General features: G+C 37.2%; 1 protein-coding gene and 1 long non-coding RNA gene across 2 annotated transcripts; one reads left to right on the top strand and one right to left on the bottom strand.

The window, feature by feature from the left end:
* Positions 1–30,465: 30,465 nt before the first annotated feature.
* On the bottom strand, positions 30,466–45,458 carry LOC141493516 (uncharacterized). The gene is made up of 4 exons (XR_012470234.1): positions 45,278–45,458; positions 31,752–31,793; positions 31,189–31,290; positions 30,466–30,767 (listed from the first exon to the last, which is right to left on the bottom strand). It is a non-coding gene; the product is annotated as an uncharacterized LOC141493516 (long non-coding RNA).
* On the top strand, positions 45,365–71,402 carry IL17RA (interleukin 17 receptor A). The gene is made up of 13 exons (XM_074194965.1): positions 45,365–45,558; positions 50,321–50,345; positions 51,958–52,104; positions 53,222–53,346; positions 55,786–55,912; positions 59,665–59,712; positions 60,033–60,196; positions 60,754–60,834; positions 61,600–61,687; positions 61,823–61,834; positions 62,673–62,774; positions 64,084–64,116; positions 65,285–71,402. Exons 1-13 carry the CDS (start codon positions 45,460–45,462, stop codon positions 66,796–66,798), a joined length of 2,565 nt encoding a protein of 854 aa, XP_074051066.1. The 5' UTR covers positions 45,365–45,459; the 3' UTR covers positions 66,799–71,402.
* The last annotated feature ends 687 nt before the right edge of the window (positions 71,403–72,089 follow it).

The raw sequence follows: 72,089 nt of genomic DNA, 5'->3' as shown, positions 1-72,089 counted from the left end.
TCAGCCTCCTTTGGGGATTCCAGGTGTTGAATAGGAGTCAGGTTAGATTAAAATAAAGGGGAACCTTTTGCGGGGAGTCTCACCTAGTATAAGGAAAAGATTTTGTGAAGTCTAGAAAAGGCCTCCTAGGGCAGAATGTTTCTTTTAAGATTCTCAACTGGTACCTTTTATACCTGAATTATTAATTCTCTCTCCCACTCTCCTCAATTGTTCTTCCATACCTTTTTCATCCCATCTCAAACCTCCCATAGCATCCTTTTCCTTTCTCAACTGAGAATCCAGACTCATATTTTGCTGGAAAAAAAGGAGGCCATTTGTAAGAACTCTTTTTTTTCTACTTCTCTTCTACTCCTCAACTATCGCTCAGATGTCTTCTACCACTATCTCCTCCTTTCTCTATATCTCATCTGAAGAGATGGCCCTGCTCCTTGCCAAGGTAAATCCCTCTACCTGTATCAATAGTCTCAATTCTATTCTACCTTCTCCCACAGATTGCTCCCTCCACCATCCTCATTCTCTCACTTATCTTCAATCTCTCTGTCTCCTTCACTACTGCTTACAAATATGGTCCCCCTCACTTCATCCTTCCATCTTTGCTAATTTTCATATCTCTTCTGCCCTTCAAAGGTCATCAACAACTGGCAACTCCACTTCCTCTTCTTTTACTCTTCTAAATTTCTTAATATCTGTCTTCCAACCTCATCATTTAACAAAAACTTCTCTCTCCAAAGTTAACAATGATCTCTTAGTTGCCAAATCCAGAGACCATTTCTTAAATTCTCACTTCTCTGCAGTCTTTGACACTGTTGATCACCCTCTATCCTTTTCTAAGTTTTTGTGTCATGGCTCTCTTCTGATTGTCCTTTTTTAACCATAAATTTCTTAGGAGAGAAATCAGGCACTACTTTAAGCTCTCCTGACTTTCCCTCAGAACCACATAAATCAACCTCTTAACAGATCTTGGATCCACAGAACCCATAAAAGAACAGAAAGGAACATCTTCCAGCAATTCTGTCTGGGGGAATGTAGGTGCATCCAAAGCAGAGAGCAGAGGCCCGGTGCACTGCCAGTGTGAGGCCAGGGACTAACCTGAGAACCATGGTGGTGGGAGTAGAAGACTTTGTGGTGTGCATGGTGGTCCAAATGGAGAGCTCCAGCACAGCTACCCAGGATACCCTTCCCTAGCTCTGATTATCCAGAGAGAACCTGTGGAGTTTCTAGATCTGACAGCCTAGCCTAGTAACTGCATTAAGAGAGGACAGCCCAGATCCAGTCCCAGGCCTAGGAAGTAGGCCACTGATACCCGGTCTTAGTCCCATTACAACTCAGACTTCTCCCCTAACAAACAAATGCAAACTACCTCTGCCTCAGGCCCAGGTGTGTGAGCAAAAGAACCAGCCAAGCTGAGGAATGACCTCAGGCCAGGGTAAAGCCCACCATTGATTGAAGGCAAAATAATTCAATACCTCCAACTCCTCCATTCAAGGAAAGGGAGAGGGCCTCAACCAAGGTCAAAGACACTCCAGAGAAAGCAACCAGCACCTCCTACTGGCCAGCCAGAGAAACCGCACTCAGTGAGTAAAGCCTTTAGCGGTCCCAAGCCCCTGTGAACCAGGCCCTCCCCAACTCAGGTCTTAGCAAAATGAAGAAGGGTCAGCAGAAAAGTGGATCCACAGAAAAATTCTTGGAAGAGAAAGACACTAACTCAGAGAGACCTGGAACCTCTGAGGAGAATACAATCTGGTCTTCAGCGCAGAAAGACTTCCTTGAAGAAATAAGGAAGGAGTTTAAAAATCAACTAGAAAATTTGGGGGAGACAATTAATACCCTGCAACAAGAAAACAAATCTATCAGATCTTCAAATGGGCAAATGCAAAAAGAAATTAATTCTCTCAAAACCTCAATTGGTCAAATGGAAAGCTCTTTCAAAAGTAGAATTGACCAATTAGAAAAGCAGTTGCAAAAGGTTAACAAAGAAAACTCCTCCCCCCAAAAAAGAATGGAGTCTACAGAAACTAATGACTCCATGAGACAGCAAGAGTCACTTAAACAAAATCAAAAAATAGAAAAATAGAAGCAAATGTAAACCACTGACCTCAAGAATAGATTGAGGAGGGGCAACCTGAAAATTATAGGACTTCCTGAAAACACTGAAGAGAAAAAAAAAGCCTGGACTTAATATTACAGGATCTAGTGATAGAAAATTGCCCTGATATCATGAATTGGAGGACAAAGTAGTTATTGAAAGAGTACATCAATCCCCACCAGAAAAAGATCCTAAAATGAAAACACTAAGGAATGTTGTGGCCAAACTGCAGAACTATCAGATAAAAGAGAAAATCCTGCAAGCAGCCAGAAAGAAACAATTTAAATATCAAGGAGCCACAGTAAGGATCACGCAGGACATGGCTGCATCAACTTTAAGGGATCGAAGGGCCTAGAATGAGATATTTCGAAGAGCACGGGAGCTTGGAATGCAGCCAAGAATCTACTTTCCTGTAAAGCTGAGCCTTCTCTTCCAGGGAAAAAGATGGACATTTAACGAAATGGAAGAATTCCAAAAATTTCTGATGAAAAGACCGGAGCTAAACAGAAAATTTGGGCATCAAACAGGAGGTTCAAGAGATACATGAAAAGGTAAAAAAAAGGGGGGGCAGTAAAAGAAAAAAAATGCAATCCAGTAAGTTGAAACTGGCTATATCCCAGCATGGGGGTTAAAAAAAAGATTCTCATAAACCTTGAGAAATGTAACTCGAAAAGAGAGAATACACCTAGCCAGAAATGATGGACATTCATGACCTATCCATGAGACTACTATCTAATGGAATGTAACTGGCTTTAACCCCACTTGGGAGAAAGACTCTAATAACTCTCAGGAATTTTGACTCTATTCGATAGAATATACAGAACTAAAAGGGACAGACACTTAGAATTTTCTATGACTTAGATAGAATGATCTAAAAAAAACACTAATGCCCTAAAAAGGGGGACAGGAAAGAGATGGGAGGAGGGAGGGAAATGAATGGGACAAATCTCATTCACTAAGAGGTACAAAAAACCTATGGCAATAGTGGGGAAGAAGGGAGCAGAGGAGAAACACCTGAATCTGCTTCTCATCAGACTTGGCTTAAAGTCAACCTACACATACTCAGTTAACTTATAAAACATCTAACCTTTCAAGTATTAAAAGGGGAAAAGGGGAGGGGGAATGAAGAAAGGGAAGGGGAGTGGGGGAAATAAGGGGAAATAACAAAAGGAAGGGAAGGGAAAAGGGAAAAAGGGAAAGGGGCAAGAAAGGGAAGGGCGTGATATAGGAGGGAAAACACACTGAATGGGGGTGGTTTTCAGAAACAAAATACTGGGGAATATGGATAAAAGGGGGAAAGGGGGAAAAATACAAAGAGAGGGAAGATAGCATGGAGGGCAATAAAGAATTAGTAATCATAACCTTGAATGGAAATGGGATGAACTCTCCCTTAAAACGTAAGCAAATAGCAGAGTGGATTAAAAACCAGAATCCTACAATATGCTGCTTACAAGAAACTCACTTGAAGCAGAGAGATACATATAGAGTAAAGGTAAAAGGTTGGAGCAAAATATATTTTGCTTCAGCTGAAGTAAAAAAAGCAGGGGTAGCAATCTTTATCTCAGACAAAGCAGCAGCAAAAATAGATAGTGTTAAAAGAGATAAGGAAGGAAACTTTATCCTCCTAATAGGTACCATAGACAATAAAGTCATTTCAATATTGAATATGTATGCACCCAGTGGGACAGCACCCAAATTCTTAGAGGAGAAGCTGAAAGAATTACAGGAAGACATAGACAGCAAAACTCTACTAGTGGGAGACCTCCACCTCCCGCTATCAGATCTAGATAAATCAAATCATAAAACAACCAAACAAAAAAGAAATTAGGGAGGTAAATAGATTGTTAGAAAAATTAGATATGGTAGACTTATGGAGGAAACTGAATGGGGATAGGAAGGAATATACCTTTTTCTCGGCAGTACATGGAACTTATACAAAAATCGACCATATACTAGGACATAAAAACCTAATGAAATAGTGAATACATCTTTCTCAGATCACAATGCAATAAAAGTTATATGCAATACTGGGCCAAGGAGATATAGACTCAAAACAAATTGGAAACTGAATAATGTCATTTTAAAAGATGAGTGGACCAAAAAACAAATTATAGAAAGAATTAACCATTTCATCCTAGATAATGATAATAATGAAACAACATACCAAAACCTATTGTATTCATTCAAAGCAACTCTCAGGGGATATACTATAGCTCTAAATGCTTATATGAATAAATTGGAGAAAGAGGAAAATAATGAACTAAACATGCAACTAAAAAAATTAGAGAAAGAACAAATCAAAAATCCCCAATTAAGTACCAAATTAGAAATTCTAAAAATTAAAGGAGAAATTAATAATTGAAAGCAAAAACCTATTGAATTAATAAATAAAACCAAAAGTTGGTATTATGAAAAAACCAATAAAATTGATAAACCTCTGGTCAATTTGATCAAAAAAAAGAAAGAAGAAAACCAAATTGCTAGTATCATAAATGAAAAAGGTGAACTCACCACCAATGAGGAAGAAATTAAAGTAATAATTCAAAATTATTTTGCCCAACTCTATGCCAATAAATTTGATAATCTACGTGAAATGGATGAATATTTATAAAAACATAAGTTTCCCAGGTTAAATGAAGAAGAGATTAAATACCTAAACAACCTTATCTCAGAAAAAGAAATTCAACAAGCCATTACTGAACTCCCTAAAAAAATATCCAGGGCCTGATGGATTCACAAGTGAATTCTACCAAACATTTAAGGAACAACTGGTTCCAATCCTATATAAACTCTTTGGAAAAATAGGGAAAGATGGAACTCTGCCTAACTCTTTCTATGAAACCAATAATGGTACTGTTACTTAAACCAGGAAGAGTTAAAACAGAGAAAGAAAATTATAGACCTATCTCCCTGATGAATATAGATGCAAAACTTCTAAATAAAATCTTAGCAAAATGATTACCACAAGTCATCACTAGGTTAATACATTATGATCAAGTAGGATTTGTTCCAGGAATGCAGGGTTGGTTCAATATTAGGAAAACTGTTAGTATACTCAATTATATCAACAACAAACCTATCAGAAATCATATGATCATATCAATAGATGCTGAAAAAGCTTTTGACAAAATACAGCATCCATTCCTATTAAAAAAACACTAGAGAGTGTAGAAATAAATGGACTGTTCCTTAAAATAATTAGCAGTATCTATCTGAAGCCATCAACAAGCATTATACTCAATGGGGAGAGGCTAGAGGCATTCCCAACAAGATCAGGGGTGAAACAAAGGTGCCCATTATCACCACTACTATTCAATATTGTATTAGAAATGTTAGCATCAGCAATTAGAGAAGAAAAAGAAATTAAAGGAATTAGAATTGGGAAGGAAGAGACCAAACTCTCATTCTTTGCAGATGACATGATGGTCTACCTAGAGAATCCCAAGAAATCATCTAAAAAACTACTGGAAACAATTAGCAATTTTAGCAAAGTTGCAGGTTATAAAATAAACCCTCATAAATCCTCAACTTTTCTATATATGTCTAGCAAGAAACAACAGGAAGAGCTAGAAATAGAAATCCCATTCAAAGTAACCTCAGACAATATAAAATATTTGAGACTCTATTTGCCAAGACAGACTCAGAATCTTTTTGAAAACAATTATAAAACACTTCTCACACAAATTAAATTAGATTTAAATAACTGGGCAAATATCAACTGCTCATGGATAGGTAGAGCTAATATAATAAAAATGACAATTCTGCCAAAACTAAACTATCTGTTTAGTGCCCTACCAATCAAAATTCCAAAAAAAATTACTTTAGAGTTAGAAAAAATTGTAAGTAAATTCATATGGAGAAATAAAAAGTCAAGAATTGCCAGGAGCTTAATGAAAAAAGTGCAAAAGAAGGTGGCTTAATCAGTAATCAAAACTGTTTGGTATTGGCTAAGAAATAGAGTGGTGGACCAGTGGAATAGACTAGGTGTAAAAGCAGGAGATAATTATAGTAATCTGCTGTTTGATAAACCCAAACAGTCTGGCCATTGGGATAAAAACTCCCTCTTTGATAAAAATTGCTGGGAAAATTGGAAGTTAGTATGAAAGAAACTTAGATTAGACCAACACCTCACACCCTTTACCAAGATAAGATCCAAATGGTTACATGACATAGACATAAAAAAAAACAATACTATAAGCAAATTAGAAGATCAAGGACTAGTCTACCTGTGAGATCTATGGAAAGGGCAACAGTTTATGACTAAGGAAGAGTTGGAGAACATCACCAAAAAACAATTAGATGATTTTGATTACATTAAATTAAAAAGCTTTTGCACAGATAAAACCAATGTAACCAAGATCAAAAGAAATGTAGTAAATTGGGAAACAATCTTTACAACTAATGATTCTGACAAAGGACTCATTTCTAAAATATACAGAGAACTGAGTCATATTTTTAAAACAAAAAGCCATTCCCCAATTGACAAATGGTCAAAGGATATGCAAAGGCAATTTACAGATGAGGAGATCAAAGCAATCCATAGCCATATGAAGAAAATGCTCTAAATCATTAATTATTAGAGAAATGCAAATTAAAGCTTCTCTGAGGTACCACCTCACACCTCTCAGATTGGCCAGTATGACCAGGAAGTATAATGATCATTGTTGGAAGGGATGTCGGAAATCTGGGACACTATTACACTGTTGGTGGAGCTGTGAACTCATCCAACCTTTCTGGAGAGCTATTTGGAACTATGCCCAAAGGGCAACAAAAATGTGCATACCCTTTGACCCAGCAATACCACTACTGGGCCTATACCCTGAAGAGATGAGGAAAAAGGGTAAAAACATTACTTGTACAAAAATATTTATAGCAGCCTTGTTTGTGGTGGCAAAGAATTGGAAATCTAGTAAATGTCCTTCAATTGGGGAATGGCTTAGCAAACTGTGGTATATGTATATCATGGAACACTATTATTCTATTAGAAACCAGGAGGGATGGGATTTCAGGGAAACCTGGAGGGATTTGTATGAACTGATGCTGAGTGAGATGAGCAGAACCAGAAAAACACTGTACACCCTAACAGCAACATGGGAGTGATGTTCAACCTTGAAGGACTTCCATCAGTGCAACAATCAGGAGCAATTTTGGCCTCTCTGCAAAGGAAAGTACCATCTGTATCCAGATAAAGAGCTATGCAGTTTGAACAAAGTACAAGGACTATTCCCTTTAATTTAGAAAAAAAACAGATAGCTTATTGTCTGATCTTGTTACCTCTTAGACTTCTCTTTAAGGATATGATTTCTCTTTCATCACACCCAATTTGGATCAAGGTACAACATGGAAACAAAGTAAAGACTAACAGAGTGCATTCTGTGGGGGGGAGGGGGGAGGGAAGCAAGATTGAGGGAAAAATGTAAAACTCAAATAATATCTTTAATAAAAAATAAATTTAAAAAACACAAAAAAAGAAATGCAAGAGAAAATTAATGCCTTCAACAAAAAATGAAAGAAGAAAACAAATCCTTTAAAAATTCAATTAAATGCAAAAGGAAAATAAATAATTCCCTCAAAAATACAATTAGGCAAATGGAAAAGAATAACAACTCCTTCAAAAATAGAATTGGCCAAATGGAAAAGGAGATGCAAAAGGTAAAAGGAAAAAAAATCTTCTCTGAAAAAAAAGATTGGAATCTGTAGAACTAATGGTTTCATGAGATACCAAGAATCTTTTCAACAAAATAAAAAAATGAAAAAAATAGAAGAAAATGTAAAATACTTCATTGACAAACAATTGACCTTAGAAAATAAGTCCAGGAGAGATGATTTAAGAATCATAGGACAACTTGAAAACCTTAATCAAAAAAAAAAGGAAAGGAAAGGAAAGGAAAAAGCCTGGACTCCATACTTCAGGATATACTTAAGGAGAACTACCCTGATATCCAGGCAGTGGGCAAAATAGTCATGCATGGATCTCCTCCTGAAAGGGATCCCAAAATGAAAACATCAAGAAATATTATGTCAAATTCTAGAATTACCAGATCAAGGAGAAAATTCTGCAAGTGGCCAGAAAGAAGTAATTCAAAAAACCAAGGAGCCATAGTCAGGATTACACAGGACCTGGCTGCATCAACATTAAGGGATTGAAAGGCCTGGAATACAATATTCCAGAGAGCAAGGGAGCTTGGATTACAAGCAAGAAATCACTATCCAGAAAAACTGAGCCTTCTCTTTCAAAGGAAAGATGAACATTTAACAAAATATGTGACTTTCAATCTTTCCTAATGAAAAGACCAGAGCTAAACAGAAAATATGATCTTCAAATAGGAGGACTCAATATATACATGAAAAGGTAAACAGGGAAAAAGGAAAAAGAATTTGTTATCCAATAAGATTAAACTGGTTACAACATGGGAGAAAGACTCTCATAACTCTTGAGAACTGTAACTCTTTTAGAAGGAATATACTTACACTGAAGTTATGGACATTCATTGTATGTCCATGACTTTGATGGAATTATTTTAAAATAATTATTTAATTAAAAAGAGTGAATTGTAAAGAAACAGGAGGAAGGGGAGGTTGAATGGGGTAAATTACATCACATGAAAAAGTACAAAGGACCTATTGCCACAGAGGGGAAAAAGGGAGGAGATGAGAACCACCTAAATCTTACTCATCAGATTTGGTTCAAAGAGGAATTAACACACACACACACACACACACACACACACACACACACACACACAAACACATAGACAAACTCAGATGAGTTTAGAAATTTATCTTATCTTTCAAGTATTAGGAGAAGAGGGGTGAGGGAAGGAATGAGAGACTGATAGAAGGGGAAAAGAAAAAAGATAAAGAATAGAGAGGGTGGTGGATAGAAGGGAGTAAACACATTGAGGGAGGTGACATCTAGAAGCAAAATATTGAAGAGGAGGGATAAGGTGAAAGGAGAAAATGCAAATAGAGGGGAGTTTGCATGGAGAGCAATAGTTAGTAATTATAACTTTAAATGTGAATAAGATGAACTTTCCCATAAAACAGAAGCAGATAGTAGAGTGAATTAAAAACAGAATTCTACAATAATATTTCCCTGTGTATAAGATGCATCTTAATTTGGGGGCTCAAAATCTGAAAAAAGAATGTATTACATGAAATTATTGAACTCAAGTTTTATAAATCATGAAATTCAAGGATTTCTGCTCATAGCTTTCAAATCTGGTGTATGGACACATGCTTAGTCCAATTCATTTCATGAACCTGAAGCACCAATTGTGTCCTTTGAAACCAATCACTTTTTTATCATCAGCAATTCCTCTTGCCTTGTGCTGAACCATCTTTATGGACACACATCTTTGTGCCCTTTGCTCTTCAATCCAGCTCTTCAAGTCCCTCTCTAACTCAGACCATTTGTTTGCTTTGCCTCTCTTGACCCTGTTCTGCCCTGGCGTTTTTAGGAGGAATTTTTCTTCCTGCGCCCAGTATCAGACTGTTATCTCAGTTGGAGGAGGACCAATTTTATGTTCAGCAGCACTTTTGCAAACTGGACCACTTTTTTTTTAGATTTTTCAAGGCAATGGGGTTAAGTGGCTTGCCCAAAGCCACACAGCTAGGTAATTATTAAGTGTCTGAGGTCGGATTTAAACCCAGGTCCTCCTGACTCCAAAGCAGGTGCTCTATCCACTGTGTCGCCTAGCCACCCCTAAACTGGACCACTTTGAACTTGAATTTGGCACTGTACAAAATCTTTTCTGAGCCGTTTCTGGGCAGAATATGGTGAAATGTAGCCTAATGTACTGGTAACAAATGTGAAACAATGAGCACAAAGTCAACAAGTGGGAAAAAGTGGGAAATGCAAGTACAACATCTTCAACAATGAGTGCAAAAACAAGCACAAAAAAAGTGGAAAATGTAAGTTAAAAAAAATCTACTACCACTGTATAAGATGCTCCCAGTTTTTAGACCCCAATTTTTTTTCAAAAAAAGGGCTGCATCTTATACATGGGAAAATATGGTATGTTGTTTACAAGAAACACATTTGAAGCAAAGAGATACACACAGACTAAAAATAAAAGGCTGGAACAGAATAAAGTATGCTTCAGCTGAAGTGAAAAAAAGCAGGGGTAGCAATTCCTTTCAGACAAAGCAGTGGCAAAAATAGATCTCATAGAGTACCAGCCCTGGAGTCAGGAGGAGCTGAGATCAAATCTGGCCTCAAACATTTAATAATTGCTTAGCTGTGTGACCTTGGGCAAATCATTTAAACCCATTGCCTTGCAAAAAAAAATAGATCACCTTAAAAGGGAGAAGGAAGGAAACTATATACTCCTAAAAGGTACCATTGACAATGAATTAATTTCAATACTAAACATTTATGCATCGAGCAGTATAACATCCACATTCTTAAAGGAGAAGCTAAATGAGTTACAGGAAGGCAAAGACATCAAAAATTGTATTGGTGGACGACCTCAATCTCCTTCTCTCAGAGTTATACAAACCTAAACATAAACAAGAGGGAAGTTAAGGAGGTAAATAGCATGTTAGAAAACATAGATATGACAGATCTCTGTAGAAAACCGGATGGGAATAGAAAGGAATATACCTTTTTTACTGCAGAACATAGCACCTAACCAAAAATTGACTATGTATTAGGGCATAAAAACTTCATAATCAAATGCAGAAAAGCAGAAATATTGAATGCATCATTTTCAGACCATGTTATATAAAAATCACATGCAATAAAGGGTCATGGAGAGGTATACCTAAAAGTAATTGGAAACTAAATAGCCTAACTTTAAAGAATGAGTGGATAAATCAACAAATCATAGCAAGATTTAATGATTTCATCCAAGACAATGACAATAATGAGATAACTTCCCAAAACTTATGGGATACAGCCAAAGCAATTATTAGGGAATACATTATATCCCTAAATGTTTACATGAATAAAATGGAGAAAGAGGAGATCAATAAACTGAGCATGCAACTAAAAAAGTTAGAGAAAAAAACAAATTAAAATTTTCCAATTAAATACCAAATTAGAAATTCTGAAAATTAAAGGTGAAATTAATAAAATTGAAAGCAAGAAAACTACTAAATTAATAAATAAAATGAATAATTTGTTTTCTGGAAAAAACAATAAAATAGATAGATCTTTGGTTAATTTTATTTAAAAAAGAAGAAAACCAAATTACCAGTATAAAAAATGAAAAGGTGAATTAACCACCAACGAGGAGTAAATTAAAGTAATAATTCATAATTATTTTGCCAAACTGTATACCAACAAATTTGAAAATCTAAGTGAAATTAATAAATATCAATAATATAAATTTCCCAGATTAAAAGTAATTCAATAAGCCAGCAATGACCTCCTTAAGAAAAAAAACTCCAGAGTCAGATGGATTCACAAGTAAATTCTACCAAACATTCAAGGAACAATTGGTTCCAATTTTGTATAAACTATTTGAAAAAATAGGTGAAGAAGAAGGTCTGTCAAATTCCCTTTATGTCACCAATATAGTGCTGAAACCTAAACCAGAGAAAGAAAGTTATAGACCAATTTTCCTAATGAATATGGATGCAAAAATTTTAAATAAAATATTAGCAAATCTATTACAGCAAGTTATCACTAAGTTAATATACTATTATCAAGCAAGACTTATATCAAGAATACAGGGTTGGTTCAGTTAGAAAACAATCATATTGATCATATCAATAACAAACCTAGGGTCGGGGGCAGCTAGGTGGTGTAGTGGATAAAGCACCAGCCCTGGAGTCAGGAGTACCTGGGTTCAAATCCAGTCTCAGACACTTAATAATTACCTAGTTGTGTGGCATTGAGCAAGCAAGCCTCTTAATCCCATTGCCTTGCAAAAACCTAAAAGAAAAATAATAATAAACCCAAAATAAATAATATAATTATCTCAATGGATGATGAAAAACTTTTGACAAAATACAGCACCCATTCCTACTGAAAACACTAGAGAGCATAGGAATAAATGAAATGTTCCTTAAAATGATATGTAATATCATGAATATGTAATATCATGAAACCATCAACAAGAATTATATGTAATCGGGATAAGCTAGAATGCCCAATAAGATCAGCAGTAAAACAAGGATGCCTATTATCATCACTGTTCTTCAATATTGTATTAGAAATATTAGCTCTAATAATAAGAGAAGAAAAAGAAATTGAAGGAATCAGAATTGGTAATGAAGAAACAAAACACTCATTCTTTGCATTTGATATGATGGCATACCTACAGAACCCTAGGAAATCATCTTAAAAACTACTGGAAACAAATATCAACTTTAGCAAGGTTGCAGTATATAAAATAAACCCTCATAAATCCTCAGCATTTCTATATATTACTAACAAGATACAGCAGCAAGAGATAGAATGAGAAATTCCCTTTAAAATAACTTCAAGCAGGATAAAATATTTGAGAGTCTACCTACCAAGGCAAATTCAGAAACTTAATGAAAACAACTATAAAACACTTTTCACACAAATAAAATCAGATCTAAATAACAGCAAATAGCAGTTGCTCATGGGTGGCTAATATAATAAAAAAGACAATTCTATCTAAATTAAATTATTTAGTGCCATACCAATCAAACTTACAAAAAATTACTTTAATGAGCTAGAAAAAAATAGTAACTAAATGCATTTGGAGGAACAAAAGGTCAAGAATATCAAGGGAATTAATGGGAAAATAATGCAAAGGAAGGAGCCTAGCCATATTGGATCTAAAATTAAAGCATCTATCAAAACTGTTTGGTATTGGCTAAAGAAATAGCATGGTCATTAAGTGGAATAGATTAGGAGCAAAAGAGTCAGCAATAAATGACTATATTAATCTACTGTTTTATTACCTAGCTGTGTGGCCTTGGATAAGCCACTTAACCCCGTTTGCCTTGCAAAAAAAACCCTAAAAATAAATAAATAAAGTTGTCTTAAGTATTATGTCACTTTGTTATCTCTAATGTTTTCTTTTGTATTTTGTGTTTCGGATCTGATTCTTCTCTCACAACACATTCAATATCGATCTATGTTTAGCATGGTTTCAATTGTAGAGCCTACATCAAATTGCTTTCTATTAGGGGGGGGGGGAGGAATGAAGGGAGGGAGGCAGAAAAATTGCAAATCTCAAAACCTTGCAAAAAATGATTAGTAAAAACTACCACTTTATGTATTTGGAAAAACAAATTAAAATATTTATATTAAAAAATAAAATAAAAACATTTAGAATTTTTGTGGTTTAAAAAAATGAAATATCAAAATGTTAGTTTTATTCATGAATTTTTATCCTCCATGATCTTACCAAAACTATGGGTGGATGGTATCATTAAAGATAACAACCAAGAGTTTAATGAGGAAACAATATTTATGGAAATCACAAAAGGATCACAAAATTTTGGTGGCCAATCACTCAGGGTACACATTGGTACATAATGGTATCATTGATTACATTATGATTCTCTAACCCAACCATAAGATCTATTCTCTGTCAGAACTGAAAAAGATCCAATTAGGATTACTGTCTCCTCTTCTGACTTGATATTTTATGTTGTTATGAGATATAATATAAACATATAAAACACTGGGATTTCTCCCCTTCCAAGATGTCATAAGTAAAACATATAACAGCAGCTGCAGGAAGATATAACAGTAGTGCAGGAAGACGGGTGTTCAAATCCAGCCTCAGACACATGCCATTTACTAGCTGTGTGATCTTGGGCAAGTCATTTAACTCTGATTGACTGACATCCAGGGTCATCTCCAGTCATACTGATTCATATCTGGCCACTGGACCCAGATGACTCTAGAGAAGAAAGTCAGGCTGATGACTTAGCACAGCCCCTTGTCACTCCAATTAAATTCATTTGCTTGTCATTGAAGTACAATATCAATGTTTGTGAAATTCCTGTATAGAAAGGGGTTCCTGACATCCTTCTGGGCCCTGAGAAACTCCTTAGAAATATAACTTTGGCTAGGTACCTCTGAATCTGAAAATAACTGGACAGGACCCAAATGCTTGACTCTGGGGTCACAGATATCCTATTAATTTGCAATATCGATATTTGTGTATAGTGTGACTGGATCCAAATGCTTGACCCTGGGGTCACAGATATACCATGAGTTGTCTAAAACTTTACAAAGCACCCTTGTTAGCCTAATTACTTTGTTGTATCTATTAAACCCTATCTGTGCCTCCTTCTGCCCCAGAGGTGGCTGGAACCATAAGGTAGTAATTTTCACCACCCCACCTCAAACCTGTGGGAAGTCTATGAATTCCTGACCCCCTCCATCTCAGAAAAAAATGTTCTAACATTACACAAAGATCCTGACCCCCTTCTCACCCCTATCTATATGGAACCTTATGACAGGACAATATATCTAACTGCTGTCTTTGCTTCTGTATCCTGCTTGCTCTCAGTACCCGCCCCTTCCTCCAAAACATGATAAAAACCCTATCCCTTGAACACTCAGGTACTGTCTGATTTGGGTATTCAATCCCCAGACAGTCCCTGGAAATAAAGATCTCCAATCTTATCAAATTCTGGTCTCCATCTTGCTCTTTGGGTACAACATCATGGCATCACCTCTCTGATGTCATGATCTTAACCAGACAGATTTCCTGCCTTCTCAGGATGGTCTTTACTTTGACTGTTTACACAACTATGAAAACCCATTTTTGCAGAGGCAATTAGAGGGGAACTAGTTTGTTTCGTACAAATGGAGCCTGACTTCAGATTTAAAACTGGAGAGAGAGAAAGACATTGTGGAAGGCAGAGGCTAACATTCAAACTACCAAACTTCAATTAGAGGCTGATAAAACAATTTTTGCTCAGAAATATAGAATTAAAGAGTATCCAACTTAGACATTTCATCATTTTGATCTAAGAGACTTTAGTGTTATCTGTAGATCAACCAAATAAACATTTAGGGAGATGATGGGCCTATTAGAGGGGAAATGACATATCTTTGGGACCAAGTTTTGTCAAGAGATATGAGCCAGGCAATGTAAAATCCAAAACAGTACATGAAAATGAGTAATCAATTATAATGTCAAAAGAAAAATTACAGATATCATATGGAAACAGTTCCCTTTTTATTATATAGATCATACAGATAAGAAGTACAAAACAATAAAGAGAAAAATTCAAGTCTGTTTCTTCTAGAGTCAGTTGATACAGTTCTATGGCTTTAAATATTGAAGATTTCTCTTCAATTCAGGTTACTTGCAGGGATTTTTCCTTTCTGAAAGAGCTTCTTAACACAACATTTTAAATAAGTCAAAAACCTATTATTTTTATTATTAGAAAATGAAATTCTGGAATCCTTTAAATCATGATGATTTACAATTTGATTTGTCAATTGCTTTGTTGATATTCACAGAAAATTCAGTTACAAATAGAAATTAATTGGATTATTATTTTTATTATTCCTCCATTTATTATTCCACTTAAAAAATAAACTTTAATAACAATGAAAAATTCACTGCAAAAGGAATGCCAAAACTACATACTAGCCTGGCTGAATTTTATAACTTAGATAAGTGTAGGCCAAAAGTCTTAAATTTTGATAAAATTTTGATAGTTGTTCACCTAACATGATTATATCAATTTACCATAAAGATCAGGGAAAGAAAAGGATATATACCTGTTCCCTTATGTATTTAGATGTCTGTTCTAGGCAGAGGTCATTAGGTAGCCAAATGCCTTCAGGATACTTTAAATCTGCCAGGTAAGACATTTTCCAAATATCACATTGGGAAACAGAATCAGAAGAAAGAGTTCAATTTCAGAATTTATTGAAAATTGCTCTTTCAAACCTTATCCCAGTGAGCCTGTCATCTTCAGTACCCATCCCCCATTGAGTTTTCTGGCATCAAACAAACCCATTGGTCCAACAGCATTTCCTTTGCTGATCATATCTGGTGTCAGAAACAGAATATTATTGGCATTAATGCTCATGAAGTCTTTAATCGTAATTTCCTATAATCAGAGATTCATCTCTAAACTTTATAGCTAAAGGATCAAAAAATGTCAAATAGTGATTAAAATCTTATACTGGCAACAATAAGAAAAATATCTCAGGAAAAATCACAAAAAATCAATCAAAAAAATCACAGCAAAAGATTTGAAACATATAACATATAGAAACAAATTTTATAAAAACAATTTTCTCTATTAATATACTCACCTATTATTCATCTTCAAATAAACATTAACAATCCACCATTGCTTTCAAAATCCTTTTAAAAACTGATTCTTAAACACTTTCATGTATTTCTACAGATGTAGAAAGATGTAATAACAACATATGCAATGGTAATTTCTAGATATAATTGCAAAAATGGAGAGAGAGGAAAAAAGAAAAATAAGTAATAAAACAATTTTAAAAGTATTAAAAAGTATTAAAAATTTTAAGTATAGTAACCTCAACTTATATATTCAAGGTTCAGAAAACATCATCTATAATAATGTTGGATTATCAAAGATTACTACTAACTAATACATATTTTAAATTATAGAACTACTGTTACAAAATTATACCAAAAAATCATTCCAAATCTTATATCAATCCCCCCTTTTTGAGTCTAATGGGGAGCATGATATCACCTGCAGACCAAAAGAAAGAAAAAGAGCTTTTAAAACTTTAAACTTCAGGAGGTAGGATAGAAAGCTCATTTGACCAATTAATAGAATGTGACTACAGATGCCATTACCTTATTCACCAGAGTAATAGAACATTTTTATTTTATAAGTTTATTCATTTCTCACCAAATAAATGTATTTCATTCTAAAAGAGAAAATGAGATTCCCCAGGAACTTAATCTTTTACATGATAATTTCAAAACATGAACATATGCCATGGAATAGCAACAAATTTAGATCAAAACAGCAAAAGCTTTTCTACTTGCAAACTTCATTTGCTTTTAATAACAACGCAATAGCTAATTGTTTCAACCTTGAAAAGTAACCTTGAAAAAAATAGAAACTTTTCTATGACAACATAAGCAATATCATCACATTACTGCAATAAATTAGATTACATATATGAAAATTTAGTAAACCTTATGATGATGTTTGTCCTTCATTCTCATAGAAGACCATGACATCAGGAAGGTGAGACTGGAGGAGAAAAATAAACAGAAGCAGAAGGAAGGTTTTGAGAAATAGCTATCTTCTTGGGAGAGGGGTGGTTGTGGGAGATTAAACTTCAACTTCAAAGAAAACAATAGTTCAAACTAGAGCAATTGAGTTGAAACAAGCCACTCTATTGTGTCACACTCAAAATTTATTATCTTTCCTCCTAAACCTTGCCCACCTCCTACATTCCCTGTTACCATTCAGGACACCTCTTCCTGATGACAGGAAAATGAGTGATGACACCACAAAGAACAGGATTCTTGGAAGAGAAAAACTCAGGACTAGACCTGGAAGTGTGAAAATTTAGGAATTTTCTTTTTACAAGCCTGCAAAATTCCCAGATTAAATGTTTTCCTGGAGAGATAATGGGTTGCTTGAGGATGGGCTGAAAGACAAAAGTCTAGGCAAGAATGCCTGTGAGAAAGAGAAAGGAAAACAGTCATAAGAGATGGCTGGGTTCAGACCTGAGTGAGTCTGGCCTTGAGAGGAGCGAAGACCAATCTTTTATAGTCTTGCCTACTTCCTGTGCAGGGAAGTTAGGGAAAAGCAAGTCAAAGGGAAATGTCCCCCTCTATGTAATTGAGGTCAGTATTCATTTTTAGAAGACTGAGAAGCAGAAACATGGAGGAGGAATAGAAGGATGAGTTGAGGTTGCTTTTATCCTGGTGAATTTGCATTTAACAATGAAGTTACACTGAACAATAGGAGGGAATTTACATCTAATTAGGCCCCATACTGCCAAGGCAGCCTGCAGAAAACATCAGATAGGCACAAATAACATTTTTTTAACATTAAAAACTAAACAGATATTCTCCTTGAACACTCCCATTCCACCAGACCCACAACCTAGGTGTACTAACCAGTGTTTAGCACAATGTCTGGCTCACAGTAAGCACTTAATAAATGCTTATTAAATTTAATGTTTATGGAATCTTTGACATCTTCACCATCTCTGACACCCTACCCAAAACCAATCTGTAATCAGTCTGTTGATTTTGAGTGGGATAAAGCCTGAGATTTCTTCAGTAGAATATTATAGATTGGAGAATAGTTAACTATGTGTCCCTCCTCCCTTTACAAAGCAACTTCTGGGATATTGGTGAAGAGTCAACTGTGACCACCCCCCCATCTGTTGAAGTCCGGATGACCATTCAATCCTTGGGACTGAAGAGATAATCTGGTTTCAGTTTGAATTTTATGCTCTTTTCCCTAGCTTAGTTTTCAAATCTAGATTGTAAAAACACAATCCAGTTAGGATAAATGTGATTCTTGGGTCTTTTGCTTTGGCCTCAATCTCTCTAATTGATTGTGGCCCGGTCCTCGAGAATCAAACAAAGCTTTCACTTCATACCTTGAGAGATCTCCGAAATTTATTTAAGTGGCATTTGTCCCACACAGTTTCATCTTTGCACTATTTCTTAAATATATTATTTCTCTCCTCTGATATTGCCACCACTCAGGTGCAGGGTCCCATCACCCTTCTTGGGGTCTGCCTGCCTCAAGTCTCTAATCAACTACTAAAGTGATCTTCCTAAATCACAAATTAACACTATGTTGTTACCAGGAGTGGTGACGTCAATTTAAGATTGAAATACTTTGAATGGTGAAAGAATTCAGAAACAGTCCTGGGATTTTAGAACCATTCAGAATTTATTTTAGAAAGCTACAAAGTATACAGATTAAAATCTTTTCTCCTCTTGAAGAAGCAAGCAAGCACCTTATAAGCCCCTAGAGAGTAGAATAACAAAAAACTAGGCAAAGTTGTTAGAGAGAGAGAGAGAGAGAGAGAGAGAGAGAGAGAGCCATAAATCCTGACCTCAGTCCAGCTACATGGCATAGGGGCCAATTATTCTCCAGTAGGCCCAGACCAAGAGCACAAGGCCTAACTTAGAAAGAAAGAGAGCGAGATAACCACGCTTGAAAGGTGAAGGTAGAGTGAAGAAGAGAGAAAAGGGGACAGCACTTCTCCAGACAATTTAAATGCACTTCTGGAGTGGGTTGGATAAGGATGGTGCTTGGGGAGTGGTCTAGCACCTGACTTCAGGTATTCTCTAATAGGCAAGCTATGTACTGGTCCTTCCTGTCCCAAAGTGCATGACCTCCAAGTCCAACATGCCATTTCCTGCTGCACAGTGCAAACTGGATCCGTCAATGGCCAAGGTCAGGTAGGTTGGAAAACTGGAAGCTGGAAGAAGGGGAACAAGCTAAGGTCTCTCCCATCTTGACAAATTCAATTTAACAATGGAGTCATGTTGAACAACAGAGTTCCCCAGATAGGCACAGTCAATGTTTTTCCTACTATAAAATTTATTTCTAATCACAATATCTCCTATATCCATAGCTCCTTGCATCAATGTCACTCCCATACCCAAACTACAGGAGCCTCCTATCACCTCCAGGATTAAATACAAAATCCTGTGTTTGGCATTCAAAACCCTTCATAACTTACTGTACCCACCATATACACCTTTCGTTTCAGTGACCAGCCTTATTGCTGTCCAAAAAGAATATAAGCTGTTTCTCAGTTCCTAGCATTTTGTCTGGATTTTTCTGGAACTGCAATGTTGCCTTTTATGCCTACCTTAACAACTCTCTCCATTTCTACGTCTTAGCTTCCCTGGCTTCCTTCAATTTTCAACTAAAATCCCATTTTCTACAGGAAACCTTTCCTAATCTCTATTAATTGTGATGTTTTTTCTCCATTAATTCTTTCCTATTCATCCTGTTTATAGTTTTTTTGTACATATTTGTTTGCTTGTCTCCCCTATTAGATTGTGAGCTCCTTGAGGACAGAGAGGGGAGGGGAGGAGTAGGGAAGGGAGATGAGATGAAGCATTCAGACTGGGAAGCAAGGAGAAAAGGGCTTCCACCTGGGGTGGATTTTTGCTTAAATACATTTCTGTGATGGGAAGGACAAGGATCCTGTTTTGAGGGGTGGTTTAGTATCTGGTTCCAAGTATTCTCCAATATTTATACCACAGGATAGTCCCCAAGGAGTGGTTTAGATAGCTGAGCATGAGCAGCATTCTACAAACTGCAGTCCTCTCCTGCTCCAAAGCACATGACAAAAAAATTCCAAATACCCCCCAAAATACAGATGTTTCAAAAAATTGCATTTTATCTGTGCCCAGAGGTGCCCTGCTACAGTGCTTAACACAGTAGTTGCTGTGTTAAATGCTGACTGACTGGCTGACTGAGTATCCTGAGCTTCCCTCTCCCCACTATTGTCAGGATTATTGGACTTTGATAATCACTAATTGGTTAGGAACTGGCCCCATGTGGCCTCATAGGAAGAATTTTAGTACCTGGCAGAAAAACACCTACCAGTTTACATGGGAAGACATGAAAAACAATCATCTTAGTGGATAACCCTCAGGACAATACAAGGGGATCTTCTCAGGGGAAGCTAAAAGACTTCAAATATTTTAAAAATTTTAGAAGAATCATTACCTTGCTTTTTGACTTGCTATTTTTCTCTAAGTCCTTTATCACCCATTTGTTCTTATCTACAGTCATCTGCAGACAACTAACTATAGCAAAAAAGATTGATTAATATCATGAAATCTGCATATGTACTTGGGGTGCTCTCCGGTAAAAGTCCCAAGTCCTGCATCTATACTTCCACCCAGCAATCAAGATATTGATTTCTCTTATATTTTCTTCTGGTTCTGTGTTCTGGACACATTAGTCTTGCTGTTGCTGGAGAAAATGGGATGGGCAGATATAGTTGTGTTTTGTTTTGTGAGAGAATGCTGTTGGTTAAATTTGTTTCCACAGATCATTATCAGAGTAGTATATCACAAAGGCAGGGACCTTTGATTGAAGAGACTCAAATGAACAACATATGTGCAGGAATACAGAAGCAAGATAAGAGAAGATAACAAAATGATCCTGACCAATCACAAAACTGGTGAAATTCCTCAAGCTAATCTTGAAAGCACCCATGCCTAAGTCAACTCAAACTGGATAGGGGTCAAGAGAAGGTTGCTGACCTTCCACAAGCATGCATGCTTAATAAGTTTCATGCATATTAACTCAAACACCTTCTGTGATGATTGAGGTTCATTAACATAACATGTGTCATATGACAAGGGAGGGGGAACATATCAAGGAGTGATATAGGGAGGGCATATTTGGTAGACTGACAGGCCTGGACAGGTCTCTGATGGGAGGAGAAAGGCTTTACTATTCACTTATAAGGCTGGACATAGTTTCTGCTCTGTGTGCTCCTCACTTCTCGCAAGAAATGTAATAAATAATTCTTTTCTCATCTAAGACTTAGTATCATTATTGGGAGCTGGAAAGATGGTGAACAGCAGTAGTTTGTTTGGACCAATTTCCTAGCTCTGCTGAAAGAAAGATTTTGTGGTTCTATCTCTAACAGTTTGAGTAAGAATTCACCAATCTCTGACTCAGGGAATTAAGAAAGGCTAAGATTTCAATTCATGATTTGCAAATTACCACAAAAAGGTCCAAAAACTACTGCAAAAAGTTCATAAGTTAAGTCCTATGTTGAAACAGCTAGATGGTGAGTTTCTTAAAGAAAATAGTAGTTTCTAAAAAGGTAATAAAGTTAAGCAAAAGAAATGGTTGAGAGAAAAACAAAAAAGAATAGTCAAGTTAAAATGAGAAAAAAAGAAAAGGAAAGGAAACTTGGATCCATATAAATCCAGCCTCATAGAACTGGGACCTTATGGGTCCAGTAGCATGGAATTAGAGCATGTGGATCCAACTTAGAGAAACGAAGAAAAAAGAAACCAGAGTAGCCTGACCAGGAGTCAAGTAGGAAAAAAGAGCAAGCTGGGGTTGAATAGGCATGTTTAAGGATTGTAGAGTCTCTTGTGCATATTTCACAGGCCAGGCTTAGTTAACACTTGTTGTGACTGAGCATAAGCAGTGTTCCTTAATACTACTCATGAATGGCATTTGTTGCCTATTGAACATGCTTGGTGTCCATTGGCATCACATATGATCCTGCCCTAGGATGTATGTGACCAAGGTCAGACACACAATCATCTAACAAGTCAATGCAGAATAAAAATGTCTGTCCTTCATTTTCAAAGAAGACCACAACAACAGAAAGGTAATGCCATGACAAACACACGAATTGGATTTGAGTGAGGGGGAACTGTGCTAAGTCACTAGTCTCACTTTCTCCTCCAGAGTCATCTGGGTACAGTGGCTGGATATGAACCAGGACAACTGGAGATGACCCTGGATTCAGGGCAATCAGGGTTAAGTAACTTGCTCGAGGTCACACAGTTAGTAAATGTCAGAGGCTAGTATGTCCCACCCTCCTGATTCCAAGGCCAGTGCTCTATCCACTGCACCATCTAGTTGCCCTTCTTCAGATATAAGATCCAAGGTAAACATTAAATTTTTTAAAAATCATGTTATTCAATAAGGAAACTATTTAAATCATAAGTTTCACTGCAAAGCAAGATATTCAATTATCTTAATTCCCATATTTTCTAGAAATTGTTCCATGTGTGCCTAAGAATTTTCTTTGGCTCTAAGAGTTTATCTACTATCAATAAATATCTACTCTGCTATATTCTCCTTCCAAAGAATACTGCCAAGTAAGCTGCAGCTTATTTATATACTTCAGTGAGGGATTCACCATCAGTAGATGATGGATATGTATTTGATAACTCAGCAGATGACAGATGTATGTATATTTGTGGTATATGTGTGTGTATTGTATCATCTGTATGTGTCAGTTCTTCCTTTAAATCTATAAAAACAAGAAAAAAAAAAGAGAAAATGTACTTCTTCCAGCAGTTTGGTCATAGTAAACAGATAATATATATGGGGGAAAGGTACTTATTACAATAAAGAAGATGCTTAAATTTTTACTAACAAAAGAATTTGTTAGCTTGTACTTTTACACTTGGACAAAGAAAACAGAACCTTCCTTATCAACTAGTCAATAAACATTTGTTGACACTATAAGATTAAAAAAAGAGAAGGGTATCACTTCCTAGAACTATCTAAGTCCTCTTTCATGAAATAAGGGAAATAGTGAAGGAGAGAAATACTTGACAGTAAGCTATCCCTACTGTTTTGTTGTGGCTTCAAATAGCCACACCCCACCATCACCACCACCACCATCAAATGGCAAAGACAGAATAAAATGGAGTTGGTTATGTCAACTCTTAATAGACCACTTTTGATTTAAAAAAAAAACCTTTTTCCCACAAGAATATTGCAGTAACAGCAGTCTTATTGGATTAATTTAGTAAGTTTAAATAATACAAATAGAACAACAAAAGACATGAATTCAAATTATAAAAGCAGTAACAATGAATTTTTTATGTCAACATGTAACAATTAATTAGACCTACAGTAGCATTCAGATTTTATGTTATTTTATTTCATTTTTTTCCAATTACATGCAAAGATAGTTTTCAACATTCATCCTTTTGCAAGCTTTTGAGTTCCATATTTTCTTCCACCCTCCCTTCCCTCCTCTGTCCCCATGGCAGCGAATAATCTGATATAGGTTATATATGTATAATCATGTTTAACATGTTTCCACATTAGTCATGTTATGAAAGAATTAGAATTAAAGAGAAAAACATAAAAGAAATTTTTAAAAGTGAACTTAGCATGCTTTGGTCTGCATTCAGATGCCATGGTTTATTCTCTGGATGTGAATGACATTTTTCATCACAAGTCTTAGTATTATCTTTGATCACTGAACTGCTGAGAGGAGTAGAGTTCATCAAAATTGATCAACTCACAAACATTCAGAAATGTTTTCAAGAACATATATGGTATCAATAAATTCAGCAATTGCATAATAGTAAGAAGCCTAATCAAGCTTGGATAAGCTGTCACACCTCAAAAAATAAATAAATATAACAAATAATTACATTTAAATTTCTTTCTAGGATACAACCAGGGTGGTTTTAAAGGGGGGAAAATCTATTTCCTATGAAGAAAAAAATGCAAACAAAAATGCTTTTCAAGAATGCAAAGACAAACTTTGCTTCTGAAGCAGAAACAGAAAACAACAAAAACTACCAGAAACTTTGGGGCAGCAGAAAGAGGTTGATTTGGAGGCTAAGAACCTGACTTCAAATCTTGGCCCCTTCACTTATAATGATGATATTGGGTGAGTCACTTCATTTATTTCATAATTTGTAATATGAAGGGATTGGACTAGACGGTCTCTAAGGTCAGGTTCCTTCTAGCTCTGTACCTAAGATTCAATGATTCCATGTTAGGGTCAATTAAATTTTGACTATCTCAATACATTATTCAATTAATGGTTTCTTTCTATTATCTTTCTTTGGATGTATATCAGTTTGTAGTCTAATGTGTTTGTACATAATTTTTTGTATACTTATATGTATATTCTTCAAATTTTGTCACTGCAAATGTCATTCTTCTTCTGGAGAACTCAACGGAATTGACATTGCTTGCTAGCTAGGGTATAGATATTTCTACAAAGCTATACTAATAACTAAGGCCTTTTCCCATATTAAAATCACTGTGAATTAGAAAGTTATTGATCCTTCCCCAAAGAATCTTGAATTGTCTTTTATAGAGAGAATCCCAAGAGGAAAAACTCTAATTACTCCCAATAAGAGGCTAGTCCAGCATAAGCCTGGTCAGTCTTTTGGTTTAGAATAAGGCTTGAAACAAATGCATAGATCACATAATAATTTTTTAGCTTTCTGTTCCAAGTTTTTTTCCTCCTCTCTCCTCTCCCTAGAATGGAAAACAAACTAATATAGTTTATACATTTACAATTGTGTAAAACACATTTCTATACTAATTGCTTTATAAAGAAAATAAGAAAGGAAGGAAGGAAGGAAGGAAGGAAGGAAGGAAGGAAGGAAGGAAGGAAGGAAGGAAGGAAGGAAGGAGGAAGGGAGGTAGATATCTTTTTTTATCATGAACCCTTTGAGTTATCTTGGATCATTATATTGCTGAGAATAGCTAAGTCATTCACAGTTGTTCACCATGCAATATTGCTGTTGGTATGTACAGTGCTCTTCTGATTCTGCTCATTTCACTCTGCATCAGTTCATCTAAGTCTTACTCATAAATTCTTATAGCACAACAGTATTCCATCACAATTATATCATAACTTGTTCAGTCATTCCCCAATTGATGAGTATCCCCTCAGTTTCCAATTCTTAGCTATCACAAATAGTACTGCTATAAAATATGCTTATACAAATAGGTCCTTCTTCCATTTTTTAATATCTTTGTGATGCAAAACTAATAGGACCACATAATATTTTGCAAAAGGAAGTTTTCTTAATATAGCAGGGGAAGGATAGTCAGCAAAAATACAGCATCGATTCAATTGGACATTCCCTTGTGCTGTGTTGACTCAAGGGGCAATATAGTCCAGTAAACCTGAGGAAACCAATGGTCTCTAAATCTTTTTGACTGTGCAATAAATCAGTTAAAATATATATCTATATTATATATATATATATATATAAAGTACATACCCCCTAAAATGTTTTCAATTATTTATAAATAATATATACTAATAATTCTATACAATGTAAAACTTAAAGAAAATAGAAATTAGAGAATAAGATAGATAAAATAATATTTAATCTTTTGGACAAAAGGAGCGATTGCATTTATTAAGCAGGAAAAAGACATGGTCAGATTTAGGAGAATAATTTTGGCAGCTTTGTGGAAAATAGAGTGATGTGGAAATAAATTTGAAGGAGGGAAACCAATTAATTGGTTATCACAATAACCAGGTCAAGAGGTGATAAGAGACTGAAGTAAGGTGAGTAACTAAATAGGACCTATTTAAGAGATATAGAAATGGAAATGAAAAGATTTGCCAACTGATTGGTTGCATCAAGTGAGAAAGACTAAGAACTCAAAGCCTGGGTTACTGGAAAGCTGCTGGCATACTCATCAGAAATAGGGAAGTTTGGAAGACAGGAGGCTTTTGGAGAAAGATTTTAATTAGATCTGGGATGTGTATTGCAACCCATTTAACTCTACTCATTCTGTTCAAGTCACTTTCCTACCAAAATGAAAAGGGGATAGATAAGACTTCCTAGAATCATTGTTGAGATAATCTACAACTATCTGGTGCACCTATCAATCACCCAACATTTACAACCACTATACACAAACATTAGGAATCTACTCTTCCTCAGGCAGAGTGTTAGACAATGGGGATACAAAGCAGTTGCTCCCATAGAAGAGTTTACATTCTATAGGATAAGACAACATATCCACAAAATATCCACAAAATAAATATGAGGTCAAAATGGGGGGGGGGGGGGAAGAAGGGAGTATAATTAGCAACTGAGAAATGAGGAAAGACTTCATGGGGAAGCGCTAAAGTAGATTGGGGGGGGGGGGGTTGCAAGGCAGTGGGATTAAGTGACTTTCCCAAGATCACACAGCTAGGAATTTTTTTTTTAATTTCTGAAGTCATATTTGAACTCAGGTCCTCCTGAATCCAGGATAGGTGCTCTATCCACTTTGTCACCCTAAAGTAGAATTTTGTTAGAAAAAGGATTATCTAAGAGGAGACAGTGAGATGATATGCAGGCACAGGAAACAGCCTGTACAAAATCACAAACGTAGGAGATGGAAGGTTATAAATGAGTGATTTGGTTGGCTAGTAGAGGGGGCAAAGGTAATAACATAAAATAAGATTTGAAGAGTAGATTATAGGAACAAGTTGTTAAGGGCATTAACAGCCAAACTGGAGAGATTTTTAACCTAAAGGCAATTAGGAAGACTTGGAAATTGTGGTCAGACTTGTCCTTTAGAAAAATCACTTTGTCCTCTACATGAGGATGAATTGGAAAGGGGGCAGATTCCTCTGGATTGGATTGAATAGATTAGAGAAGCAGAGACTTCAATATGCCAGGTGAGAGGTAATAAAGTTTAAACCAGAGGGTGGTCAGGTAAGTAGGATGAAGATGATTTCAAGATGTCATATAGGTAGAAGTAAAAAGTTTGGGGGGGTTGGGGTGGCGTAGTGGCATAATGGATAAAGCACTGGCCTTGGAGTCAGGAGTACCTGGGTTCAAATCCAGTCTCGGACACTTAATAATTACCTAGCCGTGTGGCCTTAGGCAAGCCATTTAACCCCATTTGCCTTGCAAAACCCTAAACAAACAAAAAAAAAGTTGGGGGGGTTAACCTTTAATAAGTTGGGAAATATAGATATCCCATATTGGCATCAACATCAGTTAATTACAAGTATCCTAAAATGTAGATCTGGAAGTAGAGACAAAATATAATACTCCCCCTCCACCAGTTACAATCATAGAATTCCTCCCTGAAAGGGGAGAGTATCTCTAATATGTGGCAGAAATCAGACTTTTCCCCACCCTAAAAAGGAAAACTATGAAGTCATTTTGATAACACCATCTCTCTAATAAATGTACAGATCTATTGCATCCCACTCCCATCTCCAGCTGACTGTAAATTTCTTTTTGATAGAAAAATCTTGTTCTTGCTTTTCCCCTTTCCTCTTGTGAATTCTGAGTTATAAAATCATTTACCCCAAATATTGGAATTCATAAGAGGGCCACTATAGTAATTTGAAAAACTAGGATTTAAATCCAAGACTTCATAATTCTAAGCTTACAATTAACCCATTAGGTGCAGATCACTTTTGACTGGGAAAAGTCAAAGAAAACTTCATTAAGTGGGTGACAACTGACTTAAATATTAAAGGCAAAGGAAACTGAAGATAAACTAAATTCACTTTTTAAATCTGTCCCTTATTGCATTTGAGGCAAAGAACAGAGAACAAGACTATAAAGATTAGAAATCACAGCTACTGTATGTCATATATTTTGGAGGGATCTTTTCCTCTTCCATATCATAACCTAATATTTACCAAGTGCTCACACCATGTCCCATCACTGCATTAGGTGTGTTGACAGGTTATAAAATTTTGATTAGACATAATCCCTGCTGTCAAGGAGTATTACAATCTGGTCTCTTTGGAGCCTCATTCAATAAACCAGCCATATGTTCAAAAGGGGCTTGATAATAATGATGACTATAATAGTTGCCACAACACTTATCTTGTTCCAGATGGCCAACAGTTTTCATAGCCTAGCAGTTTGGGGTTGAGGAGGTTCTGTTTCTTTAAAAAGTAACTATGGCCTCTATAGTTTATTTCCCAGTGCTTATCTCTCTTGAATTTCCATGCATTTTGTCTTGCCAGAATAGAGTAGAGCCTGAGCTGAATTTGAGAATCAGGAAAATTTTTATGCAGCAAAGGATAAAAGGTTTATGCAAAAGACCTAGCTCATTTGTAAATGCCTGAAAGTTAAACTAAACTGATCAATCTGAGTCTCAGTTGAAAAAATCACCTCTGTGATCTCTTTCCTGAAGAAATTAAACCAGATTTACCACTTTGGCACAACCGTCTCTGCCACTGCACAGTTAGACAGACAAGATGATCAGTCAAATACCAGATCATTATCTCTCAGCTCTGCCCCCACTAACTTCCTGGTGGCATTTTTTTCTACCACCAAAGTTACTAGTTTGTTTGCAGCCTCCCTTCTGACTCAGCTTTTTGGTATTATACAAGCGTGCCCAGGTTTCCTCTGTCCTTAACTTAAAGGCCAGACTTGTCTTCCCTTGATCTTGCCATTCCCTCAAGCTATTATCTTATAGCTCTTCTCCCCTGCTGTCAGTTCCTTACTCCATTCTTTCTTCTGAGCCCATCTCCTTTCTTAATTCATTGCAATCTGACTTCAAAGTCCACTTCTGGACAAACAGTAGGACAATACAGTAGGACAAATGCTATGCATTTATATGACCAAGGTTCAAATTTTGTCTTTGATGCTAATAACCCATTTGATCTTAGAAAAGTCATTTAACTATTCCTTCTCAATGTTAAACAATAAATAGTTAACAGTGCTACACTTTAAGACTTGTAAAATGATTTACATATGTTATTTCATTTAGTCCTCACAATACTTCTTTGCAGTGAATTCTATTAGTTTTTTTTTTATAGATGAGGAAACTGAGATCAAAAGGCTAAGCAACGTGCCTACTTTTAGCTATTAAGTGTCTTAGGCAGGTCTTCCTGATTCCATTTAATGCTATTTAATGTACCACTTATGATGACCTCTGAGCATGATCCCTATGATGAGTATCTCTTCAAAGCTACAGGCAATTTCTTAACTGCTCAAACACAATTTTTTTTAGTTTGTTTTTTGTGTGTGTTTTTTTTTGTCAAGGCATTGGGGTTAAGTGGCTTGCCCAAGGCCACACAGCTAGGTAGTAGTGTCTGAGGTCTAATTTGAACTCAGGTCCTCCTGACTCCAGGGCCAGTGCTCTATCCACTGCGCCACCTAGCCGCCCCTCAAACACAATTTTTAATTCTGCTGACAACACCTGCTTCTGGATAATCTTTCCTCTCTGGGTTTTCATGACACTGCTCTTGATTTTCCTCCTAAGTCTTCCTGCTCCTTTCTCTTCTCAACTTCCTTAGTCAATAAAGTATAGATATCTGTCCTGGGTTCTCATCTTACTCCCTTGGTCATCTCATTACCTCCAATTAATCTAATTATCCTTTCTAAGAAAAAGATTCTTTAAATATTCAATCTTTATTTCTCTCCTTAAGTCCTTATCTCCAGTGGTGCATGCAATGCCAACTATCTTATTGACTTCTCCACTTGGATGCATCTCTCAAACTTTTACAGACCCAAAATGGAGCTCTTAACAATGAAAACCCTGAAAATGAATGTTACATGACTTCAATGAATAGGTTTGGCTATGAAAGAAAGATACAAGAGAGCACACCTCCTTCCTTTTAAAAAAAAAAAAATATTTTCTTTAGGGACAGCTAGGGGGCACAGTGGATACAGCATCGGCCCTGGAGTCAGGAGTACCTGAGTTCAAATTCAGTCTCAGACACTTAAGAATTACCTATCTGTGTGACCTTGGGAAATCACTTAACCCCATTACCTTACAAATATCAAAAAAAAATTTTATTTATGTATTTTTCCAATTACATATAGTGGTAGTTTTCGGCAATTTTTTTTGCAAGGTTTTGAGGTTTACATTTTTTCCCTGCTTCCTTTCCCTTCCTCCTCCCCCCCTGACAGAAAACAATATAATATAGGCTTTACATGTAAAGCCAAGCTAAACATGGCATGGTTTTACATATTGATTACCATATTAATCATGTTATGAAAAAAAGAATGAAATTCAGATGGAAGAAAACAATTAGAGAGAAAAAATGATAATATATAAGACAACTTTTAAAAATTAGAAATGATAAGCTTTGGTCTGCCTTTAAACCCCACAGTTCCTTCTATGGATATAGATGGTATTTTTTATCACAAGTGTGTTAGAATTGTCTTTTATTATTTTACTGGTGAAATGAACAAGTCTATCATAGTTGATCATCACCCCATGCTGCTATTAGTGTCTTCTGGTTCTGTTTATTTCACTCAGCATTAGTTCTTTCCTCATTTTCTCATTTCACTGAACATCTTGCAAGTCTTTCCAGGCTTTCCTGAAGTCCCGTTCCTCATGATATCTTAAAGAACAATAGTATTACATCATATTTATATACCATAGTTTGTTCAGCCATTCCCCAATTGGTGGGCATCCCCTCAATTTCTACTTCTTTGCCATTACAAAAACAGTAGTCATGAATTTTTGTAGTTGTGGGGTTTTTATACTTTTTGTAATCTCTTTGGGATTCAGACCTATCTGTGGTACTGTTGGATCAAAGGGAATGTACAGTTTTATTTCCCTTTTGGCATATCTCCATCCTTTTGTTAGAAAAGTAGAGGCCTACAGCTCATTAGAATGTCATATATGCTCTCAGATGTGGTTGGGTCAGTTGGTTTTCCTGAATTATTTTAGTATCTCTCTTATAAGGAAAAATTGGTAAGGAGGGGAAGGGGTATATTCAGGAAAAATTACGTAAAAACACAATTTTTGCGAGCACTTACCAATTCATCCAAGCCTATAGAAGACACTCCATCCTTCCAGTCCTCCAGATTTGCCATCTTGAAATCATCCTTCATTCTTCCCACTTTCTCATACACACCCTCCTATGACCAATTGCCAAATGTTGTCAGTTCCATATCCAAAACATCTCTCATATCTACCCCCTTCTTTCTATTTAATGGACTCTCTGCCCTAGTTCAAGCCCTCATCATCTCATCTGTACAATTGAAATGGACTTAAAACTGGTTGCCTTCCTTCTTGTCTCTTCCCTCTCCAATTCTTCCTTCACACAAGTATCAACTACATACTCCTAAGACATAGATCTGACTTGTCATTTTCCTACCCCAAAATTCTTGAAAATTACCCCCTGAAATCTGAGCTCTTCATCTTAGCAATTTAAATCCTCTACAATATAGCTCCCACTCACCTTTCCTGTCTTATTTTATATTACTCTCACATATTCTCCATTCCAGTCAAACTGGCTTACTACACAGTGTATATCTCCCACTCCATTCCTTTGTTCATATGGGTGGTTCTCCAAGTATAGAATATATTTCTGCCTTACCTCCACCTCATGGAATTCATATCACAACTCGGGTACTTCCTCCTATGTGATAACAGGGTAAAGGTATAAGTTGCAAAAGAATATATTATACTTCAGCTAAAGAAAAAAAGCAGTAGTAGCAATCTGATCTCAGATAAAGCAAAAGCATGGATAGATCTAATAAAAAAGATTAAACTACATGTTCCTAAAAGTTATCAAAGGCATTGAAGTAATATCAATATTAAACATATATGCACTAAGTGGTATAGTCTCAGATTCTTAGAGCATAAACTGAAGGAGTTATAGGAAGACATAGTCAGCAAAACTATATTAGTAGAGGACCACAACCTCTATCTCTCAAAATTAGGTAACTCTTAACCACAAAATAAATATGAAGGAAATTCACCAGATGAATATAATTTTATAAAAGTTAAATATGATAGACCTCTGGAGAAAATTGAATGGGGAAGGAAAGGACTATACTTCCTTCTCTGTGGTATGTGGTACCTATGCAAAAATTTATCGTATTTTAGGGCATTAAAAACTCTCACAATCAAATGTAGAAAAGCAGAATTTTAAATGCATCTTTTCAAATAATGATACAAAAAAAATTACATGTAATAAGAAGCAATGAAAAGATAAACTAAAAATTAATTGGAAACCAAATTATCTAATTTAAAAGAATGAGTGGATCAAACAACAAATCAAAGAAATAATCAACAACTTCACCCTAGACAATGACAATGATGAGCTATCACACCTAAACTTATGGGATGCAACCAAAACAGTTATTAGGGGAAATTTTATATCTCCAAAATGCTTTCATAATTAAAATGGAAAAAGAGGAGATCAATAAATTGAGCATGCAGCTAAAAAAGGCTAGAGAATGAACAATTTTAAATTTCCAATTAAAAACCAAATTAGAAATTCTGAAAAACCAAAGGAGAGATTAATAAAATTAAAAATAAGAAAATGATTAAGCTAAGAAATAAGACTTGGTTTTATGAAAAAAATCAATAAAATAGATAAATCTATCATTTAACTTTAAAAGAGAAAAAAGAAAACCAAATTACCAGTATCAAAAATGAAAAAGTTTAATTCACCACCAATGAGAAGTAAAAAGTAATAATTCAGAGTTATTTTTCCCAACTTCTGCCAACAAATCTGACAAGTGAAATGGGTGAATATTTACAAGAAATATAAATTGCCCAATTTGACAGTAGAGGAAATAAAATACTTAACCCTATTTTAGAAAAAGATATTGAAAAAGCCAAAAAAAAATTCACTAAAATATATCTTCACAGTCATATGGGTTTTCAAGTGAATTCTACCAAACATTAAAAGAACTAACTCCAATTCTATATAAACTATTTGAAAAAAATAGTAGAAGGAGTTCTGACAAATTCTTTTATGACAACAACATAGGCTGATAACTAAACCAGGAAAAATCAAAACAGTCAAAGGATATTATAGATCAATCTCTCTAACAAATATTGAGGCAAAATTTTTAAATAAAATTTTAGCAAAGAGATCACAGGATGTTATCACTAGCATAATACACTATGATCAAGTAGATTTTATACCAGATATTCATGAATGTCTCAATATTCAGAAAATAATTAGCATATTTGACCATGTCAATAAAAAATTAGCAGAAATCACTCAATTGTTGCTGAAAAAGTCTTTGAAAAAATACACCTATTTCTATTAAAAAAAATTAGATAGTATAGGAATGAATGAAGTTTTCTTTACATTATAAACAATATCTATCAAAAGTCTTAAATTATAAACAATATCTCTCTAAAATATCAGCAAGCATTACATAGAAGCATTCTCAGTAAGATCAGGGGTGAAATAAAGTTGCCTGTTATCACCACTTGTGTTCAATATTGTATTAGAAATATTAGCTCTAGTAATAAAAGAAGAAAGAAACTGAAGGAATTAAAATAGGCAATAAGGAAACAAAACTCTCACTCCTTGCAGATAATATGATGGTATACTTAAAGAATTATGGAAAATCAACTAAAAAATGCCTTGAAGCAACAAACAACTTTACCAAAGTAGCAGGATATAAAATAAACCCACAAAAATCATCATTTCTACTTATTATGAAGAAAGTCCAGGATAAAGAATTCATTTTTAGAATATATAAAGTGAGAGGTAGCTAGGTTGCTCACTGGATAGAGCACTGGCCCTGGAGTCAGGAGGACCTGAGTTCAAATTTGGCCTCAGACACTTAATAATTACCTAGCTGTGTGGCATTGGGCAAGCCACTTAACCCCATTGCCTTGCAAAAACTAAACTAAACTAAAATATATAAAGTGACTCAAATTCATAAGAATACAAGTCATTCCCCAATTGATAAATGGCCAAAGGATATAAACAAGCAGTTTTCCAGATGAAGAAATGAAAGCTATCTATAGTCATGAAGAAAATGTTTCAGTTGTTATTGATTAGAGAAAAGCAAATTAAAAGAACTCTGAGGCACCACCTCACATCTATCAGATTAGTTAAAATGATAAAATAAAATAAAATGATTTTAAAAAAGGAAAAGGATCAATGTTGGAGAGGATGTGGGAAAACTGGGACACTAATGCATTATTAGTGAAGTTGCCAACTGATCCAGCTGTTCCAGAGAGCAATTTGGAACTATGCCCAAAGGACTAAAAACTGAACATACTCTTTTGGTTCAGCAATACCACTTCTAGGTCCATATCCCAAAGAGATCACTAAAAAGAGGGAAAGATCCACATGCACAAATATATATACATATATACATATATATATACATATATATATATATATATATATATATCAAGTCTTTTTGTACTGGCAAAAAATTAGAAATTGAAGGGATACCCATCAACTGGGGAATGACTGAACAAGTTATGGTATATGAACATTATAGGTTACTGTTGTTCAGTGAAAAATCCTGATTGACAAGACTTTATTAAAAACCTGGAAAGACTTGTATAAACTGATGCTGAGTAAAGTGAGAAGAACCAGAAAAATGTAATGTTAACAGCAACACCATGAGATGATCAGTTATGATGAAGGCATCTCCTCTCAGCAATTCAGTGATCAAGGACAATCCTAAGAAACCTGTTATGAAAAATGTCATTCACATCCAGAGGGAAAAAACTATGGAATCTGAATGCAGAGTAAGGCATACTCCTTTTAAAACTTCTTTAATGTTATTTCTTTCTTATGGATTTTTCCCCCTTAGTTCTAATACCTTTTTTTCAAAAATTCTTTTTTAAACACAATTGTACATGTACAACCTAGATCAGATTGTTCAATGTCATGGGGAAGGTGGAGGAAAAGGAGGGTGCAACACAAAGGCATGCAAAAGGATGAATATTGAAAACTATCTTGGCATGTAATTGAAAAAATAAAATTTAAAAAAAACTTCATCCTATAGCTAGTTTGCTTTTTTGCTCTTCTTTTTCTTCAGACTATTTTTTATTCCAACCTCATGTACAATATTGCAAACCTCTGTCCATAGTTTCTCTGGCAATCTCTTTTTTATTTTATTTATTTTTGTTTTTTTCCAATTACAAGTAAAGATAGTTTTCAGCATTTATTTTTGTAAGATTTTGAGTTCTATATTCTCCCTTTCTATCTTCCTTCCCCACAACCCTTTTTATGGTTTATTTATTTTATATTATTATAATAACTTTGTTGTGAAGGTAAACATGGGCAAAAAGATAGAGAAAACTCAAGAGAAATGGAGAGGGGGGAAAAGTGTGTTTCAGTCTGTTCAGATTATATCAGCTCTGTCTCTGGGATGAGTTGCCTTCTTTGAGTCCACCAGAGAAGTTGCTCTGATATATTTTCCCATATTTGCTATTACTAGCTGCGTTTCCCTCCATTTGAATCTTCTCTACTCTCATTTTTTCTACTCCTTCTCTTCTTTCACCCTGTCCTTGCTCAGAAGTGTATTGTATCAAATTACCCTCTCCCCTGATCTTCCATCTCTTCTACCACCTATCCCCCACCCATCTCCTTTATCCCATCCCTTTCCTCTCATTTTTCTCTAGGGTAAGACAGATTTCTATATGTTAATTAGGTATGTCTGTTATTTCCTTTCTGAGCCATTTCTGATGGGAATGAAGGCTAACTCATTCCCCTTTACCTTCTCCCCTTCCACTTCATTGCAAAAGCTTTTTCTTAACTCTTTTATGTAAAATATCTTAGCCCATTCTACCTCTCCATTCCCTTCTTCCCAGTACTTTCCTTTATCACCCATTGAATCCATCTTTATACTATATTATACCATTATATTCAATTCCCTCCTGTGCCTTATATATGCTCCTTTTAACTGCTCTTATAAATGAGAAGGTTCATATGAGTTATCAGTATCTTCTTTCATGCAGAAATACACACAGTTAAACATCATTAAATTCCTCATAATTAGTCCTTATCATCCACCCTCTCTATGCTTCACCTGACACCTATACTTGGAGATGAAACTTTTTGTTCATCTCGAGTCATTTCAACAGGAAAGTTTGAAAGTTCCCCATTTCATTGAAAGTCCATCTTTTCCCCTGAAAGAGAATGTTCAGTTTTGATGGATAGTTGGTTCTCAGTCATAAAACCAAGCTCTTTTGCCTTCTAGAATATTATTTTCCAAGCCCTACTAGCCCTTAAGGTAGATGCTGCCAGATCTTGTGTAATCCTGACCATAGCTCCACAATATTTGAATTGTTTCTTTCTGGCTGCTTGTAATATTTTCTCTTTGACCTGGGAGTTTTGGAATTTGGCTATAATATTCCTGTGAATTTTTCTTTTGGGATCTCTTTCAGGAGATCATTGGCAGATTCCCTCAATTTCTATTATGCCCTCTGCTTCTAGGATCTCAGGACAATTTTGTTGCATTATTTCTTGAAAAAATGAAGTTTAGGCTCTTTTCCTGGTGAAGACTTTAAGGTACTCACACCTCTCAGACTGGCCAATATGACCAGAAAGGATAATGATTATTGTTGGAAGGACTGTGGGAAATCTGGGACACTATTACACTGTTGGTGGAGCTGCGAACTCATCCAACCTTTCTGGAGAGAAATTTGGAACTATGCCCAAAGGGAAACAAAAATGAGCATACCCTTTGATCCAGCAATACCACTACTGGGTCTATACCCTGAAGAGATGATGAAAAAGGGTAAAAACATCACTTGTACAAACATATTCATAGCAGCCCTGTTTATAGTGGCAAAGAATTGGAGATCAAGTAAATGTCCTTCAGTTGGGGAATGGCTTAGAAAACTGTGGTATATGCATGTCATGGAACACTATTGTTCTATTAGAAACCAGGATGGATGGGATTTCAGGGAAACCTGGAGGGATTTGAATGAACTGATGCTGAGATGAGCAGAACCAGAAAAACACTGTACACCCTATCAGCAACATGGGGGGAGGGTGATGTTCAACCTTGATGGACTTGCTCATTCCATCAGTGCAACAACCAGGGACAATTTTGGACTGTCTGCAATGGAGAATACCATCTGTATCCAGATAAAGAGCTGTGGAGTTTGAACAAATTTCAAGGACTATCCCCTTTAATTTAGAGGGAAAAAACAGATATCTTATTGTCTGATCTTGTTATCTCTTATACTTTTTGTTTCTTCCTTAAGGATGTGATCTCTCTCTCATCACACTCAATTTGGATCAATGTACAACATGGAAACAAAATAAAGACTGACAGGTTGCTTTCCTGGGGGGGGAGGGAAGTAAGATTGGGAGAAAAATTATAAAACTCAAAACAAATAAAATCTTTACCAAAAAAGTAGGAGAAAGTATGGTGCTAGAGAAAGACAATAAAGAGAAATCATCTTGGAAAAAAAGACTTTAAGGTAGCCCAATAATTTTTAAATTATTTCTTCAGGATCGATGTGTTTTCTAGGTCAGTTGTTTTTTTTATTGAAATATTTCACATTTTCTTTTAATTTTTCTATCTTTTGGTATTGTTTTATTATTTTTTGATATCTCACAAAAAGTTATCAGATTCCTTTAGTTCCATTCTAGATTTGAGGGAGTTATGTTCTTCAGAGAGTTTTTTTTTTTATCTCCTTTTCTAGTTGGCCAATTCTGTTTTTTAAGGCATTTTTCTCCTCATTTGCCTTTTGGGTTTTTTTTTCATTTGGCCTAAACTGGTTTTCAAAATGTTATTTTATTTAGTATTTCTTTCACCAAGCTGCTGACTTGGTTTTCATGATTTACCTGCATCATTCTCATTTCTCTTCCCAATTTTTTCCTCTACTTCCTTTACTTGTTTGTCAAAGTCTTTTTTGAGGTCATACATAGCCTGAGCCCATTTCCTATTTCTCTTGGAGGCTTTGGATATAGAAACTTTGACTTTGTCATCTTCTGAGTGTGCATTTTGATCCTCCAAGGGTCCAAAGTAATTTTCCATAGTCAGAGTCTTCTTTTTCTGTTGTTTGCTCATTCCCCAATCTATGACTGATTTACCACACTTCTAAGGCTTTGGGGGGATTTTGAGACAACACACAGGGACCTTAATTCCTTCAAGGTCTTGTAAGAGGTTCTGACTGCTCTTGTCTGTGCTCTGGTCTGTGAGTGACCACAAGCCCTTGCCTCTGCCCTGAAGATGTGAGGAGGGTCCCTGCTCCACTATGGTAGTAGGGGCCACAGACTTTAACTAGGATCTGAGTGTGGGCAAACAGCAGAGTCCTGCCTCAGGGAGAGCAGAGAGACCTCTTCAGTCTCTCCCCACCCCCTTACCATCTGTTGTTTGAGGGCTCTGGAAGTGCTGGGTGACTCCACAGGTTCCATCACAGGTTCTCACCTCAGGGCTGTTCTGAGGCCAGTGCTGGCCAGGGCCCCATGCTTACTGTGGTGCCACAAAGTTCTCTCCTCTCTGGCACTCTCTTTACCAGATTTAATCCCATAAATCTATTCAGCATTTCCACTTCATATTCAAAAGGGATGTTATTTAGAGCACAACTATACAATCTTTCTTTTACTTTCTTCCATTTAAGTCTAAATTTTACAATAATAGTCTAATGATCTGAGCCATGATCAGCTCCAGATGTTGTTTTAACTGACTGTATAGAGTTTCTCCACATTTGGCTGCAAAGTATGTAATCAAAATGATTTCAGTAGTGACTATTTCATGATATCTATGTATAGAGTCACCTTTTGAATTTGTTTAAAAAGTGTGTTTGCTATGACTAATGAGTTATTTTGACAAAACTCTGCCCTGCTTCATTAGGTGCTCCAAGACCAAACTTGCCTAATTACCCTAATTATCTTCTGATTTCCCACTTTAGCATCACTGCTCTCCAAGATGAATGTGTTCTCTCTCTCTCTCTCTTTTTTTTGGTGGTGGGTGGTTTTTAGTCAATGTTGTAGGGATTCATGAAACTGGTCATCACTGGCCTCTTCAACATCAGAGGGTTGGAGCATAGACTTGAACTGCAGTGCAGAAGCCCAAATCTCATTCTCAGATGGCTACCTTATTAGTCAGATAGTCACTTCCTAAAAACTCTTCTTTTGCATCCCTTGCCTTCAGTGAATAAAAGCAAAGAAGAAAATATTTCCTTCCCTCTGGCCTTCAATTTCTTGTCCAAGATTTTATAAGAGTTGGTAGTACTTCTTAGTTTCCTTCTGATAGGGTTTTATTCTTTTCTACCTTAGTCTATATAACCATCTTCCACTCTCCAGTCTTCTGACTTCTTACCATTCTCCAATCTTCCTCTTCCACCTTAGATCCTTTTCCTTCCCTTTCCCCTCCTCTTTGAAATATAGCTTCTATTTCATTTAGGAATTTTTTCATTCTAGCTAGATTATGGAGAGACATTCTTCAATTCTTTGTCCTTCATCTCCTCCTCCTCCAGCAAGGAGATCAGCCTACACTTGAAACACAGGTAAACAGTCACTTAGCTGTGACTGAAAATACAAACATTGCTCTTTGTAGCTTTATACACATCGCAAGACATTGAATAATCTCTCCTACTCTCTATAATGGTTAAGAACTTCAGTTTTTTGTTGTCTTTCATTCATTCATTCATTTATTTATTTTAGCTATATCTCAACCCTAAGTACCTAACTAAGCCTTTCATAGTCAATTTTCACATATTAATGGCTTGACAAACCTATTCAGATTCCTTTCCTTAGATTCAAACAACTCCCTAGCCATACCCACTTTCCCTTCACTCTCCCATGTCACAATCTGACCCATCCTATCAATTTGCTTAACCCTCTAATTGTACCATTAATCTTTACTTAGTGAAGTCTATAAAAATCCTATTCTGATATCTCATTTAGGTGTGGAGGTTACTTACTCTGGCTTTTTGAAGGTTATGTCTATGGAACATAAATGCTGGCTGAAAAAAAAACCTAGAGCATGGCCTGGGAAACAACAGACAAGTCAGTTAATAAACACTATGTTTTAGACACATGCTAAGAAATGGTAATATTAAGAAAGACAAAAGATAGTTCCTATCCTTAAGAAGCTCAAAATCTAATGGGATTGTTTTTGTTGCTATAGGTTAGTTATGTCCAACTCTTTATGATCCCATTTGGATTTTTCTTGGCAAAGATACTGGAGTGATTCTTCATTTCCTTCTCTAATGAATTCATTTTACAAATGAGGAAACTGGGGGAGGCTAGGCGGCATAGTGGATAGAGCACCAGCCCTGGAGTCAGGAGGACCTGAGTTCAATTCTGGCCTCAGACACTTAATAATTACCTAGCAGTGTGGCCTTGGGCAAGCCACTTAAACCTGTTTATCTCAGTTTCCTCATCTGTAAAATGAGCTAGAGAAGTAAATGACTGACTAGTCCAGTAATTTTGCCAAGAAAACCTCAAATAAGATTACAGAAAATCATACACAATTGGAAAAACAAAAAAACAAAAAGACAGTTAAACAACTTCCTGACTCCAGATCTAGCACTCTATCCACTGAGCCACCTAGCTGAAATAACATGCAATGGACTATGTACAAACCAGTTATATACAGGATAAATGGAAAATAATCACCAGAGAGAATTTACTAGAATTAAAGGAGATTGGGAAATGCTCCTATTGAAGAAGGATTTTAGCCAGAATCTGAAAGACAACAGGGAAACCAGAAGCTGACAACTCTTCCTTATACCATTTCCACCCTTAATCCTCTTTCAGTGGCACCAGCTTCCTTGCTGTCCTCCAACAAGGTACTACATCTCTATCAATGCCTTCAACATTGGTTGATGATGATTTGTTGAGACCACCATGGAAATGATCAGCCCAGTTCTCTAGGATCATGTTCTTATCTCTAACCAATATGATTCCATCAGAACTGAGTAGTTGAGATGCACCAAAGGCCCATAAATAATCTCCAGCGCATCTTACAAGGACTTTGAATGGTTGCTATCAACATAAAACTGAATCATCTACCAGATATTGACTGATATCTTCCCAGTTATATGACAAGAGGAGGTCATTCCCAAGAAGATCAAAGAGAACTCCATTGTCCATCTCTCTCTCTTTTTTTTAGTTGTTTTTTTTTTTTGCAAGGCAATGGGGTTAAGTGGCTTGCCCAAGGCCACACTGCTAGGTAATTATTAAGTGTCTGAGGCCGGATTTGAACTCAGGTCCTCCTGACTCCAGGACTGGTGCTCTATCCACTGTGCTACCTAGCCACCCCCTCTCTCTCTTAAAAAAAATAGGAAACAGGTTATCTTGTGCCAGTCATAGAGGAGGATTCTCTCTCTTAGTCATTTTTGGCATATTCTTTCCAGAGTCCTCCTTAATTGGCTGGTCCATCACCTTGAAGAACATCATATAAAGAGCCAATGTGGCTTCAGAAAGGGCTGAGATATGATTGACATGTTTTTTGCTGCCCAACAGTAACTACAGAAGAAATGCCAAGAGCAGAATAGAGACCTATACATAACATTCATTAATCTGATCAAGGCCTTTGATACTGTCAGCTGTAAAGGCTTGTGGAAGACCATGGTAAAATCTGGTTGCCCAGAGTTTAATAATATTATACACCAGTAGATAGAGAGTGATGCTTTTATGCTTTCCCAGTACCAATGGAATGAAGCAGGGCTGTGTGCTTCCTCTCATGTTTTTTGGAATGATGTTTTCAGCAATATTGACAGATGCCTTCAAAGAGGATAAAACAACATCAGTGTCAACTACTATACTGTAAACTATTCAACTTGAAAATCTAAGTCAAGACTAAAGTGGAGGGAGACTTGGTGCATAGCTTTTTTGTTTCACAGATGATTTGCACTCAGTGCAGTTTCTGAAGCTAAGATGCAAGAGAATATGGATCAGCTCTCTGCTACTTGTGCTACTTTTGGCCTGACCATCAACACCAAGAAACAGAGAGTCTCTACCAGTCAGCATCACATCACCCATATGTGGAATCACTGGTTACAATAAATGAGAAAATTTTGAGTGCTGTAGTTAAGTTCACAGTATACTTTCCAGGGATGTAGACATAAATGATGAGATTGAAACACACGTTGCCAGAGCTAGTTCAGGATTTGGGAAACTGAAAGAAATCATGGGGAAAAAAGAAATGTTAGGCTACATACCAAATCGAAGGTCTACAGAACCTTTGAGCTGACTTCATTGTTGGATGCCTGTAAAACCTGGACAATCTACCATGCCATGCCAGAAAATCAAAAACAATTTGAATTGTCTTGGGAAGATTCTGAAGATAATTTGGCAAATTAAGGTACCAGACACTGAGGTCCTCTCAACCATGTATTCAAACTCGACTTCAGAGAGTATAATTCCAATGGGCTGGCCATTTAGCCCAAATGCCAAACATACATTTTTACCTAAAAAAGACTGTTTTATAGGGAACCAGAACAAATCAACACAGAGGTCAGAAGAAGGGATACAAGAATACTCAGAGGGTCTCTTTGAAAAACTTTAGCATCCATTGTGAGACATGGAAGACACTGGCACATTGTTGCTCAGTGTGGAATGCCTGCATTAAAGAAATTGCTGTGCTCTATGAGCTCAAAAACACTGTAAGATATACCAATCTAGAGTCATCTCCATCCCAAATGTTCCTATGGACTATGTGTACCCACCCTATGGCAAAGCCTTCCCAGCTTACACTGAGCTCATCAACCATATTTGAACATAGTGTACTTTGACCTCAACATGATGATGTCATTTGTCCTCTTTGAGTACAAAGGAGGAACAAAAACATTTCTGTCTCTGTGCATTTTTTCTGGCTATCTCTCATTCCTGAAATGCACTCCTTCCTCAGCTCCATTGCCTATTTAGTCTCTTATTTTAAATGCTTTTACTTTCTCCTTATTTTAAATGCTTTTTCTTTCTCCTTAATTGTTCTTAAGTATGCTCCTTTTTTAACCTCCTCCTTTGAATAGAATCTAAACCAGTATCTAAGTCCAGGGATCATTCTTCAAAGTTTCTTCAAGTTCTCCCAAATTTCCCCCTCCAAGTTCAATCTCAGATTTTATTTCATGATTCCAATCCCCTCCAACCTATATAATATTTTTTCCTATTTCTTATTCAGTTTAAGTCCTTCTCTTCTTTCCTGCTCCTCCCACAACTTTTTTTCTTCTCACAGAAACCAGAATTAGAAAGGTGTATATGCTAGCCTGGGTGGTCAATTATCTCAAAGTTTAGAGAAACAAGAGGTGAGACAGAATAGTCAAGGTAGGCTTCATAGTAGAAGTGAGACAAATTGGACATTAAAGGATGTATACAATTTGAATACACAAAAGAATAGCAGGAACTAAAGTATGGAAGAGGTAATAACCATAGAAAAAATACACCAGACAATGAGACCAGATTGGAAGAGAAAGTACAAGTTGACTAGTATGGGCAAATTTGTAAGAAGAGAAAAGGACCCAGGACAAAGACTTGTTGGATACAAGTTACTAGCAGTGACTGGGATGAGGATCCAGAAAAATAGAATGAAAATGAAAGGTCAGATTGATAGGCAAAGAATCAGAAGAGAAAACAGTATCACAAAATCCTAAAGAAGAGAATATCAAAAAGACCGTGATTGCAACCAATCATTGCAGAGAGGTCAAGGAGAACAAGGACTGAGAAGAAGTCATTGGATTTGACAACTAAGAGTGTATTAGTCACTTTGGAGAGACTAATTTTGCTGGAATGATAAGGTCAAAAGACAGATTGTAAAGGGTTAAAAGAAAGTGATCAGGGGCAGCTAGGTGATGCAGTGGATAGAGCATGGGCCTTAGAGTCAGGAGGACCTGAGTTCAAATCTAGCCTCAAACACTTAGTAATTACCTAGCTGTATGACCTTGGGCAAGTCACTTAACCCCACTGCCTTGGAGAGAGAGAGAGAGAGAGAGAGAGAGAGAGAGAGAGAGAGAGAGATCAGAGAGAGAATGGAGTCAACTATTTCAGACCACCACCTTTTCAAAGTAGTTTAACTACAAAGGGCAGAAAAAATATAGGATGAGAATTAGTAGAGATGGAAGGATCAAATGAAAGTATTTGGAGTTTGTTTCCAGAATGGAGAAACACAGGGCATATTTGTAAACTGTGTGGTCATATATAAGGATGTGGTTATAAGAAGGGACAACCAGATTGCCTGAGTGGACAGATGAGAGGGAGAGTTTGAATAGTAAAAGCCCTGGAGACAGTTCACAGTTAAGAGTCTGTACTTCTGTTGAGTGAAAGAAAGAATTTGCAATCAGTAATTCTTCACCTCTTGGTGGTGAGAATGAGGAAATTTTCTTTTCGATTCACAAACCCTGCATGTTGCTTAAGAGTTTGGCCATGAAAAAAAAGGCACTGTAATGGGGCAGCTAGGTGTGGATGGTGCCTAGTCCAAAATCAGAAATATCCCAGGCCCTGGGAAAGTCACATGATCCTATTTGACTCAGTTTTCTCATCTGTAAAATGGACTGATTGAAGAAGGAAATGGCAAAGCACAAAAGAAAACTTCCAAAAGATGTGGTCCCAAAGAGCCAGACACAACTGAATAGGAGTAACAACAGCCTGGACCCTGAAGTGGCTCTGGAGTAAGATCTTGTTTCAACGGACCCTATATTTACAAAATGAGGGGACTCGGACTAGATGATTTCCGATGACCCTCAATCAGAAAGAGGGGTGGGAGAGGAGAAAGTTGAGTGTTGTCTTTAAATGAGGTAGGATCTGACTGGGATTTCATTGAAACGTGCAGGTGAGGCAGAGATTCCCTCTACTAAAGCAATCTTCTCTACAAGGGATTGTCAGAAATGGGATCTGAACCGAGGATTTCCTGCCTTGGAGACCAGCTTAATTTTTTTGTAGGTTTTTTTTACAAAACAAATGGGGTTCAGTGACTTGCCCAAGGCCACACATCTAGGTAATTATTAAGCGTCCGAGCATGGATTTGAACTCAGGTCCTCCTGACTTCACTGAGCCGCCAAGTTAACTGCCTTTTTAAAAAAATTAAGCTGAGTTCAAATCCCACCTCAGACGCTTAATAATTACCAGCTGTGTGACCCTGGACAAGTCACTGAACCCCATTTGCTTTGCAAAAACTTAAAAAAAAGGCAGTTAACTTCGAGGCAAGTTTCTTCACGTGCTCTGGGTTCTACCTTAAAAGCATTGGTAAAGGACCGAGGCCGGAGGAGGTGTGGCAGGTGAGGGGCGGGCAGAGAGGGAGGAAACGGCAGGCCCCGCCCCAGCTGCCCCAGCCCTAAGCAGGAAGCGGCTGTCACCCTTGCGGGAAGGCCCCTCCCCGCCTCCGCAGGCCCCCGCCGCCGCCCAGCCCGGGACCATGGGGATCGCGCTCCTGCTGCAGCTCCTGCTGGGGCTGCCCCCGGCCGGCTCTGCCCTCTGGCTCCTCGACGCCCCGGAGCCCGCCTGCTCGCAGTGGGTGAGTCGCTGCCCGGCGCGGGGGGCCGGGGCGGCGGAGAGGGTGGGGGGCTCCGGGCCGGGAAAGCCAGGCGGGGAGAAGCGGGGGAAGGCGGCGCGGGGGGCCGGGGGCAGAGCGTGCAGGGGGGAAGCCGAGGGCCCGGGATTGCACAGACTCCCGGCTTCGACCTCAGGTCGCCGAGCTCGCAAAACGGGGCCCACGGGCTCCCAGGGGCTCTGAGTATAGATTTTTAGGGAGCCCTGAACTCGGGGGGGGGGGGGAATCACTCGTTTTTAAAAACATCAGTCGTTTCCTTTGTAAGTCGGGGTATTTTTATATATTTTATAAACAAATTCTGTTCCAAGGGGCGGCTAAATGGCCCAGTCCGTGAGAAAAGTTCGACTTGGGATCTGAAAAACCCGAGTTCAAGGGAACATCTCCTACTTATGGACGTTGTCAGGAGGCCCAGAGTCCTGAGGCCATTAACCTCAGCCTCAGTTTCCTCATTTGTACAACACCTAGGTTACTGGGAAAGCCAACCAAGAGAACCACGTTGAAGCCCTTAAATCGCTTTAGGAACGCTGTTGTCTTTGTTTTTATCAGTTTAATTCAAGGGCCATAGACTCATCAGCCCTCCAAAAGGATATATGACACCAAAAAATGTTAACTCCTAACCCTCCAGATCTTACAGATGAAGCAACTAAAGCCCGGGGAGAATGACCTGCTAGTCTTAGTGAAGTTTGACAGTCTAGCTGTTAGAGACCTTGAAATGTAACAAAAGACCAAGGATGTGCATTTACAGTTTCCCAGTGTGGTGAACAAATGGAGCGCATTAATTCAATAGATACATAGTAAGCTCTACGTGAGCAAGGTACCTTGTGCGGAAAGGGATACAGAGCCAAGGGACAAGATAAGTGTTTTTAAAAAAGGAAGGTTTTGTGAACTGACTGACAAATTTCATAACTGGGCAGGCAAATCTGTCTTAAATTCCAGGATCTTCCAAGGTTCACAGGAAAGTGGAGTTCTGAGTCCTTACACATCAAGCCCAGAAGTGCATGGCCATTCTCTTGCTTGTTAATTGGCTCCTTAGGACCTGGGTCTTTAAAAGAAAAGAAAGGGAAATTAAAGGAAAGAGGGGAAAGTGCCAATGATCAGCATCAGCTGAAACATCTTTGATACACCTTGAACCCACTAAGAAGCAATGCCCCCAGCTGTGGTTTTTAAAGCTGTTTTTGAGAGTTCTCCGGGCCATTGGAGATCTCCATTGATGGATCCACCTTGTGGTATTAAGGAGGGCTGTTTGTTAATATCTGTTGCTCTGAGCCTACAGGAAGTGTGACACACCTAAGTGTCAGTGGTCTGTTCTCTCCTTTAAAAAGAACATCCTTTTTAAAAAAACAACATTGTTGGGGGGCGGCTAGGTGGCACAGTGGATAAAAGCACCGGCCCTGGAGTCAGGAGTATCTGGGTTCAAATCCGGTCTCAGACACTTAATAATTACCTAGCTGTGTGGCCTTGGGCAAGTCACTTAACCCCATTTTGCCTAGCAAAAATCTAAAAAATAAAAAAAAATAACATTGTTCCTTACCTAGCTGTGTGGGCTTGGACAAGCCACTTTGCCCCCCCCCCCATTGCCTTGCAAAAAAAAAAAGACCATTATCTCCTAAAAATAACATTGTTTCAGTCTGTTGCACATCTACATAATGATGAATGTCTCACAATTAGGGATGGGGAGGGACTTTAGATCTAATTTAGTGCATGGAACTTAGTAATGGAACTGGAACTAAAACCCAGGTCTTCAAATGCCAAATCCAATACCCCTTGGATTGTTCTGCTTTGTGTCTGAGTCAGTAGATAGGATTTGGAATAATAGGAATTGCTGGTATCTGAGTTAGTGAATTATTTGCAAGCTGAAAAGCAAAAAGCATTTAGTTATTTGGGAAAGTTTGGGTTCTTTTAAAGTAAAAATTTGAAGAATTTCAAAAGATGATTTTGTAGGATTCTCTGAAGTTAGTTAAAGTAAGGGAACATTTTCTAACTTGTTAATACCTTCTTGGTTGGACTCTAAGGCTTCCCATGAAAGCTACAGACTCAGAAGTTATTTAATATTCATTTACTACCTAAAATAATTTAATAGCTAGTGCACAAGTCACTATGCACAAGGTGTGCTGTACAAAGGTATTGTATACCAAGCTGCTACTAATCTAATACTAATCTAATAAGGGAGAAAGGACATATACATACATGGATGATGGGTAGAGGAATAGTGAGAAAGAACAATGGATAAGGAACAGATCAGAGAGACTCTTAAATGGAAAGCTAAAGAGTCTGAACTTTGTTGAGTATTTATTAAATAGGGGAATAACAATGGCGAGAATGGATTGGACCAAAGTATTTAGTCAAAATTTGAGCTCTCCTAGACCCTTTGCCCTGGGATACTTGTCAGGGGAAAGAAAATAATGAAGTCTGTCATCTTTCTCACAACCTTCTGTGACTAGAAAATACAAGTGAAATTATCAAAATGGTTAGACTCACCTTATTTAAATAATATACCCAAAGTAACACAACTTAATAGTGCTAAAGCTAGGATACAAACTCAATACTCTTAGTTCCAGGTCCAATGCTTGCTAAGCTTATATTACCTGACTTGGAAATTTTTTCTTGTAGTGATGATGGTTTTGTGTGGATATATCCACATTCTCAAATCCAGCCCCAGTTGCAGATTACTATGTCCACATCAAAGTAGTTTGTAGCCATGGAAGAAAATAGAATTAGAAGTATTTTTTGTGTTGTACAAATAAATCTCATCTGGTGATCAAACCCACATCCTTGGTCTTGTCAGTACCATGCTCTGACTAGTCTAACCACTGATCATTCAGTAATGTAAATTTTGCAATGTAAAAACAATAGGCAACAAATACAAGCACATAAAACAAGATTTTTTTTCCTTCTCCTTTAAATCCTTTTACAGCACAAGTTTTTAAAAATGCCTTGCCAGGGGGCAGCTAGGTGGCACAGTGTATACAGTACCGGCCTTGGAGTCAGGAGTACCTGAGTTCAAATCCAGCCTCAGACACTTAATAATTACCTAGCCGTGTGGCCTTGGGCAAGCCACTTAATTCCATTGCCTAGCAAAAACCTAAAAAAAAATGCCTTGCCAGTTATTGATAAAATTTCTTTTAGTGTTGACTTTGTCTGAGGTAGGGTGTTAATGAGGGGAGGAGGGAAGGTTTCTGATTTCTATGTAAGTAGTTTTCTAATGGTGCTAGTCTTAAAGAAGAATTTGTTTGAGGCAAAGAAAAGAGACCCAACTTTTTCAGTACTATTCACTTAGTTATTCAGTGAAATTAGATGCTGAGGAAAAATAACAAAATTATCATTGTCATACCATATTTATTAAGCATGAAGGTGGGAAAATAAGGGTTGAAATCAAGGAACAGCAAGTAATTCTCTTTGATGAGAGTAGTGTAAAATAAGATAAGGAAAAGCAGATTGGAAACAAATTATAAAGGAGCAGTTTGGTTAGAGGAGAGAATATGTATGAGACCCAAAATAGATTAGGCTAGAAAAAAAGGCAAGCAGCCTTGATCCTAGAGAACAGATGATAAAGCATACCTCTTTCCTATCTGTGGAGCCATGAGGGAGTCCAAATGTAGAATATTTCCTATACTGTCAGACTGCTGCTGGTTGTGGGGAGGAGGTAAATTGGAAAATGATTGTTGTATAAAAGCAAAATAAATTTATAAAACTGGGGGGGGCAGGAAATGAAGGCATGGTCCAGATTGTGAAAAGACTAGCATGCTGAGGTAAGGAGTTAGATATTTATTTCTGGCCTGAAAGATTCATCTTTCTGGTCCTCTACAAAATTGACTTTCCTGGCTACTCTTTCCTCCCCGAGTTTTCTGAGTATTGATGTCTCCTGGTTCTCTGGTTTGTCAATTCATCATCTGGGTATAATAATGTTTATAGAGCAACAAAGACTATGAATGATAAATGTTTAACAATCAGCTCTCCAGGGAGTAAAAAAATCAATGCTCACACATTTTTAAACAGTCTGTTTTATTAACACTTTCTTAAGTCTAAATAATCAATAAAACAAAATTAAGTCCTGATTTCTAGCAAGTACTATTTTCTATGATATAAATGCTCACACTGAAAATTTATCATTTTGTCTTTAGAGCTGACTCCAGCACACCCCTGTACCATCTCCCATTTCTATGCTTCTATACTTGCTGTTCCCTATGCTGAGAATATGCTCCCTTTTCACCTGATTTCCGTTAGATGTGCCTAAAATACAGCTTTCATTTGAAGCCTTTAAAAAATTTGATGGGGCGGCTAGGTGGCACAGTGGATAAAGCACCGGCCCTGGAGTCAGGAGTACCTGGGTTCAAATCCAGTCTCAGACACTTAATAATTACCCAGCTGTGTGGCCTTGGGCAAGCCACTTAACCCCATTTGCCTTGCAAAAACCTTTAAAAAAAGAATGGTGAAAACCATCTTTATATATAATTGGAAAAATTAATTAAATATTAAAAATCAAATAAATCCTTGGTTATTGATTAGTAATCACAATGTCCTGAAATAATAGCCTATTTCTTTGTCTTGCTTCATTTGCCACATCTGTCCCCCCTCACTTAGACAATATGGAAAAAGGGATGGTGGATAATGGAACACCCTAACAGCAGCCAGAATGAGAGAAATTTCATTCAGGGAATCAAGGGAGGGGAAAATCTCAAAAGTATACAATTTGTAGGTGGTAATTAATTTCTTGTTTCTCTCACAGGGACTAAACTGTACTGTCAAAAACAGTAAGTCATCCTTTACTTTTATTTCCATTTGTTTTATTATTAAAATGATAATCATTTACTGAGGTGTGGCAGCAGCACATTACTATAGTTACCAGCACTTGGGCTTTTTGGTTTATGTCATAGATTGAAATTAATGTTATTAACCTCGAGCTGGTACAGGTATGCCTTACTTTAAGAATACCTCTTATGCCAATATGAACTTCAAAAACAAATTACAATTATTATTCACTTTTTAAAAAAGAACTTCTGCCCAAATGAATTTTAAAAGATTTAATTTAAATTCATTTATTAAAATCAATTACTGTGTAAAGTAAGGTATACCTGTGGTTTTGCTTATTTTGAAACTGAGGAGAAGGAACTTTTCTGGTAAGAGTTCAGGAATCTTGTAACATCAAAACTTTTAAAGGAACTTTGTCCCTACTCTAATATATTTCAACTGCTATGCCCAAAACATAGACCTGACTCTATCACTCCCTTTCTAAAGAAACTCTGGTAACTCTAGGACCAAATAATAACCTTGATTTGACATTTAAAGCCCATCCCAACCTGACTCCAATCTACATTTCCAGCCTTCTTACATATTACATGTTAATCCCCAGGTGCCCTGAACTCTATAGTCAGGCCAAACTGGTCCTCTTACTGTTCTTCCCATACAACATTCCTACTCTCATCTTTCCAACTCCATGCTTTTGCACAGGCAACCCCCACCCCTCCACCCCTCATACCCAGAATACCCTCTCTCTTAATGTCAAACTCTTAGAATGTGTTGGACTTAAATCAGAAAGACCTGAGTTTGAATTCTGCATCAGTCACTTAATAGTTAACAACCTTGAGTAAGTCATTTAATCCCTCTCAGCTTTCACTTTCTTCATCTATAAAATGGGCATAATAATAGGACTTGCCTCACAAGTTGTTGTGAAGATCAATGAGATAACCTACCTATTATTGGAATCTCCGGCTTTCTTTTCCTAAACAACTGCTCATGTCTCTTTGAGCCAAGGAAGTCAATTGAAAGGGAAGAGATGAAGGTCTGTGGCAGTGGTGGGCTCCTAATAGTAGGAAAAAGTCCAGGCAGTCAGAAGTACAGCCTGGAGAAGAAAGAAGACATGGCCATCCTATCTAATATGGAAGTTTGGGGAGGAACCAGCCAATCAAAGGGAGAGAACCTAGGGACATGTAGTCCAGGGATGGAGTAAGCTTCATCATCATAAAATGATTTTGTAGTGTTTGCAAAGCACTTTATATATGTTTTTTTCTTTTAAACTTCACAACACCAGGATGAGCTCAGTTTAAGTGACAGGATAAATTCTCTCTTCCTGAGGATCATTAAATACTTCAAAGCAGTGATCATTACATGGCCTGAAGCAATCAAAAAAATCATTTCCCAAACCAATTAAATTTAGGATCATAGATTTAGAGCTAAATGAAAACTTAGATGTCAGCATAACTCCTTAAGTTTACAATTAGATATTAAGTGCCAAAACTAAAATTTGGACTCTGATGCTGACTCCCAATTTAGCTTACTCTGCCACAAATGTCTATATTTTAGGCAATTTTACCCTCCTCAACCTTCTTGCCAGGAAATAAACAAAACAAGTTTTACTCATTGCAGGTACCTGCCTGGATGAGAGTTGGATCCGCTCTCTCAACCTGACACCCTCTGATCCTAGAGATGTCCAAATCAATCTGGGCTTTGAATACAGCAGAAATGGAGACCTGTTTCCTGTGGTGCACATTGAATGGGAACTGCGGACAGATGGTAAGTGAGGGTGGAATGGTTTGAAACATTTCAAAGTCAAGCATTTTCATTGCTGAAATTAGAATTTAGTTCCTGCTTCTAGGTTCTTACAGTGGGTCATAGGATCATAGAATTAGGGCTGAAAGGGACCTCAAAAGACATCTGGTCAGGCCCTGCTGTTTTATGAATGAAGAACTGAGGTCCAGAAGCATTCGGGGACCTGTCCAAGGTCATACAGCTCATTAACTATCTGGGAACCCAAATTTTCTGATTCTCAATCTAGCATTATTTTCACTAAGCATTTATTAACATCTTTGTTTATTAGTAACACTGATTTATAAGTAAGTTCTTCAAAACACTACTATGGGAGAAGCATTGTGATTCATTGTAATTCAAAGCTGGACTCAAACACAGGAAGGCTTGGGTTCAAAATTCATTTCTGATGCATACTGACCATGCCCTGAGAAATAGCTCCCTAAAATATTGGTAGAAGTTTTCTCAGTAGAGTTCTCTATATTAATGAAATCATAGTTCTGGCCCCCTCCAAAAGCTGTCCCACCCACACATTCCATAATCTCCCCATGGAATTAATACAAACACACTGACTCTTTTCTATTGAGTCAGCAAATGGGCAAATGCTTATTTCCCAGAAAGTTCCAGCAAAGAAGTACCAAACATTTGCCAACTACAAATAGCCCATATTTTTGTTTCATTTTATATGGCAAGGATGGTGGTAGGGAAACATCTTCCCTTTTCCCTTAGAGTGGGTTAGGTCATTTTTAAGGATGTCCACCATGGTCCAAACTCCCAGCTTAGGAAAGATAGGGCTTGCCATCTCTAACTGACCACTGTCTTAGAAGAAAACACTCACATACTGCCAGAAAAAGCCCAAACTTTGTGGCTCATGCCCCTGCCCTGAAGAACTTCAGCTAAATAAATATGCTTCTTTTGTAACTCTTCAGGAATGAGGATTTAGAAAATGAATTGAAGCCCAAGCTGAAATGTTCCTTAAACCAGAATTAAAAGTTAAGATAGATAGGATTCTCATAACATGAACCAGACATTGAGAATAGGAGAGGGGAGGTGTGGTGAAACTGAAGAAAAATACTTTGTGAATTTTCCTCCTTTTCTTTGGCAGGCAGCATCCTGTTTCTTCAGGGTGCTGAGCTTTCAGTGCTACAAACAAGCACCAATGAACACTTGTGTGTTGAGTTTAAGTTTCTAAACAAACTTCAGCAGCAACTGGGACCAGATTTGAAAAGGGTGAGAATTTAGGGTTATATTTTTCCATATGTATCCTGTGACTAAAAGATTTGTGTCTGTGTATTTTCAGAATAATGTTCTTATTTTACTTTCTGAGGGGATGGAAAAAGGAATTTTAGGGGCAATTCCCTCAAGGAGGAGAACTAGCTAAATAATTTAAGTAGGAAGACTGATTTTTGATTGGCTGAAAGTAAGCCTGGTTATTAATTGGAGGTATGACCTTGGACCAGAACTCCTAGGTGGTCCAAGCCCAAATCAATCTAGGGCAGTATGGGATAGGGAAGGTGGAATTCTCTTTGGAAAGCATCATAGCAGAGTAGACAGATTGATAGTCTTGTAGTCAGAAAAACCTAAATTCTAATCCTGCCAAATCACTTAACCTCTCTCATCTGTACATGGAGATAACACAGAACTGTTGTGAATACCAAATGAAATAATATATAAATGTTCTTTCCACGCCTGAGGAGAGTATAATGCAAATACTCCAGGTCTGATGTTAGGGTTGCATATATAAAACACTTTGCAAACCTTATAGTATGGTATAAATATTAACTGTTATTATTGTCATTATCATTGTCATTATAAGAGAGTAGGGCACAAAGGAGCTAATACTTTTGACCTAGAGAAGTTTAGAAAGTTTCAGTGCTTCCCAACTTGAAATGGGTAATTTTCTTTCCCACATATATAAAATTATCTTTTTCTGGTGAATTATTTCCAAATTTGTATATTTTCTTTTCCCTTGTAAAATAAGTTCTAGAAAACACATTCTTATAGGATTAGAGGGGAAAGGGAAAGGGAAGAATGATGGCATTAAGCATTTAGTTAGAGTAGCAAGAGAAGAGGGAAAGATAATCAGGTATCAGAAATGACAGATCTCTTGACCTGAGGAGTCAAGCAGGGTCAGAGACTATATGCCAGCACTTTAAAAAATATATCATTTGATCCTCACAGCAACCCTGGGAAATATTATTTCAGTTTTATTGTTGAGGAAACTAAGGCACAGGTTAAGTGACTTGCCCAGGGTCACAGAGCTAGCAAGTATCTGAGGTAGGATTTGAACTCAGATCTTCCTAAGGCAAGGTCCAGTAATCTATTCACTGAGGTACTTGGTTGGCTCTAGGCTCATTATACCATAGATAGAGGAGTCATTCTAATTTAATTTTTTTCAGTATGAGTATTTAGAAGGTAATGAAACGTGAAAACCTTAAAGCCAGATCTCCAAGTCAGCACATCCTTCATATATGACTAGAAGGTGATTCCTGTCAGAGGATCAATGCTACCAGATTAAGATAAAAAAAAATTAGGAAAGAATAGAAGTGAATTCTTCACACCATCAAATACCTTCCCGCACCCTCAAATCAATGGTCCCATCTGGCTCTTCTAGGATTCCAGAGAATACAGAATGTACCTCACCCGTAACATTGTGTATTGTACCCTTCCATGCTTCTCTCTACCACAACCATACTGAAAGGAAAACAGGTTAGGAGATAGCATTATCTACTCAATTTCCTCTGGTTCCTGTCCTCATATCTGATTAAATGGGGGCTTCAAAAGGGGAATGTGATGAAGAAAGAACTCAGGTCACCACAGAGCTTCAGCAATGCATGACAAAAGGACATTTTACCACTGAGCTGGCTGCTCAAAATTTAATTTCTTCATCAATGGGTTGTCACTGTAATTTAATTTCTTTGAAGCAAGCTGCTAATTGCAAGGCTATTTAATTCTTAATGATTGAAACTTCTCACCATTCCAGGGGACTAAGTCAGTATAGCTCCTCACTTTTATTTTGGGGGAGGTTAAGAGACCGCTTCTACCCACGACAGGGCCAAAAATAGACAACAAACCTGATAACCCCTCAATAGGATCCTTATATTGCACTTTACTGGTGGTAAGATCACTAATACTGTTGCTTAGATAAATGGCAATGACTCTCAAGTTCATTAGGATTTAGAATAAAATAACCTCCTTTGATTGCTAGAGTAGTAAGAACTTTCCCATTTAAAACCCAAAGGTACCTAATTTCCAAGAGAAGTTTGTATATGATCTCCTATATTTCCAGCCCTACCAAATTCTCAAGAAATTCCCAGGTCTGGCCTCCTCTCTAAGGGATCCGATGGTATCTTTCTTATAGAACCAGGATTATCCCATACATTATTCCCATGAGGTTATCCATTGTAATAACTGTATAACAGTCTAGAGATAAAGGTGATGGGATGAGTTATTTCATCTCTTGTTTCAAATTCCTCTCCACCTTGAGGCAGTAACAAGTCCTGCTGCTAGTGAAAGACTGAAACATAGGAAAAATAGATTAGTATCTTTATAGGTCTTGGAAGTGGAGGGATTGAGGAGGTAGAGAGAGAAGAGGGATTTTTTTTATCATGGTTGAAGAAGATAATTTGGCCATTGTGCTCACTCTACCTCTCTTCACTCTCTTTCCAGTGGCATTTCACCTTCAAAAACTTTGTGGTCGAACCTGGTCAAGAATATGAGATAACAGTGCAACACTTGCCCAAACCAATACCCAGTGGAGATCCAAACCATAAATCTCTTTCTTTCCATGTTCCTGGTAAGAGACCCTCCTGTTCAGGTGCACCCTTCCTCACTCTACTTTCTAACTTGCAAGTTGTTCAGTCTTTAGCTCCTCTACTCAGCAAAATCCCAAACAATGATTGCTATTGTCTAGCTGTATCTCCCTAAAAAAGAAAACAAATGTCAAAGATGTTGTATTGCTTTGAAGTTCTGGTTTGAAGCCTCATGCCCCTCAGGACAAGCTGAATCCCTTTCTTACTTATTGAGAAACCAGCCTTGAGCAAGTAGGAGCCCAGGAGAGTTATATATTTGCAGAAATTTCCTCCCTCCTTTGGGAGAATAAAACTAACTCCAGAAAAACCATTACAAACATCACTCATTATCAGCATATCTTGAATAAACTGCCACTCTCTAATAATAGCAGATGTTTAAGGGAGCTCTTTAAGATTTACCAAAAGGGTCTAATTAGATGACTTTGAAAGTGCTTTCCAGATCCAAATTCTATGTGTAATCACAGTTCTATGAGGTAGGTTCTTTGTTGCCCTTTACATGTGTGCCTGTATGTATATATATTATATATATATGTATATATAGTATTATTTTGTTAAATATTTCCCAATTAGATGTGAAAAATTTAATAATTCATTTTTTAAATTTTGAGTTCCAAATTATTTTCTCATGCTCCCCTATCTCTTAAAAAGGTGAGCAATAAGATATCAATTCTACATATGAAATCATATAAAACTTTGCCATGTTGCAAAAGAAAACCTGCATACACAAAAAAAAAAACCAAGAACAATAAAAATTGTAAAAACTATGCTTCAGTCAGCACTCATCATGGGTCCTTTGGAATTGTCTTCATTAGAGTAGCTAAGTCTTTCATAGTTGATCATCCTTATAATATTACTATTACTGTGTACAATAGTCTCCTGATTCTTCTGTGAGGGAGGTTCAACAGATAATATATTCTCCCACCTTTCAGAAGAGGAAACTAAGGCTCAGAGAGGTAAGAGGTCAGCACACAACTAGTAAGTGTCAGAGGCAGAATTTGAACCCAAATATCTCCTGATTCCATCATTCTTATCCCTGAGCCCTGCTTCCTTCCATTAACTACATACCATGAGACATAGGATCACCTAGGTAATTAATAGCTAGGAATAAGTTTTTAATTTACATCTTCTGACTTAATAACCCTTTCATAACTGGTCTCAAATTAATACGTTTAATACCTATTCCAGGCAAATCACTGCCCCACTTTCAATCCATCCTAAACAGATTTATTTTATCAAAGAATTGTAGAATTTAAAAGCTGGGGGATACCTAAGAGGATATCTAGTTTATCTGCTTCATGTCACAGATAGAGGAAACTCATCAAGAGAAGGGAAGTGATGAGTCTAGATTATAAAAATGATAAATGTCATTTTGCACTCATCATCTATCACCTCAAAAAAATTTGGTTTCCTATTGTTTATGCTGCCTAGATCCAATGCTTATCCAGATACAAAAGATGCCTCTGCCCCACTTGCGCATGCGCGCGCGCACACACACACACACACACACACACACACACACACACACACAATTTTTCCCTGGCTTTCTCCAAATTAATCTCTTGTCTCACTGCCTTTTGCTCCTACTATGCTCTCCTATAAGGATTTCTCTCTATTCAAGTACCAAAGTCCACTCTTTATTTTAAGAATTATTCGACTCCAACTCCTGTGGAAAGCATTGCCTAACCCCTCCAGTCATCATGAACTCTCCTGGATTCCTGTACCACTCATTCTTGGCAGCATTTGTTTTGCACTTAGTGTGTATTAAATATTATTGTCATATACATTTTATATGCACAATAAGCTTTCTCAGCTAGAGTTCCTTGAGGGTTCAGGACCATATCTGTGTCTGTCCATACCACTGTGGTCTTGCATGTTGAAGGTGCTCAATGTTTGTTAATAATAATATTGAGCTCCCTCCTTTCTAGACTATCTCTTCTTTTCAATTCCTTCCCTAGTACAAGAGAGGGGACTGAAACAATAATCCTTTTTTTCTTAATTTATGGAATAAAACAAGCATTTCCATAACAAAGAATACTTTTTTAAAAAGTTGATTGCACATGAAACTGCATATCTATTATATACAACTTGTTATTCCTTTTAAATATATAATAAAGCAATATAATTTTTTCCTTTTTTTCTTCTCTTCCCCCCACCCTAGAGATAGTTGTCATTAGGCACACATACTCACACAAACACATACATATACACACATACATGTATATTCTATACACATTTCTATTTATTAATTCTTTCTCTGATTACAGATAGCTTCTTCCTTTATATGTCCTTTGTGGTTAAATTGGGTATTTATAATAGGTAAAATGACTTATTCATTCAAAGATGCTCTTAAAACAATATTGCTTTTACCATTTACAACATTCTCTTGGTTCTGCTCATTTCACTCTTCATTATTGCAAGCAGTCTAGACATGTTTTTCTAAGATTATTGAGCTTATTATTTCTAAGAACACAGTAGTATGCCATCATAATCATATATCACAACTTTATCAGTCATTCTCCAATTGACTGGTGTTTCTGCAATTTCCAGTTCTTTGAAGCAATTCTTGTTTCAAACCTATTGTAGTATTTCCCAAGCCAAAGTGTGTATGAAAGCTAAGGAGGAGAAAAAATGAGGAAGGGAAAAGTGAGAAGATTATTACCAAGGAATCAAAGGCTTTCCTACTTTATTAGTAATAAGTGAAAGCAGTCTAGAAGGCAAAAAGCTCTGAAAAGGGTCAAGTCAGAAATGATCTATAGAAAAATGGTCTTAAATTAAAAGTGCCTAATGACTATGAATCAACTCACTTAGTCTAAGACCTTCTGGGTTTACCCTGTAAAGAGTCCTCCATGCCCAGCAGCTGAGGTGAGAACTAGTACTTTTATTCTAAGAGGAACTCTTTAGTCACAAAGAATTATGAGGAGAACTCTCTGATGTGGAATTTCCAAACAGTTTTTCCTATAAAGGAATAGGATGATCACTAGGTCTGTATCCCCAAAAAATCATTAAAAGGGGGAAAGGACCCACATATACAAAAATATTTATAGCAAAACAAGATAAATCTATATCTTTTTGTCATGGCAAAGAATTGGACATTAAGGGAATATACATCTATTGGCAAATAACTAAACAAGTAATAGAATACTGTTGTTCTATAAGAAAAATGATGAGCAGGTGGATTTCAGAAAAACCTGAAAAGTCTTACATGAATTGATGATAAGTGAAGTGAACAACACCAGGAGAACATTGTCCATAGTAATTGTAACTGTGCAATGATCAACTGTGACTGACTTAACTCTTCTCAGCAATATAATGATCAAGACAATTTCAAAAGATTTATGATGGAAAATGCTATCTACCTCCAGAGAAAGAACTATGAATTCTGAATGCAGATCTAATCATTTTATTTTCACTTTCTTTCGGGCTTTTTTAAATTTGTTTTTTCTGGCTTCTACCTTTTGTTATGTTTCTTCTTTTACAACATGACTTACATGGAAATATGTTTCCATGATTGTCCGTATATTACCTATATCAGATTGCTTGCCATCTTGGAAGAGCAGGGAGGGAAGAGAGGGAGGTAAAATTTGGAAGTCAACATTTTATAAAATTGATTGTTGAAAACTATCTTTACTTGTAAATGAAAAAAATAGAATGCTATTTACAAAAAAAGGAAAGAAGTGTTGCTCCCAAGATTTGGAGCCTGAAACCTCATAGTCTTTCTTTTCTTCTTCCCTTGCAGACTGCAGGGAGCCCAGAATGAGAGTAACTATCCCCTGTGTGAACTCAGGTAATTGCTATTGTTTTTTTCTTTCCAAGGTTATTGAGGTTTAAGTTTGAAATGAGGGTGGGGAACAGAGCGGGGTCAAGTATCCAACCTCTGAAAAGGTTCCTAATAATCATCCCTTCTGCCTCCTCCCTGAACAGTTTAGTTTTTTTCTGTCTTTTGTTTTTAACACCACCACCCTTCTCAAAACCTTCCCTTGTAACTAAGAAAAACAGTTGAAACAAAACCTAGAACTGTAGCAGTTTACATCCTACCTGTCCATGGAGGGGATGGAAGTTCTTTTCATCTGCTGTCTTCTTGGCCTCTTTCTATACTCCCTCCAGGAAGCCTGTGGGAGCCGGGCATCACAGGAGAAAGGCTGAAGAACAACTCCCTGCTAGTGGGTTTTAACCCATGTAATGAATCAACCACTTATAAGATTCTTGTGAATGGTTTTCCAAACTCAGAGACCAGAAGCTGTTATAAAAATTCTTTGATCATTACCCAGGTAACTTCCCCTTTGAGACTAGCCCCAAACCAACTACTCCCTGATGCCTCCCTCAAGTAGTCCCAGTGCAGTGCATTCTAGTCTAGTTCTAGAGACCCAGCTTTGAGTCCAATCTCTGTCATTTGTTATTAATGTTCAAATACCTATAGAAAGTTTACAAAGTGCTCTAATACATTATTTCATTTGATCTTTACAACAACCCTATCAGACTAGTATTATCCCCATTTTATAGACAAGGAAACAAAGAGGTTAACCAGGTTAATCCAGAGTCTAATATCTACTAAATACCCAAGGTAGAATTTGAGCCTGGGTTTCCTGACTTTCAAGTCTAATGCTCATTTCACTACCTCTCATTAACTCTATGACTTTAACTTCCATCAAAGTTGACTTTCCTCATCTCTAAAATAAACAGTTTTGGCTCTCCCTACCTGTTATCACAACCCCAGCCCCCTAAACTTCCACTAATGACTGTTCTTTACTTTTTTTTCCTTTGCACTTCCCTACTCCACCATATGTTTTCTCTCCATTACCTTCTCTTTTTCCCTTTCTCTCCCCAGCCCAGTCAAGGTTTCCACCATCGGATAAATGTCACATTTCTCTTGCAAAATATGAATGCCTGCTGCCAGTACAGTGTGCAGGTAAGTCTAGGGAATGATTTTATCAAAGACAGCAGTGAATGGGTTGTACTTTCCTGCTGGGAAGGTCAGGTGAGGAAGTTACATAGAGAAATGGGAACTCTGAAAATGTAGGATTGTTCTCTCTCTCTAAGTAGAGAAGATAGATTCTCTGCAAATAAAGCACTCTAAAAGTTTCTCAGTGTTCCTCCTCTACCCTATTTGCTTCTTCCCACATGAATTTTGTTCAGTTTGGGGAAGAAAATCAGGTGTAGAAATATTCTAGGCTTGAGAAAAGCTTTGATCCTCTTCTGCTTTCTGGGAGATCCAATTTAAGACTTATTTGGAAACTATAGTACATTTAATAACAACAGAACTCTCCATGATAAATTCAACTAACAACATTGGTTCAATGCTTTCAAGTTAAACCATGTGTTTAACTTACCTAGGGGGCAGAAGGGCACACACAATCACCTATCTTTTTTGTGGCATTTTTGCTTACCTATTTTGGGATTTCTATTATTTTTGGAGGAAGATTGCTTTATTTTCTTTGCTCTGGTCTTGTCCATATATTTGAATATTTGGGTGGGTTGGACATTAAAATTTATAGGCATGCATTTTTTTTAAACTAAAAGAAACTCTTTTGTAGCCAACTTCCTGACCAGACATGCTCCTGTTTGAGCAGGAGCAACAGTAGACAGTCTGTCAATTAGCATTTTTGAGTGCCTAAGAAATACCAGGTACCCAAGACTAACTTTCTTCTCTCTCTGGCTTCTCTGTCACCCCTAGATCCAGCCGTTCTTTGATAGTTGTCTGAATGACTGCCTTAGACACACGTTGTCCATCCCTTGCCCATTGCTACCATCACCAACACCTAGTAAGATGGGTCTCTTTCTACTTGAGTCACTGCTGGGGGCTGGAAAGGGACAAGAGCTTGGGCAGATTCCCAGTGTGTATTTTGGATGGCTTATAACTTTTTTTTTCTTTTGTCCTGTCTTTGTTCACTTTGCAGCCTGCCCTCCAGGTAAGCAAGCCTTAGCCTTGTCCTAAAGCTCTGCACAGGAATGCAAATGTGAGTAACCTTTTGAAGCTGAGACAGTGGAGAAGCAAGGTGACCCTAAAAGTTATTTGAAAAACACTGTCCACTGTGTGGCTCTGGGATGTCCATTTTCCTTTTTGTGTCAGCTTTGTCACTTGCAGAATTCCATCCAATAAGCATTTTAAAGGCCTACTGTATTGAGAGCACCATGAAAGTTTAGATGTAACACTATTGGTCCCTGCCCTTATAGATCATATAGGGTAATATAATAAGAGCCCACTTTTTAAAAACATTTTAAGATTTCACAAAGTACTTTCATCACAACTCTGAGATAATATAATTATTACTTCCATTTTAGAAATAGGGAGGGGGCGGCTAGGTGGCGCAGTGAATATAGCAACGGCCTTGGAGTCAGGAGTACCTGGGTTCAAATCCGACCTCAGACACTTAATAATTACCTAGCCGTGTGGCTTTGGGCAAGCCACTTAACCCCATTTCCTTGAAAAAAAAACTAAGAAACAGGGAAACTGAGGCTGTGAAAGATGACATGTCACAGAGATAGTAAATATTAGAACTGGTGCCAGATCCCAAAGTCTCCTAACTTCTGAGTTTAGTACTCTTTCCACTGTATCAAACTTACTCTTGCAAAATTCTAGAATGTGGAGTTATTAGCATCTTGTGCATAGTGGTATGGATCATAAACACTGATTGATTAAGTGATTGATCCAGGGAGGACAGACTCTGAAGAACCAGGAAGGAGAGAAACTGGGATTGTTGCATAAAGTTCTTCCTTCTATCTCTCATTGGTTTCCTTTTGCCATAGATGTTGTGTCGCTGTGGGTTTATTGGTTTATCACTGGAATCTGTATCCTGCTGGTGGGCTCTGTCATACTTCTGATCATTTGCATGACTCAAAGGAAGCCTGGTAAGAAGCAGATCAACTGAGACATTGAAATGACTTTAGCTTTTAGTTTTGTGTTTCATTTCTTCTATTGCTGTACCTCTTTTCCTTCTTCCCTCTACCACATGGCTATGAGCCAGAGGTCAGGTCACCTTTCTCCCAGATCAAATAGAGGCCTCCCTCCCTCTCTGACTTCTCCCCATATGCTTTGGCCACAGATGAATACCTGAGAAGTCCTTACTGTGATGAATTTCCCTAGAGTTAAAAGATCAGTTATCCACAAATGAAATCTATAATTAATAATTACTATAATTAAAGCTGAGGATGGATATTTGGGATTCTCACAGTATTCCATGGTTAGCACTATACTTACTCTAAACAAATAAAATGCTGGGCCTGAGATTCAGAAGGATTTGATTCCAAGTTAACAGTCCCATTCCTCTATATCACCTGAACACATTATTTTATTTTTGTAAGCCACAGTTCCTTTTATCACCTCCAAAAAGGCATGAAATTATTAAAATAAGAGGATAATTATTGAATAAGAGAATTAAGTCTTGATTATTTAGTTAGGATGATATCCAGATCTTTTAGTTAGGATAGTATCTAGATCTTTTTAAAATTTTCTTTTTTATTGCAATAATTTTGTCTATTTCTTCAAAAGTGAATGGGTGATAGGAACTGCATTGGGAATAAAAAAGATTAAAAGATGGAGATTGAAATGTATGTCAAATATTTGCTTTGGCTTTTTCAAGGACATGGGTGATTCCATGTCCTCTCTTGGCAAACATGCATATTGGTAAACTATGACTTTTTTAGGCATTGCATTACTGTGGTTTATTGCTTAAGACTATTTTCCTTCCTCTTGTCAAAAAATATAAGGAAGAAATATCAGTAAAGAACTCCGTAAGGACTGCTTGTAAATGCTTATCTGTACAAGACTTAAGCTTTTAGTACTGATGCTTTTGGGGAAGATACACTCCCTAAAGTGCACATTCGAATAATGTAGACTTGGAAGAGAGTGTCTACAAGGGACTTAGATTGAATCTGGACTTGGTCCCAGATTAGGGTTTAGCAATCATTTATTCATTTTCTGAAGTCAGACTTCTGAGGGAGTGCCTGTCACACCTCTTCCTACCAGAATTGTGCAAGGCTTCCCTCTAGTAACCAGTGACACTCTCCTCTCTCAGCTTTTACACCAGTTGGGACTGGGAAGAAGAAGGTGAGTGCAGGAACTTTCTCATCCCAATTTTTGCCAAACTTCCCTTCTAAGAGAGCAGTTCTAACATAACTCTAGTAACCTTTATTGCTCTAATTTATTGTTTCTTTTTAGAATCTTCCTCTGATAATGACACCAAAAATCCTGGCAAGTACCTCTTTTAGTTGTTATTTGTTTAATTGGGTTTTGGGGGGGGTTGCATTTTTTCTTAAGAGAGCAGCTATCTTGATACATTTTGGGTGTAACAACTGATCTTCTATAGATCATTCCAAAAATCCTTTAAATAGATGTCTCCTCATAAAAAGCACTCGAGATACTTCCTTGAAGTATCCACAATGGGATTTCAAGAAGAGTGGCTGTCTTAGGCAGAGGAACCCTAGACATCAAGGTAGAGAAAGAATCATTATAAGAAAAAGCAAGGTAAAAGGAGATTGTATTTTCAAAAAATCTAAATTGAATGAATTCAATTCAGATCAACATTTATCAAATATTTATTACATGGGAGGCATCACACTATATTAAAGATACAAGACACAAATAAAATAGTCCCTTTCAGCCCTTAAGGCGTTTTTTTTTACTGACAGGATACAACATATATACAAATAAACTTAATACAAGATAATTTAAGAGAAGAAAGAACAGCAATAGCCCCAGTAATGAAAGAAGGTTTCAAAAAGGAAATGTTTCCTAAGCTGAACCTTGTGGCAAAATAGGGATCCTTAGAAGTGATCTGTAATCAAAGCATGTGCTTTGATTACCTATACAAATCCTGAGAGGCAAGAGAGAACATTTGGTTCAGAAAACAACTACTGATTTCATGTGGCTACAACCAAGATTGTGTAAAGGAGAATAATAAGAAATAAGGCTTCAAAGGTAAATGGGAGCCAGATTGTAGAGCTTTAATCACTATACTAAGGAACTTTTCCCCCCCCCCTGATTCTTTTTTAAATTATGGTAATGACAAAGTACACTGTTATGGGAGTGAATGAAAAGAATAAAGAAATGAGGGATGTAGTTTCTTGGAAGAGACAAACATATTTGATGATGGGGTTTTTTTTGTTTTAGTGTATTTGTTTTACACTAAAATGTCATTATTCTGACTAAAAAAAATAGGCAAAGACCTCAGTGCTTAGGCCAAGGATTCCTCTAGTTTAAATGAGTTTCATTGGTACAACATAGTACAAAGCCTTAAGAATTTGGCAATCTGAACAGACAGACTGGTTCATGAGTTTGGACTTCATATATCAGGAAATGGTACAAGCATTGGAAAGGATATAAATTTAATCTAATGGGGGTGTACTCTTATTAATTTCAGATATCCCACTCCTGGACAACCAGACTCCTCCACCCTTAAAACCCCGGAAAGTCTGGATCATTTACTCGGCTGATCATCCCCTCTATGTGGATGTGGTAGTCAAGTTTGCCCAGTTCCTTATCACTGTCTGTGGTACTGAAGTGGCCCTGGATCTGCTAGAGGAGAAATTGATCTCAGAGGTGGGAGTCATGGCTTGGGTGAGTCGCCAGAAGCAAGAAATGGAGGAGAGCAATTCCAAGATCCTCATCCTATGTTCCCGAGGCACCAGAGCCAAGTGGCAGGCAATCCTTGGCTGGGAAGAGCCAACTGTTCAGCTCCGGTATGACAGGTGGAAACCTGCTGGGGACTTATTCACAGCTGCCATGAATGTGATCCTTCCTGACTTCAAGAAACCAGCTTGCTTTGGCATGTATGTGGTCTGCTACTTTGATGGCATCAGTGATGAGGCTGATATCCCTGATCTATTCAACATTACCTCTAAATACCCACTGATGGAGAAGTTTGAGGAGGTTTATTTCCGGATCCAGGAATTAGAGATGTTTGAGCCAGGTCGCATGCATCGGGTTAGGGAGATCACTGCTGAAAACTACCTCCAAAGCCCCAGTGGCTGGCAGCTTAAGGAAGCAGTACAAAGGTTCCGGGAATTGCAAAATAAATGTCCCGACTGGTTCGAACAGGAGAATCTCTGTCTGGAAGATGAAGATGACTTATCAGTACTGAATGAAGAGATGATTGAGGAGTCACCATTACCATCAGAAGGGAGAATAATGAAACAGATTCCTCTGGTACAAGAGCCTTCTCCTGGTGACCATTTGGTGGTAGACCTCTTCATCAGTGAAGAAGAAGGGGTCTCTAGACTGGACACACAGTTTTTGCCCCAGAGGGCTACCCTCACTCATCAAACAGTAGTCCCCAAAGGAGAGACCCAACTGACTTCCACAGTGGAGCCTTTACATAGGAATGGTGATAAAAAAGCTAGTCGACAGGCGGTGTTAGGTAAAGATGACATGGAATGTGTCCCACTGATGGAGACCAGTGTTCCCCATGGAAACAGTGTATTCCTCCTCCCCATGGACTCTGAAGCTTCCCCCCTCTCAAGTACTCCAGTGCCTTCCCCTGACTACCTTCCAGCTCCAGTGAAAGAACAGCTAGAGGGCTTAATGTACTCCCTTTTCCAGCAGAGTCTAAGTGTCCCATGTGAGGAAGAATGGGAAAGACAGCAACTAGTCTTCAATGCCCCTTATACACCCTATGAGGAAGAACAGAGGCAGTCAGTGGAATCTGATCAGGGTTACATCTCCAGGAGCTCTCCACAGCCTCCTGATGGGTTTGCAGAAAAGGAGGATGAAGAGGAGGAAAAGGAAGAGCAGGATTCAGAGATAGCTACAGACTTTCTCTCTCCTGGTGTTTTGGAGAATCTGAAGAACCTTCAACAACAACTGTTATTTCAGGAGATACAACAGAACTCTAACTGCGACTGCCTAGATGGAAAGAGATTATCTAAAGAATTATAGCCATTCTAGTAAGTGGCTATAATTCTATAAATAATCTCTTTCCTATTAAGTGTGTTGTAGATTTGAGTCATCAAAGAGAGAAAGAGAATGCATACTATACAATTCAATCTCGATTCTAATGATGAGAATCTCAGGAATAAACTTTCCTCTCTTTTAAATGTAATTTTGCCCCTCCTAAAACTACCCCTTTGTAAAAAAGTAGAACTCTTTCCCAGTGACAGAACTAAAGTATCAATTAATTCCCAGTGATGAGCTATTGCCTGCCTATATTCGGGAGAGAGTATTGATAGAGAACAAAAAAGAGAAAGCCACATTATGAAAAGGAGAGGAGTATAAAGCCTTCAATTCTGTTTCTGATATTAATGTAAACATAAAGCAATTAGGTGATGGGAGAAGGTTCCCTTCTTCTCTGTGTCACAGTAAGAAGTTTTTCAGATATTAAAGGGATGAACCCCTAGAGTTGCAGCTCCCTGAGATAAATTGAGATCTGCACTATCATAGTGTCCCACTTAAAGACTTAAAGCCCCTAACCACTTAAAGTTTCACTGCCAAAGAATTACAGTTGTGACATGGATAAAGAGTGTTTGACAGCATAAAACCATGTTAATTTAATGAGGAAAACCTGGAGAAAAATTATATAGACTCAAGTGTTCAACTTATATTTGATAATACCTTCCCTTCAAACCAGAATGGCTCAATTCTTGTACTAACCCCTTGAAATAGACAATAATCTTAATTTCTGAGTCATTAAAATTTCAGGGTTACTATAAAGATCTTCTATTCTGATTTGATTTTTTTTAGAGATGTGGAAATTGAGATCCAGATTGTTGAACTACTACTACTACTACTCTCACTTTCATTCCCCTGTAAGGACTGGGTCACTTGAGGGTGATTGATACCTTGGGTTATAGGGTTTATATTCCTAATACTATAAGCTCAAGAGCCTCCACCAGTGTACTTACAATTAACAGTTCTAGGGGCCGCTAGGTGGCGCAGTGGATAGAGCACAGACCCTGGAGTCAGGAGTACCTGAGTTGAAATAGGCCTCAGACACTTAATAATTACCTAGTTGTGTGGCCTTGGACAAACCACTTAACCCCATTGTCTTGCAAAAAAAAAAAAAATAATAATAATAATAATAATAATAAGCAGTCCTCCAGTAGACCTAATTAAGCTCCTTACAACAATATTTACTAATATGCCATAATTTCTCCCATAAACCTGAAGTGTACTCTTCCAAAAGTACAAAGGATAAATGGGGTCAAACTTAAAGAGTACAGTAGTAGTGAAACATGAGTAGCAAAGGCCAGTCACACATCCTGGTGTGAAGTCCCTCCCTCATCTCAGTGTTGTTTGATTCAATTTGCAAAGTAAAGTCTGGGTGCAATGCCCTAAGTCTTATAGCTTCACCTTGGCCACATCACTCTTCACCTGGAGCTATGGACATTGGTATCTTGCCAAAAACCTTGGCCTCCCAAAATTTCCATGCAATTTCCCCCAGACTTCTTAAAATGTATATATATTATTTTTAAGATGTATATATTATTAATGTTTCTATATTGATATCATTCAGCAGGCTTCTCCACTGCCAGAGCCATAGCAATAGTATGCTTTAGGGCTATAAGCATAACTGTGTCCTGTTTATTTCTTGTTCCCCCTTATTTTGAGATATTTATTTAACATCACCATCCACAGAATTTTCCATCCAAATATCAAGTAGTCCTGAAAATTCATTCAGACAGAATTTTTCCTCAATCCATAGTATTAGCTAAGAGTGAAGGGTGCTACTTATTTTTCTCTTAGAGTTCTTTGACCCAGGATATACCGTAGCCTCAACTCTTGGTCAAAGATATCAATGTTTTTATGAGTCTTTTTTGTATATTTGTACATTTGCTTATATATTATTTTTAATGATAGCAAATAAACACTTCAATACTCAAACTAAATCTATGATTTACCCCCAGAATATTGTCTGCTCCTTCCAGGACACATTACTTCTCCATCATTGAATTTCAGAGAGTGTTGGGTCTAAGTCTTTACAAGAACATTTTTTTACTTTCTTTTTTGTTTGTTTTTTAACATTTTATTTGTTTTCTAATTATATACAATAGTAATATGTACCCATCATTTTTTGCAAGGTTCTGAATTCTACAATTTTCCCCCTCCTCCCCTCCCTCCCACAGAAGGCTGTCTGACAGTCTCTATGTTGTTTCCATGCCATACATTGATGCAAATTGAATGTTATAAGAGTAAATGTAAAAATAAACATAAACCCCTCCCCCCCCAAGAAGATAGGAAACCTCAAGAATAGCGAGAGAGAAAAAAACATGTACTTGTCTGTGTTCAGATTTCAATGGCTCTGTCTCTGGGGTGAGTTGCTTTCTTTATCATAAGTCCACCAGAGAAGTTGCTTCAATATTTTTCCCTCAGTTGCTATTACTAGCTACACTTCCACTCTCATTTATTCTATTCTCTCTCTCCTTTCATCCTGGCCCTGTCCAAAAGTGTATTTAATCTGAGTACGCTCTCCCTTGATCTTTCCTCTCTTCTATCACCTATTCCCTCCCCCCATTCCCTCTCATTCCGTCCCTTTCCTCCCATCCTTCTCCAGGGCAAGACCGATTTCCTCACCCTATTAAGTGTGTATGCCATTTCCTCCCTGAGCCATTTCCAGTGAGAATGAAGGCTCACTCATTCCCCCTTGCCTTCCCCCCCCCCCTCCACTCCATTAAAAAAGCTTTTTCTTGACTCATGTGTAATCTCTCAGCTTCTTCATCTCCTTTTTCTTCCTCCCAGTACTTTCCCCTATTGCCCATTGACTCCATCCCTTTACCACACCACACCATACCATTATATTCTGCTCCTTCCTATGTCCTGTCTATATATGTTCCCTCTAACAGTTCTTATAAATGAGAAAGTTCATATGAGTTATCAATATCTTCTTCCTATGTAGGAATACAAACAGTTCAATATCATTAAGTTCCTCAGTTAGTCCTTCTCTTCCACTCCCTCTGTGGTTCACCAGAGTCCTGTACTTGGAGATCAAACTTTTTATTCAGCTCTAGTCATCTCAATAGGAAAGTTTGAAAGTCTCATTTCATTGAAAGTCCATCTTTTCCCCTGAAAGAGGATGTTCAGTTTTTCTGGGTAGTTGGTTCTCAATCATAAACCAAGATCTTTTGCCTTCCAGAATATCATATTCCAATCCCTATGAGCCCTTAATGTAGATGCTGCCAGATCCTGTGTAATCCTGACTATGGGAACCTCAGTAGTTGAATTGTCTGTTTCTGGCAGCTTTTAGAATTTTCTCTTTGATTTGGAATTTGGACATAATATTCCTGGAAGTTTTTCTTTTGGGATCCCTTTCAGGGAGTGACCATTGAATTCTCTCGATTTCTATTTTACCCTTAGCTTCTAGGATCTCAGGGCAATTTTGCTGTATTATTTCTTGGAAAATGAAGTCTAGGCTCTTCTCCTGGTCATGGCTTTCAGATAGTCCAATAATTTTTAAATTATTTCTTCTGGATCTGTTTTCAAGGTCAGTTGTTTTTCCAATGAGATATTTCACATTTTCTTCTACTTTTGGGCTTTTTGGGGGAAGTTTTATTTCTTCCCGATTTCTTGCAAAATCATCAGCTTCTTTTAGTTAAATTCTGCATTTAAAGGAGTTATTTTCTTCAAAGAGCTTTTTTATCTCCTTTTCCAGCTGGCCAATTCTACTTTTTAAGGCATTCTTCTCCTCATTTGCCTTTTGTTTTGGAAAAACATTAGGCCTAAAATGATTTTTAACATTATTTTCTTCAGTATTTTTTGTACATCTTTCACCAAGCTTTTGATTTGGTTTTCATGATTTTTCTGTAATGCTCTCATTTCTCCTCCCAATTTTTCCTCCATCACCCTTAATTGCTTTTCAAAGTCTTTTTTGAGCTCATCCATAGTCTGAGCCCATTTTCTATTTCTCTTGGAGGTTTTGGATATGGAAGCTTCAATTTTGTCATCATCTGATTTTGTGTTTTGATCTTCCATAGGACTAAAGTAACCCTCTATGGTCAGATACTTCTTTTTCTGTTGTTTACTCATTTCCTCAGCCCAAGACTAATTTACAGCACTTCCAAGGCTTTGGGGTTGGGTTTTTTTTGGGGGGGGGACACCCCACTGGGACATCTCTAGCCTGTGCTTTGATATGTAGATGATCATAGCACTGCCCTCTGCCCTGGGGCTATAAGGAGGGATCCGGCTTGATTGTTTAGTATGGAAGCCCAAACATGAGTGTAGGCAAACAGCAGAGTCCTACCCCAGGGAGAGCAGAGAAATCTCTGCAGACTTCCCTTTACCATCTCTGGGGGGTGCAGGCTGCTTTCTTCCTATTCTCGCTGCAGATTCTGCCGCCGATGCTCCTCACTCCACACTCACCCAGATTCAGCAGAGTTCTCTCTCTGCCGCTTCAAACTGTTGTCAGTGATGGCCGGGCTGGCTGCACCTCGCCATTTTTTTCAACCTCCAGTACTGGTGAAATACACCTTTCCCCTCAGAAGTTCTAAGTTATCTTGGACTAGGAAAATGTATCACTCAGTCTTTCTGTGGGTTCTGCCCCTCTAAATTTTGGCTAGAGCCATCCTTTGTTTTTTGGGGGGGTTGGGGGGGGTCAGATTTCTCAGGAAATGCTTACTTCACATTGCCATCTTGGCTCCACCCTGCAAGAACATTTTTAAAAACATTGCTTTATTTTATTCCCAGTTACATATAATAACAATTTTTAATATTTTTTTTATTTTGAGTTTCAATTTTCTCTCTCCCACTTTCATGCCCCTTCTTCAGATAATAAGCAAACTGATGTAAGTTATACATATGACAGGAATATTTCTTTAAAATGAGCATGATCTAGCCATACCAGATCTCAAAATGTATTATAAAGTGATAATTATCGAAACAGTCTGCTACTGGCTAAGAGATGAAATGGTGGATCAGTAGAATAGATTAGGTACACAATACACAGCAGTAAAATGTTTGATAAACCCAAAGACCCAGGCTTTTGAGACAAGAATTCACAATTTGACAAAAACTGGGAAACAATATGGCAGAAACTAGGTATAGATCAACAATTTATACCATATAATCAAAATGAGTACATAAACATAAAGGGTAATATCATAAATTAGGAGAGCAAGGAATAGTTTACCTGTCAGTCCTATAGAGAAGGGAAGAATTAACGACCAAAAAGGAGAGCATTATGAGATATAAAATAGATAATTTTTATTATATTGAATTAGCATATTTTTACACAAAATCAA

This window comes from Macrotis lagotis, chromosome 7 (genome assembly GCF_037893015.1).
Source record: "Macrotis lagotis isolate mMagLag1 chromosome 7, bilby.v1.9.chrom.fasta, whole genome shotgun sequence".
In the NCBI taxonomy this organism is placed as follows: domain Eukaryota; kingdom Metazoa; phylum Chordata; class Mammalia; order Peramelemorphia; family Peramelidae; genus Macrotis; species Macrotis lagotis.
The sequence above is the reverse complement of the archived record's forward strand: the minus strand, read 5'-3'. Positions and strand labels throughout refer to the sequence as shown.

Coding starts and splice junctions, on each gene's coding strand:
- IL17RA (XM_074194965.1), top strand. CDS start 45,460: ATGGGGATCGCGCTCCTGCTGCAGCTCCTGCTGGGGCTGCCCCCGGCC. Junction 45,559..50,320: donor AGCCCGCCTGCTCGCAGTGG/GTGAGTCGCTGC, acceptor TTTCTCTCACAG/GGACTAAACTGTACTGTCAA. Junction 59,713..60,032: donor TATCCCCTGTGTGAACTCAG/GTAATTGCTATT, acceptor TACTCCCTCCAG/GAAGCCTGTGGGAGCCGGGC.